Source organism: Salvia miltiorrhiza, chromosome 4, assembly GCF_028751815.1.
Source record: "Salvia miltiorrhiza cultivar Shanhuang (shh) chromosome 4, IMPLAD_Smil_shh, whole genome shotgun sequence".
Lineage (NCBI taxonomy): Eukaryota > Viridiplantae > Streptophyta > Magnoliopsida > Lamiales > Lamiaceae > Salvia > Salvia miltiorrhiza.
In genome coordinates, this window is record NC_080390.1 from 46,075,581 (window position 1) to 46,147,226 (window position 71,646).

Sequence of the window (71,646 nt, forward strand, 5' to 3'; positions counted from 1 at the left end):
TGGCTGAACTATATTCTTATTCCCCCCTTTTTATCTGCACAACCACTTTAATCACTTGTTATTGAAAGGCCAAGGAAAAGAGAAAAAAAAAGACACCGTGTTTGGCTCAGCTTATTTTAAAGAGCTTATAAGCTCTTGGAGCTTATAAGATGTTTCAAGAGCTTATAAGATGTAGTTTATTAATAGATTATAAGTTGTCAAAGTGTTTTGGTAATTTAGCTTATAAGCTAAAGAGAGAATTTTTAGTTAGTGAGAGAAAAATTGTTTTAGAGAGAGAAAATCGAAGAAAAATGAAATTAAAATGATATATAATGAAAATAAAAAATTATAGTTGAATTATTTTTATAAATTGAGTGTTGCTTATAAGATAATGAGAAAATAAGTTGGGGGTAGAGAAACTTATTTTTTGGGAGCTTATAAGCTGTTTTAAAGAGCTTATAAGCTCAACCAAACACCCTCTTAATTTAATTTGGCAATGCACTGTGTGGAGGATTTGGAAGGCACGAAACGATTTCATCTTTAATGAAATTGGTCTATGTATTATAAAAAGTGTGGAAGGTGTGAAGATTAGTTTTTGAAAGTGGCTTCATGCTCAATTCCCTTGTTCTTTTAGTTGTTCAATATTTGATTGGTGTAGTCGGCCAAATGATTATTTTTCGTGTAAATTTTAATTTAGATATCCTTATGGTACCCCTTGTATTTATCTATATTATATGTTTTTTGTTTTTTCAAAAAGAAAAATATCAGTCCATCGTTAAACCATCTCTCATCTTTCAAAACCAAACGTTGAAGACTTGTGATAGAACAGACTTGACACTTACCCTAAAAATCATAAAAGAATAATTTAAATATGAACACAATACAAAAGCAAAACCCTAGTTCAAAACCTTGACCCGCTCAATTTCAATTGAAATCCCAATTCTCAAAATCACCATTTAAGTATATTTTACACCCACAAATGACCCATAACTGTTTCTCCAAATTCCTCCACACTCTCAAGAAAGCCCGCAACCTTATTGGCGTCGCCGCCCTATCCACCACCACCACCGCCGCCGCCACAGCTGCAGCTTCCCCCAAGTTCTCAGCCATGGAAGGCGACCTTCAGACCCTCAAAACCCGCGTTTGCATCGTCGGCAGCGGCCCCGCCGCCCACACCGCCGCGATCTACGCCGCCCGCGCCGAGCTCAAGCCCATTCTCTTCGAGGGCTGGATGGCCAACGACATAGCCCCCGGCGGCCAGCTCACCACTACCTCAGAGGTGGAGAATTTCCCCGGTTTCCCTGAAGGGATTGGGGGGATTGACCTGATGGAAAAGTGCCGCGCGCAGTCTGTTAAATTTGGGACGCAGATTTTCACCGAGACTGTCTCCAAGGTCGATTTTTCCGGCTTTCCGTTTAAAATTTTTAGTGATTCTAGGACTGTTCTCGCTGATTCTGTGATTCTAGCAACTGGCGCTGTTGCGAAACGCCTCAACTTCCCCGGCTCCGATACCTTTTGGAATCGAGGGATTTCTGCCTGCGCCGTGTGTGATGGCGCGGCGCCTATTTTCCGCAATAAACCACTTGCGGTTATTGGTGGTGGTGATTCTGCTATGGAGGAAGCTAACTTCTTAACCAAGTATGGCTCCAAGGTCTACATTATTCATCGTAGGAACGAGTTTCGGGCTTCGAAGATAATGCAGAACAGAGCACAAACGAATCCAAAGATTGAAGTGCTGTGGAATTCGGTGGTGACTGAGGCGTATGGGGAAAGAACTTTGGGAGGATTGAAGGTTAAGAATGTGCAAAGTGGGGAGGTTTTGGATTTGGCTGTTTCTGGTTTGTTTTTCGCAATTGGGCATGAGCCTGCCACCAAGTTTCTGGATGGGCAGCTGGAATTGGATTCGGATGGATATGTAATCACGAAGCCTGGCACCACATATACCAGCGTTAAGGGTGTTTTTGCTTGTGGTGATGTTCAGGATAAGAAATACCGGCAAGCTATTACTGCTGCTGGCAGCGGTAAGTATGCTATAAGGAACCTGCTCTTTGTTGAATTTACCCTTTACTATCTTTTCTTTTGATTATGATACTTGAAACTCATGTCCTGCAGTTCGTTTCAGTGTAAGTTGATGTGATTTAGTATTCTTTTTCATTGTTTGCTGAGTTTCACATTGTGTAAATCGTCAACTGCCTTAATAACTACTGCAGAATAAAAAAGATATCTACGATAGAATAAAGTTGATGACTAGTGGTTGATGGATTAATGTTTTGGTGAAACTTATTAAGGAAGAAAAGAATTCGGCTCAAGATGTTGCTCACATGATGTTTCACCATCATGTGCTCTAGCTATTTTGGTATGTGAAAGTTAAGAAATGTATAGTATTAGGAGTGATTGTGAAATAAAGATTAAGTTTCGTAATTGCTGATATGAAAGGATCAAAGTGAAGTTAAACAATGTGATTCCCCTACTTTACATAGTATCTTGTTACAAGCCTCCTACTGTTGGATTCTAAACATGATTAGTTTGGATTCTTAAGGAAACAATAGATGATCTTAAATCTTTGGGATGGGATATAGACATATAGTTCTATTTGTTGATTCCACACCTAAAAATATGCCTTGCCAATGATGTGGAATAGCAATGAAAAGAAAAGAATAGTTCTGAGTCCATTAGAATCATTTAGGTATCATTCTTGAATGCATCAGGTTTTCTCCAGAAAGGTTGATTAAAAGATTTTGAGAGAATAAGGTTACCCAATCTCTATTGTTTAATGAAGTGCACAAGTCACTTGGATTCCTCTAGCATGGGTTACTATTTTGCATGACTCATCTCTCTTTATATGACTGAAAAAAGGTTATACTAACTAAAAAGTAGGTTAAACTTGCTCTAGAAGTAATACTTCATTATAGAAATGTAGAGATATTAATGTGGTATATACCTCTAGTATCATCATGTAGCTATATTCTTAATTCTTAAATAGGTCGATTGGAACACTTTGTTACTCTTTGATTATAAACTTATTTAACTTTTTGTAACTATAATTTATTACTCCAATTTCGGAATTCTATAATGTCGAATAGCAAATACTGAACATAGCGACTTTCCTGTAAAAAAGAATAATCTGCATCAATCCAGGAAAAAAATTGATTTTCCTCAAAAGATTGTCTTAAATGCATAGTGATCCTTACTGAGCAGTAAGCTCAAGATGTCCTGACATCATTACTTTATGAATCAGTCAGAAGTTCAGAACAAGACACAGTGGCAAGAAAAGCATGCAATTAAAGAGTGTGCTTGTGTTGGCTTAGTGGTAGAGTGGTTAATGTCTGAGGCCAAAGGTTTTGGGTTCGAGTTCACCGTGCCACGGCATTTGAAAATTTTATGTTTATTCAATCTTAAATAAAAGCTTCTCATTTAAGAATAGTCTGTCGTTGGACACGAGGAAATAGAATATGTTTCTTGGTCTTTGTAGGTTGCTTGTAAGGTAACTTTAGTGAAACATTATATGACTTTGCTAGCCTCTTTCAGAAAGGAGTCTTTAGACGCCTAGGGAATGCTAATAAGGGGAATGTTATCCCCAGGAACAAACTTTTGCCATATATTCATTTGTAACTTTTCTGCACAAGTGATTAAGATTTTGCTAACTGTTATGCTATGCATCTGTCCTATATGATAACTTAATTCAGGAATTGTATTCATTGCCTTGTTTGTTGCGAAGACTGTTACTGTCTTTTTTGATTCATTATCATTTCTAGTGGCTCTATTCTGATGAACATGCTAGAGCTAATATTTTATCAAAGAATCTAAACTGAAGTCGTTATCAACATTATGCAGGCTGTATGGCAGCATTAGATGCAGAACATTACCTTCAAGAGATTGGTTCTCAAGAGGGTAAGAGTGATTGAGCATTAAAGCTTGTTGGAATTAGACTGAATGAATATTAAAGACATTTCAAATTTAGGAAAGAAAAACTAGCCATGATGCTAGCCTTATTTTATTATCCGATATTGGTGCTGACTATTTATGATTGAAGAACAAATATTCATTTATGAAGTATAATTTATTATTTTCATCGTTGATTATTACTGCTGTTCCATTACTTCTGTCAGTCTCTTCCTTATTTGACTTCTATCACCTTTTGGAGGTAACTGAAACTGAACTCCTTTGCTTTCCTTCACTGATTCTAGCCCGAAATCAGTTGGCTCCTTGATTTGAACATTAGATGAAGTCTGGGTAATGTTACAAACTCAGACCTGTTACCTTATCTGCCATAAGCATAAATATGTGGGCTAGTCTCTACTCTGTCTACAGCCATGGAGTTTATAAGGTGCCAATGCTGCCTGCATTACTAACTGTTTCTTCACCACATCCACACACTCCCTCCCATCTTTGATCCGATGACTAAACTGCATGTCGTTGCAATCTTATACATCTGCTATCCTTGCTGTTTGCTTTTGATGTTTCTGGTGTGATGAAAATCCCGGAATCTTGGTTTGACAGATCGTGGCAGGTGCTTTTCCAGAATCTGAGGAACTTAAGAGGGTAGTTGTGTCTCACCCAGGTTTTGTTAAACCCCCCCAATTTTGTTAATACATTCTACAATATTTATAGGGCTGCTTTACTTTGAAACATCACAATTTGGTGGATAGAAGGTAGAGTATGATAAACCTAATAATAAACTTAAATGAATCCATTTTTTGTAGTATTACTTTGATGCGTTAGTAAGATAACTCATATTCCACCTGTTTTGGTTGGATACATTTACTTTGTTTAATCACTGAAGGAAAACATATTCAAGGATCTTGAGGGACCTCCCTCTAGTGCAATGAATTGAGTTGGAGTATTATTTATCCCTTCTTTCCAAAAAAAAAGAAAAAAAGAAAAAAGTAAACATATTACTTGTGGAATGACTTCCACTCATACTATGACATATTCTCCAACCTATATTCTAATTTTTGTTGGGTGGCATCATATTGATTGAATGTTTCTTTTATAAGATGCCCATGTTTGACTGGGCTTTTTTTTCTGAGCTTAAAAAGGATCTCAATTAATTAAAGGTTAATTCTATACATAGTCCCAAGTTTACTCCCTACGTCAAAAAATTAATAAAATAATTAAAAAATTACTCCATCCGTTCCACAAATTTTGACACGTATTCCTTTTTGGGTCGTTCCACGAATCTTGACACATTTCTAAATAAGGTAATAATTATTACTTTCTCACTCCTACCCTATCACTTTTATTACCTTCTCTCTCTTACTTTATCACTTTTATACTTTATTAACTACACACTTAAAAGTTAAAACATTAACCTACAACTTCTTAATTCCCGTGCCAAAACCAAACGTGTCAAGATTCGTGGGACGGAGGGAGTACTATTTTACCCTCATATTCTAAATTAAAAAATCTAATAATTATTTGTTCTCCGCTTTATACTTGGTATACCCAAAATCATTCAGTATTCTTCATCACATAACTGAAATTATAGCCGCACATATTTTATTAACAAAGACGAAATCGGCAACAAGAGTTTTTTCATAATTATCAATGAAAGAAGAAGAAAGAGTCGAGATCGGCGCCGAAAGAAAACTAACAGTTTTGGTTGTGAAACTATGAGAATTGAATTGAATTTGCATGAGAAAATGATATATATATATATATATATATATATATAGGGAGAGGTTCAAATAAGAACCACTAAATAAAATTAGAACAGAGAACCATTTTAAACCATTCGATCATCAAGATCTACGGTGGATGCATCATCTTGGTGGATGAATGCAGATCCTGGGTTCGAATCCTGAAGGGAGCAAAAAATTTATTATTTTCGGATGCATTAAATTTAATAGCGAATGCATTAATTTATATAGTAGATGCATTGATTTTAATGGTTCTTATGTTCTTACGATAAGTGTGGTTCTCACTATAACTGCACCCTATATATATATATATATATATATATATATGTTTGGATAGGGTTTTGGTTGAATGAGTTATATGTTGGTTTATTTATAAATTTGTAGAAAACTTAATATAATTTGATTATGTGATAATAACACGCGATCGAGAATTCCTTGAAAATTTGTGTTCTTGATGACTGCATTATTTAAGCAATCATTGCGGTTATCCCCTTCTTTTTCGAGCAAAAATTAGATATTATTAGCTTGATCGACATGTTTTCAAGTATGGGACTATACCGAGAAGGATATAATTTTTTTATTTTTTTATTTTTTGAAACGAAAGGATAGAATTATTCTTTATTTGGGGCTATGAGCAATAAAGTATTTAATTTAGAGAATATGAGCTATAAGACAAAATAGTAAATTCATAATTATTTATTATTATTATTATTATTTTAAATGGGGGACTATAGAGAGTAAAACATGGGCTATGAATAGAATTACCCTTAATTAAATTCATTACTTATTGGTTGATTTGGTTAATGAGTTAACCATTATCGTTACTTTTTTCAAAAAAGGAAATCACTTTATCTCAAAAAAAATTGTGGGCTCCACCATTTTCTATCACTTTCCTCCTTTAATCACTTTTCTTCTTAATAACCGTACTAAAAGTAAGAAGTCATGCTTAGTGGGACGGAGGAAGTATTAATAACAAACAAAAATGTGAAATAAGGCAAACACAATTAAACAAACTTAACCCTACCCATTTTTCTTCTCAAATCAGAGCCCTCAACCTCGACACCCGCCTGACCTCGACACAGTACCCTTCTATTGGCGCATCTAGTCGTTGTACATCCATAATAATTATTATGAATGTGAGTATTTTTCATATATAAGCTATGAAAGTGGGTATTTTAAATTCACACTCAAGCACATATGTTACACACATAAATCTCAATTTAGTATTTACAATATCAGGACATGTTGTCACTCGAATTTGAAAGAGATTTCTTTTATAGCCTACCAATATATATATATAACCCATGGTTTTGATCTCATGAAAGAAGTTATATACTACCTGTTTTTTTTTTTTTTTTTTTTTTTTTTTTGTAGAATCTATTAAAATCTCCTCTCATACACTATTTTATTGTAACTGTCTCCATTTATATTTTTTTTTTTGTCCCCATTTGATTTAACATGTATTTTTTTAGATTATCTCATTTAACTCTCTTTGATAATTAATTTACACTATAATATTATGGATCCACATACTTTAATACTACAATCTTATTCTCCTAAGTGAATTGATTATGCTTCAAACAAAATTATTAATCAGATACTATGAATTGTCATTTTAATTTAACTATAAACAACGTATCAAACGAATCAAGGTTCGCAAGAGTATATTTATTTTCAATCTATAAATACTTTAAAACTAAATATTTGTGTTAGTGTTTGATTTTACACGTGATGTTCCTGTGTGGAGAAGACATGTGATGAGAGGAGATATGAATGAAAGAAGGCCACATGGAACTCCAAAATATCGTTAAAACAGAATTAAAAGTAAAACAAAAAGAAAAGACAGCCCATTCCAACTGCCGGAAACGGTTTTGCCGTGAGGGCCAACTGCCACCCCGTTACAGTTGTACACGTGTTTTTTCCTCCAACATTTACACGTGCTACCATTTATCACTGCATTTATCCTCTCCTTTTAGCTGTAAAATCTTTTATTTATTTCATTTCCCACAAATTTATAAAATATTATTCCTTCCCTCCACAATAAATATAACATTTTGTTAAGAACACAAATTTTAAATTATTGATATACTTATTTTTAGTAAAGAAAGAGTCCTATCGTATAAAATTATAGGGGTTATGGCTAAAAAATACACGAGCTTTGAAGTATAATTTTCACCTTAATTTTCAATTAAGCCAAAAAATACATGAATTTATAATTTTCTTACAATTTTCACATAAATTTGACTTTCGGCGAAATTAGAGCTTAGTTGGTAGTTGAAAGTTCACATGATGTTAGTTTAACTTCTGATGATGGGGAGTATTTAGAAACTCAGAAGTCTAAGAAGGTAAAAATTAATATATTTGACTTAATTTCGATGGTCAACTAAACTTTAATTTTGTTAAAAGTCAAATTCAGGTGAAAATTGCAACAAAAATACAAAATCGTATATTTTTTTGGGCTTAATTGAAAGTTCATGTGAGAATTACAATTTTTTTCAAAGTTCGTGTATTTTTGGCCATAACCCTAAAATTATAAGGTTTTGTATGAGTTAAATGATGATTTTTAGTAAATAAAGAGTGATCGTAAGGTTAAATTATAAAGAGTGAGTGTGAGATAATGTCTCAAAAAATTTTATGAACGTCAAATAAAATAATTGTGCTGCACTTATGTGAACGAAGAAAGTATCCATGAATATGTTGCTTTTCCACAATCATTTTACTGCTTCTCTAGGTCAAGGTAACTATATTAAATGCAATTTCTTTATTTTTGGGTATAGGTTTTATATCATTTTACTGCTTCTCTAGGTCAAGGTAATTATATTAAATGCAATTTCTTTATTTTTGGGTATAGGTTTTATGTATTGAACAATATAAGTAAGAAAAACACGTGAATTATAAGAGTTTAAATAAATTATTGTGGTAATACATACACCACTAGTCAAAGTTGACAACAAAAATGATTTTATAGAGTATAATAAAAAGTGTTTTTTCTAGTCATTGTTTGTATCAAAAGTCAGTAATACTCTTAAAATTAATTAATTAATTAGTTATGTCATTAAAGATTTGGAGGCAGCAAATAAAGTAACAAAAATAGGCAAATCAATCCAAAAAAAATATGCAGCGTAATCGATCGAAGATAGACAAAATTTAAAGATACTTTTAATTAAATCGGAGTAAAATAAAATAAATTAAAGAATTTTTGTTGTCACTTAGGTTGTAATTGACGGAAAATTTGAATTAAATTTTTGAATGAAACAAAATGTAATTTTATTTTTGAATTAAAATAAAAAAATAGTAATTGTTTGATTCAAATAACATAAAGTAATACTAGTTTTTTTAAAACATAATCACCATTTATTATATTGGGGCTCATAAGTTTTTTTCTTTCATTCAAATAAAGAATCGGCTCATTTCTCCTTGCTTACACTTGGGGCATTTATGGGTAAAATGAAAGATGATTATAAAAATATTTTCTTATAAAAGTAAAAAACATTATCTTATTTTAAAATGGATACTTTAAGATTTGCCCCTAAATTATTCTATTAATTCCCACAAAATTTTATTGGTGCGAGAAACGCCAAATATTCACTTGCAACAATGCCCAAATTTTCACTTGAAACAATGCCACGTGAGATGTTGGTTGATAGATTTTATTTCCACCTGCCTAATTTTGTTTGTAGAAAGGGACCTTCATTTACAACTTTATCCATAGTAAAATCAAATTACCACGTTTATTTTAATTCTTTGTCATATGTTGCATATATATGTATATTTATCATGATCTATATGTCCTAGATATTTATACAGAGTTTCAAAAAAAAAAAAAAATCCATTTATCGTTTAATATAATGTGTATAAGGTAGATCGATTTATCCAGTTAACAAAATTTTTACTTTGTTTAATAGTTTACGATTTTCTCTTTTCAATTTTTACGATCCACGCATAATTCAGTCAATCAAATTAGTCGCACACCTCTAAATTAATGTCTACATTATCCGGTTAACAAAGTAGGCCACTAATTTGTAAAAATAAAATAAAATAAATAAAAAATCTCTAAATATGCAAATAGGTACGAGGGTTCAGTGATATGCTACAATTTATGAGCACCTATAACGAACACTGTTGCAATGTAGTTCATGCTATCATTTTATTTATGATTATTGATGCAGTCTAGGGGTGTAAATTGTACTTTATTCTCAAATTGCGGGTATTAGATCCGTAAAATCACACAAAAACTGTATCTTCACCCATCCCGTGTTGTATATGCGGGTACCTGAATATCCGCAACGAGTACCCACAACTTTTTAAAGTCTTTTAAATTTGTGGGTAATTTGTCCTGCAAATTGCGAGTACTCGCAAATTGAGGGTATTTTGTCCATCTTTTTTAAAAAATGATATCCTTTCTATTTAATCAACTATCAATGAAATATGTGACGAAATGTTTTGTTTGTTAAATGTTTTCTTCATTCTTGAGTCTCTTTTGACCAATAAATAATTAAAATAAATAAATAAATAATTAAATCAATCTAAAATTGATAATGCGGGTATCCGCATTACCCGACGCATACCCGATACCCTCCCAATTCATAAAGAGGGCCGGGTGAGGATATGTAACTCCAGAAATCCGATATCCGATACCAGATACCCGAATTTACACTCCTATAGTAAATGATGCCTAAATACATGAATTTTGAATTCATTTTAATTTTTTCTATGAATTATGAAAGTTGTCAAAAAGTACACAAATTTAAACATTATTATAATTTTCTCACGATTCGAATTTCAGTCAAAATTAAATCTGATATAACACCGACGTGAGACACGTGACATCACTATAATCAAAACGACATTGGTTTAATTTGGAAATATATTTAAAAAATGAGTTATTGCCTATTGGAACCTAATAAAATATACAAACTTTGACTCATTTTATTTTGGGATAATTGCATATAAAAACTCTAACTTCGGCCAAAATTTATTTTTGACGCGTACTTAAAAAAGTTCAATAAAATATATGAACTTTATTAGTTGTTCAATTTTGACTCCGATTTCATATTCCCAAGTTAAAAAATAACATGGTGTCTACATGATAAACCGAAAATGACATGGCGTCTATGTAGCTCATCAGAGTCAAAATTGGACAACTAATAAAGTTAATGTATTTCATTGAATTTTGCTAAATACGCGTCAAAAATGAATTTTGATCAAAGTTGTTGTATTTACATGCAATTAACTCTTATTTTTTTCCACGAATTTTGAAAGTTGTCAAAATATACACAAACTTAAACATTATTATTATTATATTTTTTCTAAAATTTGAACTTCAATCAAAATTGAATTTGACATGACGTTGATGTGACGCCATTATAATCAAAACGATGTTGTTTTGCTCAATGAATGTACGTCACAAGCTAAGCTCTTCATTTGATAAGGAGAAGTGGTTGACATGATTTTTTTTTTAATTTAAATATATTTCATAATAAAAACAACGTTGTTTTGATTAGATTAATATCTTATAGGGTGAAAATGCAATTCACAAATTTCTACGACTTCTAATCATAATTCGAGGTTTTTTTTTTTTTTTTTTCCTTAAATAAGAAATATTATGGGAAGACATGGAGGTTTGAAGGCGTAGGCGTGGATGCTCCACATTACAAGATTGAGACTGGAAAGTGGAAAGTGGAAACAAACAGCTGCAGTTGAGATTTGAAGTCAAAACAATCTCAAGATGTTGCAGTTACCAAATGCAGTAAATGAATAACCGAAACAAAGTTGTAGCTGCTGCACAAACACAAAGGCCCCATTTCCATCAAAACTGCTGATTCAAATTTTCATTACTGCACTCTATAAATTAACCCTCCTTGCATTTCCTACATTTTTGTGGTGCTCAATCTCCGTCACTGTAAGTATACATTTTCAAGCGTTGCCTTTCTTCCACGTCGTTTAAGGATTTGCAGATGCTATATATTGTGTGTATATACTTGCACGTAGTATATATGTTGCATTGATTTTGTATGTTGTCTGATGAATTCCAGTGAAGTGAAGTGATGATGATGGAGGCCTCGGCCTCGGCCTCAGGCATGAGTGTCGAAAAAGCTGTGCAAGAGGTGATGAGAATGCACAAGTCGTTGCCAGCCCGGCCCGGGATCGAGGAAGTGGAAGCGGCCCGAAGTTTGATCCAGAATGTGGAGATGGAAGACGCCTTAAAACTGGAGAGAATCGCTCAGCGAAACACAGCAAAAAGAATCCCAGAAGAATTGCTGAGAATTGTGCAAGAAATGCAGAGGACTCTGATTGATTTGCAGAGCAAAGAGCAGAAGAAAGAGGCTCAGAAAGTGTTGGATGTGGAGAGCGCCCACTTATTGTTCGATGAAATGATTCAGAGAGCTTCTGTATGCCTCAAATCCTCCAAGTCCAAGACCGCCACCACGTCGTCCTTGGCAACGCTTGACAAAACACTTCCACCACCATCACCGCATTCATATGAGGAGCCCATGAAGGCCAAGGACGACTCTTACGTGAACAAGCCGTTCAAGGCGTCTGCTCTTCGTTTGGACCGCGTTGGTGCCAAGCCTCCATCAAGGGGTGATGTTCCCACAGCTCCACCACTCGTAGATTCCGCGGTTGATCATGGTGAGTATGAATCAATACAACAACACTGCACATTGTTTGTTTTGTTTGTGATGTTGGTGATTGGTTGCAGGTGAGAAAATGAATCTAATCAAACTAGCTAGTTGCATCGAGGTGTCTGTGAAGAAAGGAGCTCGAGAGCTGATTCTACAAGGCAAGCTCTCAGATCAAGTCGAATGGCTTCCTGATTCAATAGGGAAGCTCTCAACTCTGATCAAACTGGACTTATCCGAGAACGCCATCACGATGCTGCCCGCTGCCATAGGCGGCCTCTCCTCTCTAAAAACTCTTGATTTACACGGAAACAGACTCGAAGAATTGCCAGAAGCAATAGGGGATTTACTCCACTTGCTCCATCTTGATCTCAGAGGCAATCAGTTGACAGCGCTGCCTGCATCCATCGACAGGCTAGCTCGTCTGCAGGAGCTCGACTTGAGCTCCAACGGGATCACAGCGCTCCCGGAAACCATAGGCTCCCTGGGCAGCCTCCAGAAGCTCAACATCGAGACCAACGACTTGGAAGAAATCCCTCATGCTATAGGCAGATGCACTTGTCTGAAGGAGCTTCGGGCGGACTACAACCACCTCAAGGCTCTCCCGGAAGCAGTGGGGCGGATTGAGTCCTTGGAGATTCTAACGCTGCGCTACAACAACATCAGGCAGCTGCCCACGACTATGGCGTCGCTGTCGAGGTTGAGGCAGCTGGATGTGAGTTTCAACGAGCTGGAGGCCATACCGGAGAGCTTGTGCTTTGCAACGACGCTGGTGAAGATGGACGTAAGCAACAACTTTGCTGATCTGCAGGCGCTGCCGAGGTCCATAGGCAACCTTGAGATGCTGGAGGAGTTGAAGAGCAATAACAATCAGATCAGAACGCTTCCCGACTCTTTCGGGATGCTCACCAGGCTGCGCGTCTTCAACGTCGACGGGAATCCCCTCGTCGTGCCACCCGCAGATGTGGTTCACAAAGGACCTCAGGTGCACTGCACCCCTCATTTCATCTTCTATCTTCACTTTTCTTTTGCTTATCATTATCATTTTTATGTTAGGCTGTTGTTGCTTACATGGCTGATCTTGCTGGGAAGAGGGAGCTCAAGCCACAGCCCACCAAACACAAGAAATCTTGGCCCAACATTTGCTTCTTTTCAATATCTAACAAACGCAAGCGCAATCTTGTGGACTATACAAAAGCCTAATTTGCCTATTCTACCCATGTTATAAATGTCTCTTTACATTTTATTTCCATACAAACACATCTACCTAAGCAAAAAGTGCTCATATAGAACGCCATGTACAATTCTTGTAGTAATTGTATCATTTTCTATTAATATGGATATATTGTAATCCTCATTTGTGAGACGGATTTTAATTTTTTTTTGAACTGTGACATGGAAAGATATTTAAAAGGCTTATCACGATGTGCATGTGTTGGCCTAACTGCAAAATAGTTAATATCTGAAGCTAAAAGTCTCGAGATTGAGTTCAAAACAAAAATAAAAATTAAAGCACAACTTAGAATCAAAATCTTAACTCAAACCCTAATACCTACCCTAGTCACCCATCCTCTCCTGTCTTTCCATTGCATCCTTCCATCGCAGCAGAACATGTTAAACGAGCTTTAAGCTTCAATATCAACTTTAAGACAGCAAGAATAAATCATAGAAACAGAAAAATGTTGTCAAGATTTAGAAACATTATAACCGGATTTATTCAGCCCCAAATGGCAAAGTAAGGTTCGTTCTCAATAATGGGAATGGGTGGAATCGGTAAGACCACTCACCTCTTAACAAATAAATTTATCAAGTGGAGTGGTCTAACCGAGAACACCCATACCAACGATTGAGAAAACATGAGAGCTCAAACTTGATGAATAAAATTTAGCAGGCGCCGCACGCATACATATATATAGGGTGTTGATGGTGATGAGGTCTAGGGTTCACTATGTTAGTGGGCTTAAATTAGTCATCTCAGCCCATCAGGCCCAATCCATTTCTCATTTATATACATGTTTCATTTCCCCCCTAAATTAGAAGACGAAGTCTCATTTCGAAATTGTAAGCAAATATAAGTGAATAAATTCATACTAGTGTGTCCCAGAGAGAACATTCAAACCGTGCAGATTTCAGTAAATAAATAGCTAGGTCAACGGTTGAAATCTCATCGTTTTTCATTAAGTCAAAATAAAAATATTCCATTTGTCCCCCATAAATATGCATAGGTGCTTTCGATACGAATTTTAATGAAAAATTATTTAGAGATTAATAATGAATAAAGAGTCTCACGTGAAGGATATTGTTTAGTATATTATCAGTAAATAGTGTAAGTTACAAAGATAAAATTATGTGTAAGGTAGTGTCCAAAAATAGGATGTGCATAAATTTGGGGGACGTACCAAAAAAGAAAGGTATGCATAAATATGAAGGACGGATGGAGTATCATACTAGTGTTTGCGCTTTTTATTGGGCTCAATCAAAGATTTAATTTACACTTAGGGCTTAGTTAGTTAGTTAGTTAGGATGATATTTGTAAATTATATCTATAATATTTTACTCTCTTCGTCCCATTATAAATGTCTCAATTTTCATAATGGTATGTCTCATTAAAAATGTCTCATTCATTTTTTGACAAATGATTAAGGAACTTAAATTCATTAACTAATGGGCCCACCGACCCTACTCTCTTATACCTACTTTTAAAATAATGCTTAAATAACTATACCAACTCACTTTATCTACTAATTACATATTTCTTGATCTTCATGCCCAAAAGTAATGGGACAGAGAGAATATTATTTTTTGATGACCACATAAAAAAACTCCAAAGTTAAGCGTGCTTAATTTGGAACAATTCCCATTATAAGAGTCGCCTGAGAAGTTTCTCAGGAAGCGTGTGAGTAAGGACAAAACACGTTAGAAAAGACTCGTGTTAGTCTATGAGGACAATCGTCAAGTCCGGAGTTGGGTCGTTACACAAAATACTACTACCTCTGTCCCACTAGAAATGACTCAAAACTTTTCGACACGAGAATTAAGGAAGGTGTAAATTGGTTAAAGTGGTATGGCATACACTTTTTTGAGAGTTAAATTTTTCTATTTGTGGAAACATGCCACTTATAGTGGGAAGTCCCAAAATGAAATACAGACCACTTATAGTGGGACGGAGAGAGTACAAAATAATTCAATTCTGACAAAAGATAACTTTGAAATAAGCTCTTCCAAAAATATGACTGCATGATGAAATCTGCATTAATCATTCTCTTGCTTAATGTAGATCTTCTTCATTTATGTCATATGGGCAGATTGAAAACTCATCCGCTAAACACCTTTTGATATAATCTTATATCACCATTTCCTCTTCATTGTCTAGAGTTATTATTGATGATAAGAAAGGGAAATTATTTATATATTGTCGATTTCAGATCAAGAAATTGCGCAGCAAACAAGAGCTATTCAAGCTCATGAAGAACACTCAAACCACAACACTCAAACGCACACATTTGTGGAGAAGAATTAAAACTTAAAACAAAGTAAAGAACACCAGATTTTTACGTGGTTCGATCTTTCGATCTACATCCACGGACGATCAACAACACTTTCACTAAAACGAGATCAAGAAGTTACAAGATTACAACGAACAAGAAGAATAGATTGCAGCTCTCAAGCCTATCTTCAAGACTACTGCATTCAGATCTCTATCACTATTTTCCATATCTAATCACCAAAACTTCTAACCCCTTCTACAAGGTTTACAAAGAGTATTTATACACACGAAATGATAAAGAGATCTGCTCACAATCTTGAGTAGAAAACCACCCGCTACAGTCGAACTTTTCTGTTAGTTTGTTAAACAAACTAACTCTTAGATACTGCAATTAAGTCCTCCATCTTCTCAATAATTGCAACATGACCCCTCCACCTTAAACACTTTTCATTCACATCCTTAACATATATTCTACCTGTTATTGTGGTATGATGACCAAATGTAATGTATGAAAGTGTTAGAATAAAGTAATAAACTTGATTTGTAAAGAATATTCTAGAATTAGAAGAAAAGAAAAAAAAAAAGAAATTAGAAGAAATTTGTAGAAATATCTAGAATAGTTGAGAATGAAGAAAAATGTAGAATGGTTGAGAATGTATTAGAGAAAGAGGAATAATCTAGAATAGTTGAGAAAAAGTTAGGATGAAAAGAAATAGCTAAACTAGAGAATTCTAGAGAAGTATTAGAAAAATAATAGTTGAGAATATTCTAGAGAACGTAGGAATCATCTGCTCACCACTATAAATATGTAACCAAGCAAGTAAGTAATAACAAGTGAATTGAAGGAAGATTGTGTTAGGAAACTACAATCCTCCCACTCAAATTCCTAAGCACACACACGTCCACAACCAATTTCTCCAAATTTCCTCCTACCAATTAAATAAATTCTCCATTATATATACTTATATTCCAACAGAAAGGACAAGACATTGAAATCATAGGTTCTTGATGCCTCTTGTCATCTTCCCAAATGTTTTAATATACTTGTTTTGGTTAATTCGTGTAGCTTGATCAAGGAGTTTGGTGTAATCTCTTATCAAATTTAATTATTATCAAAATAAATCACCAATAGGAAGATATAAAATTATGTATATTTATAAAAATATAAATAATGGAATATATGGATTAGTGAGGCATGTGATCATGAATCCCATTTCTAAATTCTGTCTAGCTAGGTTTTAAGGCTTCGTCTACTTAAAGCTAAGATCTATATATCTTTTTTTGTTTGACAAACTAATTTTAAGATTCATTCAGACACTCTTAAAAGATCAATATTTGTTTTAAGATCAATGGTTATAGACTCACTCTAAACATTGGATGGAAACAATCTTTAACTTTTTCCCTTGTTGCCGGAGTTCCCTCCCAACATGCGCCAGATGATACAAATGACTATTGCAGCAAATATAATCTTGTCGAAGGGCCTGCGGGTGTCATCCTCTCCTCCTCCGGCGGTGGCGGATGATGGGTTGGTGGTGGAGGGGATGGATGATGGGGGGAGGGTAGGGTAGGGGGTGAAGGGGAGGGAGTAGGGGTGGAAGGAGGGCGCCCAAAGATTCGCTCGTACGCTTGATCATAAGCGACGTGTTTCAGGGCTTCGACGATTAATTTACAGAGAAACGCCATCTTCAGAAGTTTAGATGACAGTGATTGATATGATGATGACTGATATGGGTTTCCCGGTGATATAGTGGTAATAGCCGTAATATATAGTACTTTTATTGGTTGATGTTGTTTGCAACTGGAGCTAGCACTCCAATCCAATATCAAGAATGCTTCGATTTTTGTGTTAATTTTTTATCATGCTTTGATTTTGGTGTTTGTTAATTTAATTGAAAAGGATTAAAATGATAAAGGTTAAACTGAACTTACATTCGGTCCTAATTTTGCACACAAACTGCCGCATGATAATTACTAAACTTTTAATATTATCTGATTTTGCTACAATAAACCGAATTCCGCCCAAATATCAAGCTAATATGGAATATGGCGTGCCAATTTTGACATAGCATTTTCATTCTTACGTGACAATTACTTGGTAAAATAATATTTTTTATTTAATTTCTTATCAATAAATAAAGAACACAAAGCTAATAACTCAAATTGTCAATAATTTAAAATATCAAATCAAATAATAATAGTACTCCCTCCGTCCCGCCAAGCTTGAGGCGTTTCTTTTGGGTACCAAAATTAAGGAGTTATTGTTTAAAATTAAGGAGTTATTGTTTAGTTATGTAATTATATTTATAAATTTATGATTAAGTAGTTTATAATTAATTATTTTTTAATATAAAATTTAAATTAATTAAATCTGATTTTTTATGTTATTATTATTCAAAGCCCTCCCACCCACCCCCTCCCCCCAGAACCGTCCATCGCCACCCACCCCACCCCACCCCACCCCACCCAATCCCTACCGCCGCCACAGAAGTATCCACTGCCCCTTCCCTCCAGGAACCCTCCACCACCACCCACCGTCGCACCACCCCACCCAATCCCTACCGCCGCCACAGAAGCATCCACCAGACATTACGTTCGGCTCATCCCTCTCGTTTGGGTGTGTTCTGGTTCATCCCTACGTTCCTCCGCTTGGAAGTCTTAATCGGAGCCGCTCCTTGTCCGTGCCTCTTTTGCACTAGCGATCATTCTGCACTTCGTCCCCGGCGTCACAAATACCAAACAAGATCTTTGACTTTTATGGTATATATTAATCGAATTTTATTAATAGCTTTTTAGTATTGTGTGGTTATCTGATGTTTGAGTATTTTAATTTTGTCATGTATATGGGTATTACAAAATAGGGGATTTGAATATTAAAAAAAAAAAAAAAATTGTCGTAGAATAGACAACAGACATTACGTGTTGTGTATAATAATATAGACAATAGATATTAACTGTTGTCTAGTCTATAAGCGCTTGGGATGTTGTCTATATACAAATTACGGTTATCGTATAATCGATTAACCGAAATTTCAATTCAGTTACGATTATAATCGAAAATCGAATCTGTTTTACCACTTCTATTTAAATCTATTAAATAAAGCAATGAAATTCATTGGTAATTAGTGTAACTCTCTGCAGAGTCCGTCCCTAATTTCCTCTTTATCAAGAATGTGTTGTTCACATGCAGAAGAATGTAAATATGGGTGGATTAATTGCAATGTTCATTTAGGTATAAAATTGGGTTTTCGTAAATATGTCAAATTAACATTTGGCTTTATGTATGTTCTAGATTTCCTTCTATCTTCGAAAAATATGCATAATTTATTGTTTGAGAATGCAATTTATCCAAACATATTCACTCTTTATTTTTGGTTATCACTTAATAAAATGGCACTTCGGATCCTCTATCCCCAATTCCTGTCCCACCCCATGTCGGCATGTCCCATTCGTAAAACTACATGGTTTTGTATTACACTCATAATCCAAAATTAATTGCTTAAATTCGCTGAATCGGCTCGGCTTGTTCCAGCCGTCAAACCTTTTCTTCTACTTTCCTTCACAATTCGGATCATCTCCCTTCTCTTTCGGAAATTTTCTATCTTCACCGAAAAATGGGGATTTCGTTCGTATCACAGGATTTGGCTAGGGATATCCATCACCAATCTTACTCTTCCGTCAATCTTTTGTTCTTCTCCTTCTTCCCAAACTTGCAGACTCAATTTTTGGTGCTTTTATTCTGCCACAAGAACAAAAATTACTGACGGGAACATCACGACGTCCATCGTCGGCGCAATCGAACTTCTTGATTTTGCTTCTTTTACTTGGGGTTTGCCTTGATTAGTTTAGCTTTCCAGTTTTCAGTGTAAGTGTGTAACTGAAGGTCACGTTTCTTCAAATATAATGCTAATTGGAACTGTTAATATATAATCCATGAACTTGAGATGAGATGGTAATCGAGATTGCATAGTATAATGGTGAGTTTTGCTTTTTCTTATTGTCTTTTTTGAGGAACCTCAAATTCTGAAATTTAATATGTTTCAAGAATTGGAGAGACTACCTGGTTTAATTAAATTTGGTGAAACATGTTTAAAGAATTTTAGTTGATATAATGGTTTCATAATGTAAGCTGCTGATTGTTTGATTTTCATATAGAACTTCTTGTTTAGTTTTCAACTTGTACATAAACTAGCACTACGAAATAGCTGATGTTGGTGAAAGTGATTTTCGTGCTCCAATTCTTCAAGTTCCTCTTGCATTTAAATGATTAGAAATATCAGCCACCAAGAAAAGTTTTATTACAAATCAAATAAGTAGAACCTTAGAAACATTTTAACTGCAGAGATTGTGTCATGAAATCAAGTGATGAAAGTGGCCGTACACTTTATTCGAGCAGGGGCTGCTGCTGTTCTTCCAAGAGAGAAAAAGCATGAATGCAAGAACTTCTTACCCTGCTTTCACATGTCACACAGTTATAATAATATAAACCTCCATTAGGAAAAATATGTTCTCTCCAGTCACATTTTATAGAGTTCTTTATCTCTGCACTGGAATCGAATGCATGGGATAAGGGTGGAGTATCATTGCTTGCCATTGTGTGGTGTAAACAGTAAACTTAATGATATGTTGGATAGAATATATATAGCATCTGCTTGTAATAGCAATTTGTCTATATGCTTAGTAAATAGCAATCTGCTTGTAATTCTAACTCATGCTAGTTGACAGCAAATGCCAATCAATTACCAGAAAAAAATGACTCGTATGTTGCAGCTACTGATATTCTTACTGTTGGTTGTAGAAGACAACTTCCCAAATCCAAATGAAACAAAACAAATAGATTTTTCAGTGTTCAATATAACTAGAAAAAGACCAACTTAAGTAGAGGATAGATTTTCATACATTGGTGAAATATCAAAATTCTCAACTCAAATGCAGCCCATCTCTCTCTTATATTTCAAATGAAACAAAACAAAGAAAGGCCAACACCATTCACTATTTCAAATAGGAAAAAACATGTGTCTTATAAACTACGACAATAGCAATACAAATTGATGAAATACCAAAACTTTCAACTCAAATGCAGATTAAATATCTCAACTCAACTTTATATAAAAAATTCTCATCATTATGATAAACAAATTATAAATTTCAAAAATAATAGTAAAACAATAAACTAATGGTAAAAGAATACAAGTATTTGCAGAACAAGAAAAAATGCTTTTGCAGCCATGGTCAAATACTTGATGCAGCAGGAGTACATAAACTGTATATACTCTCGTTCATGCAACTGATTTTAGAGTTCTTAATCGACTTCTCTCATACTAACGATTTCAAGTAACTTCATGAGCTCATTTATTTACACCAATGCTTTGTTGCGAGTCATTTGTTTGCAAAGGGCCAAAGCTGAGTGATTGTTGTGCCTAAACAAAGACAATAAAATGAGTGACACCAAAAATAATTAACGAACCAATTTAGGTAGGTGATGAATACATCAACTAAAGTCGTAAAAAATAACATCTTTCAATAAAATGCAAGAAGACATCATAAATCGACACTAATGGTGTTATTAAAAAAAAAAAAAAACATTACCAATAATAAGCTAGTCATGCTCATTGATAATGGGAATCCACCAAACTTTTGATGACTTGAACTTGCAGAAAATTCCTGCTATAAATAAATAAGATATATTAGAGCTATAAGTTTATCAAAATTAAGATCAGACAATCTGTCATCCTAACTTTTTAGTGAGCATGGCCTATTAACAAAGAATAAAATAAGTATGCATGTCTAAATTTGATTGTTTATACATATGACCTGGTCTGTTCTATCTCACCGAAGTCCAGAATCATGAGGTCACAAACTCAATCTATTAGTAGAGCAGGATTAAATAGATTTTATTTTATGATACATGCGTCTTAAAGTCAAATCATAATTAAATACCTCTGATTGGGAGAATAAAAAGGAGAAAAAGAATAAAGGCCTATGATTCTATTCTAAATAAATATATATTACAAAAATTAACAAGAAGACTTTAACTTCAAAAAATAAAAATAACATGAACCTGAATTTCATTGACTCCTTGATAAGGCATAGAGGGCACATCACAAACAATGTCATGATTTCCTTGGGCACTTTATTCCATAACAACAAATAAAATTAAAACTAAAATATGTATAAATTGACAATATATCTAAATAAATTATCAATAGCTAACCTGCAAGTTATTAGAGGATAAAGGCTGGACTCTTTTTTGCCCCACTTTCTTTTTTCTTAAACCGTTTTTTAAGCGACCTCTAAGTCTTTTCCCTGAAGTTGTCTTGGTTTTAGACTTTATACCTTTGGCTCCGCAAGTGTTTCTTTCATTAGTTTGCATTTGAGCCTCATTTAGCAACAAACCTATTCGATCTCCATGTTGATCTAACTCTTGACCTTGCAATCTACCATCCACCATATCAAACATCTTCAAAATTCCATCTTTTACAATTCTGTAAGTATCTTCATCCTCAGAAGCTTTTGTAACCAACTGAACATACAACCCACATAATTCTTTATATCGTAGATTTTGAAGTATTTTTGGATCCGAGTTGAAGTTATTGAGATTTGAATCTCCAATAAATCCAACTTTCGCTTGTCGTGTCCATCTTTTCATGATGTATTCACTTGAGATCTTCATAACATTTTTCATGGTGAATACCTTCAAAATATGAGAACACATAATCCCAGCAAATTCAAACTTTCTGCAACTACATTTAGTTTTTTCACTTGAGGAATCAAATGTAACAATATGGTGATGAATCTTATTGTGAGGGGTAATTTTATATTTCACCAGTAACCCATTGTCATCAAAGCATTCCAAACTAGAATCATGGGATTTATACCACTCCTGCTCAAACTTTTTGTATACTTCAGGGGTATAAATGCCAGCTGCGTGCTTCAAAATCTCAACTGGATACACCATAGATGGAATGCTTGTATTTGCTTTGAAATCAACTTTCAATTCCTCATATCGACGATCTTCAAGAAGTCTTTGGAAGTGATTAAAAAATTCTAAGAACTTGTGCTTGTAGTTGACATACCTTTTCACAATACTATTCACACTCTCACTTCTTTGGGTGGTAGTCATATCAGCACAAAACATTTGTCGTCCGTAGACTAAAGCCCATTTTTCTTTTAGTTTAAACATTCGCCGCAACCAATCATTATTTTCAAGTCCATACTTATTCAACATATTGTTCCATGCTGCAATGAACTCATCCTCTTCTTCATAATCATATTCACATGCACCGAAGTCCTTAGAAAAATCTTTAAACTGCGAAAAGATACCACTCAAGTGAATTGCAGCATTTTGGAAAATATGCCAAAGACATAAACGATGATGAGTTTCAGGCCATATAGAAGATAATGCTTTAGCCATTGCTGCATCTTGATCTGTAAGAATAGTAATCGGCTTCTTCTCACCCATAGCTCTAGTAAATGTATCAAATAACCACTCAAATGTCACAGATGTTTCATCATATAACAATGCAGCACCGAAAATCACAGTCAGTTTTTGATGATTCACGCCTACAAACAAGGCAATAGGGCGACCTTCATTATTTTTCCTGTAAGTTGTATCAAAGCAAACCACGTCCACAAAATATGAGTAATCTGTTCTCATCCTTGCATCAGACCAAAAAATATTCGTTATCAAGTCATCTTCATCAACTTGAATGGCATAAAAAAAATTCGGATCATCAAATTGCATCTTCTGCATGTATTCTAATACTCCACCTGTATCCCCTATTCTCGAATCTCTTGTTCTTTTGGATCGCAAATAATTTTTATAATCGTCAGGAATGAATCCCAAATTCTCTCTCCCTCCTACTTGTCTCGCCATGAGATCATGAGATGCTTTAGGCGTGATACCCACATCATTTGCCATTTGAATTTGCAAGGCTGCAACTGGAGCTATTTTTCTATGACTTTTGTGTAAGTGTATTTTGTTTGGACTTGAAAGATAATGATTATGCTCCTCAACAAATTGAACCACACAAAGCTTTCCAGTTTCCCGGCTGCTAACCTTCAGTTTAGCTTGACAGTCAAATCTTGTTTCTGGACGAGCATTTTTCACATAAATATCACGTTTATCATGTGATCTTTTTCCTTGAGCACTACAACAAAATATTCTGTCAACTAATTCTCCAAATTTGTTCTTGTGACTTTTGCTTCTTCTTATACCAAAGCCCACACGTTTTGAATACTTTAGATAAAATTCATAGACATCATCTTCAGTATCAAAACTCATACCAATCTTTGGATATCTTCAACCAATTGATTCATCCTGTCCTCATCTACCATATCACTATGAAGTTGATTATGTTCTTTTTTTTTTTTTTTTTTTTTGATCGGGCAAAGTCATGTTAGATGTTAGTAGTTAGTTCCCCCCATCCACTCCAAGAACCACCTTATCTCTCCATTCACCAAATCACCAAATCCACCTTATATCTCCAATCTCCAATTCGCTCCCAAGAGGGATCGAACCCGGGTCACTTCACTTAAGTGAGGACCTGGTGGCCAGTGGGCTAAGCCCCCTGGTTGAAGTTGATTATGTTCTTCATTAGCATACTCAAAATTCAAACGACGAGAAGATGAACCACCAATATCCATGCTAACCTTTTATTTGGCCTTAAAACAAACTAAAGTAAAAGAAAAACATGAATTTCATGAAAAAAATGCACATAATAATAAATATTTAACTAAAATAATAACAAATATAAATAAATCAATAAAACAGAATAACGTTTGTATATCACATATTACATGTTACTAGCTAGCTGGAAGATTTAACAACTAATGACATGTTTGGTGGAAATTGCTTTAGTGTTTATGAAGCCATATTGTAAAGACGTATTATTCAACTAATGACCGTTGCGTAACTCAAGAACTTGTGAAGCCATATTCAACTAATGATTGTTGTTGCATAACTCAGGAACTTGTATTTCCACATGATTTTTCAAGAACTGAGCTATCATTTCCCTTACTTACAATTCAGAATTTTGAAGAAAAATGGCTTGTTAGCCTTAAACAAAGAACAAAAGAAAGAACAAAAAATCAATCTTTATACTGCTATTTACACTTCAAACTAATTTCACGAATATTATTATTTTAACCAATGATTAAATGGATGTGGTATATATCAATTTTCACTCAATCAAGAATCACATGATTAACACAAAAATACATAGAACAAGGAGCCAAAGAAATAGTTTCTGCACACACTTAAGAACTCACGGAAAACTATAAAAAAATAAAAGAAAACTCACCGTCGACTTCAAGTTAATGAAGCAAAATCAAGAAGTGCGCCGACGATGGACGCCGTGATGTTCCCGTTAGTAATTTTGTTCTTGCGGCAGAATAAAAGCACCAAAAATTGAGTCTGCAAGTTTGGAAAGAAGGAGAAGAACAAAACATTGACGGAAGAGTAAGATTGGGTGATGGATATCCTTAGCTAAATCCTGTGATACGAACGAAATCCCCATTTTTCGGTGAAGATAGAAAATTTTCGAAAGAGAAGGGAGATGATCCGAATTGCTGAAGGAAAGTAGAAGAAAAGGTTTGACGGCTGGAACAAGCCGAGCCGGTTCAGCGAATTTAAGCAATTAATTTTGGATTATGAGTGTAATACAAAACGATGTAGTTTTATGAATGTGACATGGGGTGGGACAGGAATTGGGGACAGAGGATCCGAAGTGATAAAATGGGACACCTTTTTCCATTCACATACATTCCCCTAATATTTTTTAAAATACGTACCACCAAAAGTATCACATATTTTTTAGATACAAAAGAAGTACTCCGTCAGATACAAAGGAGTATATGATTACCGGTTTGGGACTGACCTACATATTTGAGCTTCTGAAAAAATGGCCTTCACTATTCGCTAGATCAAAAGTTGGATCAAACTGATCCGTCAGATCATACTATATTTGGTAGTTCTTATATATAATATGTAATATATTGAGAATTGAAAATATGTATGAACACTCGCGAATAAGTTAATACGAATAAATCAATGTATGAATAGACATTCTCATCTAGGTTCGAATCTTGGAGGGGATGAGATTTTACCATATTAATTGAATATGACTATTTGTGAGTTATATCGATTTATTCGTTTTTCATTTCTCACGGAAAATATATTAGTAACTGAGAATTAATTTGCAAGAATATATGATAGTATTCATTGAAGCACTCATTTCTTTTATTCCATAGCCTTTATTATCCTATTTTGGCACCTATCTTTGAATTTTCTCTAGTTAATTTTTCCACTAATTAGTTAATTTGCGACGGACGTATAATTTCGTCAATATTCGACTTAGCGATCATTTTCTCGGTGACTCACGGTCTCCGTCGGTGATTGTTTTTAGCGACGGAAATTTGGGCATTAGCGACGGAAATTCCGTCGCTAATCGCCCAGTTTCTTGTAGTGTATCTGATATATACAAATTATTATAATATAATAAATTCAAATTAACATTTATTTCTAAAAATAGAAGCTCTCAGAAAAATATCAACTCTTATTATGGAATAAAAAAATCACATAAAAATTTGAAACTAAATGCCAAATAATATTTTATATAATTGGCAAACATAAAACTAAACTAAAACACAAGAAACATAAATTGAACACAAATTCTCCTGTGCACCCGAGTGTATAGTGTCATTACGATAACATGATAGTGTCATTTTAATATAGTGTTAGACTGTTAGTGTCATTTCGCGACAGTATTATTTATATAACATAATAGTGTCATTTGTAAAACAAAATAGTGTTAATGTCATTTCAAGATAGTGTTAGTGTTAGTGTTAGTGTCATTTAGCGTAAGTGTTAGTGTCATTTATGAACCGGGTGCACTATGCACCCAGGTCCACCGAAGAATGCCTCTAAATTGAATAATAAAATGAAAAAAAAAAAATATATGAAATGGAACACAAGTGGGACACCATATATATATAGAGTGAGATAGAGGATCTCAAATGCTAATTAGTGTCAAATGAACTTCGAACTACAATAATCGCATTAGAAGCATTTGTGCAAGATAAAAAATTAAGCACAAGAACAATTATATGATTAAAAACAATATTACGGCCTAGCTAATATATAATGACGAATCGTGCTTTTCTAAGCTTAGGTATCAATGAAAAGCATTATGTCCTTAAAGCTCGACTGCATAAATGCATTGTTAAGGATGTATCAATTACAAAAAAATTAACAAGAATGATATACAAAACAATATTCGATCCAGTAAAAGAAACCAAAGGGCCGGGGAAAAAAATTGGTTCCTGTATATGGAATTAATCCTGGATTGACCAATTAATTCAGGAATTAGGGTTTGGAATTGGGGATTTAGTACTACATCAAAAATTTAGGTAGTATACTTTTTGTGTATCACTAACTTTACCATTTCAGAAACAAGGATATGAAATTATAAGAACAAATTCTGAAATAGAAAATAAAAAATGAAATGCATGCAGGATGGGAGTGTGTGTTTATTCAATAAAGTATTAGAAATAGGTTTATTGATTATGAAATTAGTAATCAGAAGCAGCTTAGTTAGCTGTGATACAAAGATAGGTGCAGTCATCAACATGAAACATTGCATAATAAATTGAGAGTCAGCCCCAGAAGTTGTTCCTGAGCTGGGGCTGAAGGAAGGACGACGACGATGAAGACGGATGAGCAGCCTGATTGAACATGGCATGAGCAGGAGCAGCATTGAGAGGTGGCTGCTGCAGAAATGAAGGATTCTGAGCCAAGTTTGGATAGTTTTGATGAAGGGCTGGGATTAGGGCAGAAGGCGGGAAAGGGATGGGGTTGGGGAGCGAGGGGGAGGCGAAGGCGGCAGCAGCAGGACTAACAGTGTGGATGTCGTGAATGCTGGGGCGGCGGCGGTCGGCTGGAGTGGAGCTCGTCTGGCGGCGGAAATACTTCTGAGCGTGGCTAGCAACCTGAGTTGGGGTTTTGGTGATGACGTAATACCTCGAGATGCTGCGCCAGTCTCCCTTGCCGTACTTGTTCAGCCCCATCAGAAACAGCCTGCAATTGCATCCATTCAATGATTTTCAACTTTCAACTAAAGCAAAACCTAGAAAAAAAGAAGAAGAAGAAATTACTGGTGCTCTTCTTCAGTCCATGGAATGCCCCTGCGGCGGGGCGGGCCGGTTTTGTTTTTAGAATCGTCGTCTGGCTTGGGCTGAAGGTCGAGTGTTGGGTAGTCGGGGATGGGGAAGTTGCCGGATTCGATCATCTCGATGTCTTGAACGAGTGCTTGGTAGTGGAGCTTGATGTCTTCAATGGATCGCCATGGAACCTTGGATGCAATACTCTCGAAGAAGGTTGGGGAAGAATGATCCAACTCCGCCAAGGCGTTCTCGAACACCTTGTTTTCCTCACTGTTCCACTCCCTTGATGGTTTAGGCATTTCTGATAGAGATGGTGGGGGTGGTGGGGGTGGTGAGGGTGAAAGGAGGCTGTATAGAGATTCATCCAAGGGGGAGCAATGGAAATCAGCTGGCCATTCCATTGTGTGTGTATGCTTCTTTCCTCATATCTATGGGTATTTATACAAGCTGGAAACCCTTATTTCATGGCCCTCGAAAAAGTGGGGACGCAAGTCCAGAGGTCAGCTATACATCTTTTGTATTAGTAAATCTTGGATGATTCTTCTTGGTATTTAATTTGAGAGAGGGTTACATTACAGTGTAAAATGGTGAAATGCTAATTACTAATTAGTTATGCTTTTTTAGAAAAAATAAAAATTGAATTTTAGGGCAATTTCTTTTGTGAAAACTTGGGGTTTAGAGGGTTGGGAAAGAAGCAAGTTGAACTAAATTACAAAAATGTATGTATATATTAGTAGAGCAGAAAGTGATTTGTGGCCTGGTTGGGAGGCGACAATTAGTGTAGGTTTTATATATACATTGATGGGATTATGATAATTCTCTCTTTCTTGAAATAGAATTGAAAATCAGTGTGTAGAGTGATTAAAACAAGAATCTGGCTATACTGATAAACAGCCATGCAGAAACAAGCGACTCATCAATGGTGGGATGCATGAAATTTAATCCTTATTTCCGTGCTCGTCTCAAGGAAAATTTTTACCTACGTCAGCTTCTTCACAATGGGACTTATTTTTAAACTATATAGGAAAAAAAATATTGCTATGAGTATATGCATATGAGTTAGTGCCCTAATTAATTTCTCATTCTCACATCCTAATTAAATTCTCGTTGTCACACTTAGTGTCAGTGCAGGGTAGCACAAATATACACAAGCTAATAGTCCTAATTAAATTTTTTATTTGTCGCACTTGCAAACATGTCAGTGTACGTACAAGTTATACAAATATACGTGGATTATTGTCCTAATTAATATCTCGTTGTCGCACTTGTAGATGTCTCAATGTACGGCGGCACGGAGTTACACGGGCTAGTGTCCTAATTAATTTCTTGTTGTCGCACTTGTAAACGTGTCAGTTAACGTATAGTTACACAAATACACGCGGACAATTATCCTACAAAACGTGCATTTCAGTGTACACGAGTATAGACCGACTAGTGTACGTCGTAATTATTTTTTTTGTTGTGACACGAATATACGATAGATGGATGAAATTAGGTACGTAGTATAGTAATTAATTGCTCTTTGCCGCAATTGTGATGGGTGTAGGGTAAGAGGAAGGGAATAGTGGGGCAGGTGATCCGGGCTCTATATATGAGCATATCTGCAAAGGGGAATAGTTTTGTCAACACAAAGAGAGATAGATAGGTCATAGTTTGGTGGAATAGGCCAAATTAGGGCATCTCTTTTAACTGGATTTCATGCAAAGCCTCCAACACTTGTCTTACGGAATGGGAGGGCTTTAGAGAAAAGCCTTTTATGACACACATACGCATGTAATAGTCATACGTAATTATTATTCTAAACCGTAGAAAAGTTTAGTGCAATAAATGTTTCGCATTGCGATTTCATTGCCAAATCCCGACTCAAATTATCGTACATGGGTTTTAACGACGCTCCCCATTTTCGAATCCATGGTTTATTTATAATGTAAAAATAAGATGAAACGCGACATTAGGTACCTACAATATACACGTGTATATAGGAATTAGGGGGGACATTTTAAGAATTTTGATTCATTAAACGGCTTAATATAAATTTTTGTGATTTGGGTGTCTTTCTTGATGATTTCTTTTGTGTGTGTATATATATATATAGGGGGCGGTTATTCAATAAACCACCCTTATTTTAAGAATTACGAACCAATAAAAATGCATGAATTTTATGTATAACACGCATGAATAAACTGTATAAAAGTATGAATTGCGAAAAATAATTTTTTGCTACCTTTGGGATTCGAACTCAGGACCATGAATTTATCTAACAAGGTGATGAATCAACCGTAGATCTTGATGATCTAAGGGCTGAAAATGGTTCCTAATTTATAAAATCGCATTTTAATAATTTTAGCATTCCTCTATATATATATATATATATATATATATAGGGTTGGGCTAGGGTGAAAACACATCTTTTTGTAAAAACTAAAAACGGCTAAAATGTATGAATTCTATGTAGAACACGTATGAATTAGCTGTGTAACTATATGAATTGCGAAATTCATACGTGTTCTACATAGAATTCAATCGAACTCAGGACCTTTCGCAATTCATACAGTTACACAGCTAATTCATGCGTGTTCTACATAGAATTCAGCCGTTTTTAGTTTTTACAAAAAGATGTGTTTTTATTATAGCCCCACTATATATATATATAGGGGCGCGCTCCAGTGAGACCCCCTATTTTTCGTGTAATATGAGTACAATGAATAACACATATAATACTAATGAACAAAACGTATATCTAATGAACAAGATGTATATACTGATGAAAAATAAAATTTAAAAAATTCGTAATGAATAAGACATATATACTGATGAACAAGGCCGTATATACTGATGAACAATGCAGTATTTACTGATGAATAACAAAATTTAAAATATTCTGCTCCCTCCAGGATTCGAACCCTGCGAAAAAAAATCACCCTCCAGGTACAATATCAGCCATAGGATTGATAAAATAAACGCACCAGATCGTGCCCTAGATCTCACTAAAATTAGGGGGTCTCATTGGAGCGGCCCCCTATATATATATATATATATATATATATATATATATATATATATATATATATATATAGGGGAGGGACTAGAATAAAAACACTCTTAAGTGTATAAAATATAAATGATTTTCAGCCCTTAGATCATCAAGATCTACGGTTGATTCGTAACCCTTTTGGATGAATTCGTGGTCCTGGGTTCGAATCCCAAAGGTAGCAAAAATTTATTTTTCACAATTCGTAACCATGTTGGATGAATTCGTAACCCTGTTGGATAAAATTCGTACATTAAAAAACGTTTGTATTTATATTTTAAGAAGTATTTTTACTGTAGCCATCCCCACATATATATATATATATATATATATATATATATATATATAATGGAGGGTTAGAATAAAAATATATTTTTTTTTGTATAAAATAGGAACAATTTTCAGCTCTTAGATCATCAAAATCTACGGTTGATTCATCAACTTATTGGATGAATTCAGGTCTTATGTTCGAATCCCAAAGGTAGCGAAAAATTTATTTTTCTCACATTCAATTCATACGTGTTCTACATAGAATTCATATATTTTAATTCGTTTATAGTTTATACAAAAAAATGTGTTTTTATTCTAGCCCATCCCTATTTAAAGTTAAGAAAATTTAAAGGTCATGCGACGAATAACTTAAATTCAGGTCTTGGGCATTAAGATGATTTCTTGTATATAGTATGTAATGATTAAGTATATATATAAGATAAGAGTATGGTTTTAGAAAATAAATTGTTTTAATTGGTTTGGTTGAAAACTTCAATTTCATTTTTAACTAATTAATGGAAGAATAATCTGGCCTCAAAGCAAAATTTGAGAATTAATTAATAATTTATGGGGAAAAGGGTAAAGACCCTTAATGTTTTTTGTAAGGATAACTGCTGTGATTACTAAATATTACTCTCTCTATCTTTACATAAGTGTCATATTATAGATTTTTTAATGTCATTTTTTAAGTATCGTATTGTGAAATTGCTTAAAAAATGTATCGTATTGTGAAATTTTAAATAAAGTTAAGCTAAACTTACAATTCTATCCATATCTTAACATTAGAATTAACTGCATTCTTTTTATTTTCATCTCCACTTAATAGAGAGAGGAGAGAGTCAAAACTTGAAATTGAATCTTAAAACTGAGAAATAAAAATATACGTGTAAAATTATATTTCTCTTAGATATGTGTAATTTTATGTCATATGACACTTATTTAAAGATGGAGGGAGCAATTGAGAACTAATTACCCAATTGAATTTATTTATTTTTCTATTTGAGAGAAAGGTAGCTCTGAAATTTGAATCTAAACCTTGTTACTTAATTACAAAACAAATTCTGCACTGTTTGAATGACCCTTAAAAATAATTAAATTTAAATAGAATTAATGTATTGTCCATTTAGACGCACAATTTTGCATATTTAAACGCACGCTCTTCAATAAGTATAATTCCATTTGTCGCAAATTAACAATTAGCATATATAGAGCGTGAAAAAAAAATCCTTTGAATATATAAGACGATTAAGAAGATTGGTAGAATTCGAAGAGTGCATAATTAATGTGGTTAAATCAATGAAGCCTTAAAGGATGCAGTGCAGTAATTAGTCTACATAGGATTTAAGAGTAGATAAATAAAATTGCATGTGTTGTACTTCATTCATATGTGTATTATCTCAAGGGCTAACATGAAGTCAAATAATTATCAAATAATTATTTTAATATATAGTTCTTACTTTAATAGTTCAAAAATAAAGTTATTTCTCATCTCATATATCCATTACTTGTCTCTTCATATATCCAAATTGTGGTGGTCCTTTTTACTAACCCTAAAATTTAGGGTTCAAATCTCACAATTATGTATACATATAGAGTTAGGTTACACTAAAATTGTTAAAAATTTTTTGCAATAAATGAGACTAATGAATAAGCTATAACATGAAGTCAGATAATTATCAAATAATTATTTTAATATATAGTTCTTACTTTAATAGTTCAAAAATAAAGTTATTTCTCATCTCATATATCCATTACTTGTCTCTTCATATATCCAAATTGTGGTGGTCCTTTTTACTAACCCTAAATTTAGGGTTCAAATCTCACAATTATGTATACATATAGAGTTAGGTTACACTAAAATTGCTAATTTTTTTTTTTTTTGTAATAAATGAGACTAATGAATAAGCTAAGTGATAAATCAGACAATATATAATGTTGAATAACGATATTTAAAAAATTAGTAAAATTTTGGCGCTCTCTAAGATTCGAACCCATGTAAAATTTTCCCTCTTCAAATAAATCGTCATAGAATACATTAAATCAACCCTTACAAATCAATCTAAGATCTTACCATATATGATGGATCTCATTGAAACCATTCCATATATATATAGATGTGAGTATATATATATATATATATATATATATATATATATATATATATATATATATATATATATATATAGGGGAGGGCTACAGTAAAAATATTTCTTAAAATATAAATATAAACGTTTTTTAATGTACGAATTTTATCCAACAGGGTTACGAATTCATCCAACATGGTTACGAATTGTGAAAAATAAATTTTTGCTACCTTTGGAATTCGAACCCAAGACCACGAATTCATCCAAAAGCGTAACGAATCAACCGTAGATCTTGATGATTTAAGGGCTGAAAATCATTTATATTTTATACACTTAAGAGTGTTTTTATTCTAGCCCTTCCCTATATGTGTATATATATATATATATATATTCAAAGAGGTTTTAACGAGGCTCGACCCTTAGTCTGCTTTTCAAGGGTTTCATAGGGTTTTTTCTTTTTTCTTTCTTAATAGAGCTTCATTTTATAAATATATATGTTAAGAAGTATTTATATCGTAGCTCCCCCCCTATATATATACATATTCCATTGTCTCATCAATATAGTCTATATTTATTTTTACATATATTAAAAAAATATTATATTTAATGGTTTTTAAAAAATATAATTTATATGTGATCATTCAATTTTGTCCTTATTTATTGTTTTATGTATTATCTCCACAAATATTAAATAAGACATTTTAGTATAAAAAAACAAAGAAAATGGACTATAATATGAATTAGATTTCATCCATGCAAATAATTGATATCACTAAAAGTAAATTAGAGATTTAATCATAAATTGCCGAAGAAATAATACTATGATTTTGATCAGGAAAAATTAGTGAAGCAACATAATTTTTGTAGTAGTATTAGTTAACTTAAGTAGAGGAGTTTTGTTACTAGGTTTGATGTTTTTTTTTTTCTTCTTAAACTTCATTTCTGCAGATTGACATTGACAAGAATCAAGTCAAGAAAAAAGCAGAATCAAGAATTAAGTATGCAGTAGAAAATATATTTTATTAAGATAAAAGCAGAGGTGGTACTTATCTACCGACCGACATTTTGAATTTGATTGAATGAAAACAAAATTTGCAATAGAATCTTTGCTCTCAGCTGTGCTAAAACGCATGGCCTTTTTCGTTTATGTTGATGTGGTGAACAGGAGAAACGCATCCTTCTTTTGTTTCTTTACAAAATTCTACGCCTACCCTATTCATGTTTCTATACATTACAAATATGAGTGCTAAGTTTCAATTTTACGTATTTAATTTAACACTCCATATATTTGATGTTTATTAAGAATAATTATATTAATAACTATATATTAGTTCAAAATTTTAAAACAACGTACGCATATATGGTATATTAATTAGCACTACAGATTTAATGGGGATAGAACTGTCGTGTCAAATTATATTTTGGATTTTGGACTAGGAATGAACAAGGTAGCATGGTAGCGAAAAAGCGTTTGGAGAAGGAGGGTTGCGTGATTCTTTTCCCTTCCTTTCCCCTCTTAAATGCCTAAATAAATGGAAAATACGTGACATCGAGTGTGATGAGCTCAGAAATAATCTCAATAATAAAAATATGGTCAGGTTGACCCGCATGATGCCGAGTGTATCGTGTTTAAAGATCGTGCGGTTCAGAACTGCTTCCGAACGATGAATCGGTTTTCTGCACACCATTCCTTCGTTACAAGTCAGAATGCCATCATTCTTTCGCCTTTGGAACCCATATGTCATGGGAAACGTATAGTGACATTCCAACCACGCTCCGACCGCGTCTCGGTTCGGGCGAGATCGCTCGGTGCGTGGATTACCGGTCAACCTGCCCCACAATCTTTTAACGGACTTGAAATGTGATTTTGACTTATCAACATTTTTGTGGGCCTCTGATTTATCTTTCCAAAGACGCAAGACTCGTCCCAATCTGTCTAGTAACGAAGGAGATACGGCCAAAATAGTGGGGATCTGCGTTTTCCATCAAGGGCTATATCCCGTTTCTTGCCCAATTTTTTGTGCGGAAGTCGAACATCAATTTCGACCGCATTGGGCTGTAGGGATCAGAATAAGGTTTCCATAGACGCGTGAATCGCCGCAATCCGATAAGTAACGAGGGAGATAAGGCCGAAACATTATTTCGCAAGAAACGGGGCCAAGACAACAGAATCCAAGCGGCCTCCATTGGGCTCCGTTTCCCGGTAGACGTCCATTGTTTGGCCATAACTCATTCGTTATGGGTCGGATTCATGTCAAACCAACGCTGATTTCAAGCTAACTCAGAGGGCTACGACTATGGTCAGGCTGACCCGCACGATCCCGAGAGTATCATGTTTGAAGATCGTGTGGTTCAGAATTGCTTTCGAACGATGAATCGGGTTTTATGCGCACCTTTCCTTCGTTACAAGTCGGAATGCCTTGATTCTTTCGCCTTTTAAACCCATATGTCATGGGAAACGTACAGTGACGTTCCAACCACGCTCCGACCACGTCTCGGTTAGGGCCGGGAGGACGAGATCGCTCAGTGCGTGGATTATCGGTCAACCTGCCCAACAATTTTTCGACGGACTGGAAATGTGATTTGGTCTGGTCGACATTGTTGTGGGCCTCTGATTTATCTTTCCAACAGCGTGAGAATCGTCACAATCCGTCGAGTAACGAAGGAGATACGGCCAAAACAGTGGGGATCTACGTTTTCCATCAAGGGCTATATCTCGTTTCTTGCATAGTTTTTTGTGCGAAAGTCGAACCTCAATTTCGACTGCATCGGGCTGTAGGGATCGGAATAAGGTTTCCATAGACGCGTGAATCGCCGCAATCCGATAAGTAACGCGGGAGATAAGGCCGAAACATTATTTCGCAAGAAACGGGGCCAAGACAACAGAATTCAAGTGGCCTCCATTGGGCTCCGTCTCCCAGTAGATGTCCATTGTTTTGGCCATAACTCATTCGTTATGGGTTGGATTCATGTCAAACCACCGCTGATTTCAAGCTAACTCAGAGGGCTACGACTATGGTCAGGCTGACCCGCACGATCCTGAAAGTATCATGTTTGAAGATCGTGCGGTTCAGAATTGCTTCCGAACGATGAATCGGGTTTCATGCGCACCTTTCCTTCGTTACATGTCGGAATGCCTTGATTCTTTCACCTTTGGAACCCATATGTCATGGGAAACGTAAAGTGACATTCCAACCACGCTCCGACCGCGTCTCAGTTCGGGTCGGAAGGGCGAGATCTCTCGGTGCGTGGATTACTGGTCAACCTGCCCCACAAATTTTCAACGGACTGGAAATGTGATTTGGAGTGGTCGACATTGTTGTGGGCCTATGATTTATCTTTCCAATAGCGTGAGAATCGTCCCAACCCGTCGAGTAACGAAGGAGATACGGCCAAAACAGTGGGGATCTGCGTTTTCCGTCAAGGGCTATATCCCGTTTCTTGCCTAGTTTTTTGTGCGGAAGTCGAACGTTAATTTTGACGACATCGGGCTATAGGGATCAGAATAAGGTTTCCATAGACGCGTGAATCGCCGCAATCTGATAAGTAACGAGGGAGATAAGGCCGAAACATTATTTCACAAGAAACGGGGCCAAGACAACAGAATCCAAGTGGCCTCCATTGGGCTCAGTTACCCGGTAGACGTCCACTGTTTTGGCCATAACTCATTCGTTATGGGTCGGATTCATGTCAAACCAACTCTGATTTCAAGCTAACTCAGAGGGCTACGACTATGATCAGGCTGACCCGCACGATCCCGAGTGTATCGTGTTTGAAGATCGTGCGGTTCAGAATTGCTTCCGAACGATGAATCGGGTTTTATGCGCAGCTTTCCTTCGTTACAAGTCGGAATGCCTTGATTCTTTCGCCTTTGGAACAAATATGTCATGGGAAACGTACAGGGCCGTTCCAGCCACACTCCGACCACGTCTCGGTTTGGGCCGGGAGGGCGAGATCGCTCGGTGCGTAGATTACTGGTCAACCTGCCCCATAATTTTTCAACGGACTGGAAATGTGATTTGGACTGATCTACATTGTTGTGGGCCTCTGATTTATCTTTTTAACGGCATGAGAATCGTCCCAATCCGTCGAGTAACGAAGGAGATACGGCCAAAATAGTGGGGATCTACGTTTTTCATCAAGGGCCATATCCCGTTTCTTGCCCAGTCCTTTGTGCAGAACTCGAACTTTAATTTTGACCGCATCAGGCTGTAGGGATCGGAATAAGGTTTCCATAGACGCGTGAATTGCCGCAATCCGATAAGTAACGAGGGAGATAAGGCCGAAACATTATTTCGCAAGAAACGGGGCCAAGACAACAGAATCCGAGTGGCCTCAATTGGGGTCTGTTTCCCGGTAGACGTCCATTGTTTTGGCCATAACTCATTCGTTATGGGTCGGATTCATGTCAAACCAACGCTGATTTCAAGCTAACTCAGAGGGTTACGACTATGGTCAGGCTTATCCGCACGATCTCGAGAGTATCATGTTTGAAGATCGTGCGGTTCAGAATTGCTTTCGAACGATGAATTGGGTTTTATGCGCACCTTTCCTTCGTTACAAGTCGGAATGCCTTGATTCTTTCGCCTTTTGAACCCATATGTCATGGGAAACGTACAGTGACGTTCCAACCATGCTCCGACCACGTCTCGGTTAGGGCCGGGACGGCAAGATCGCTCGGTGCGTGGATTACCGGTCAACCTGCCCAACAATTTTTCGACGGACTGGAAATGTGATTTGGTCTGGTCGACATTGTTGTGGGCCTCTGATTTATCTTTCCAACTGCGTGAGAATCGTCACAATCCGTCGAGTAACGAAGGAGATACGGCCAAAACAGTGGGGATCTACGTTTTCCATCAAGGGCTATATCCTGTTTCTTGCATAGTTTTTTGTGCGAAAGTCGAACCTTAATTTCGACGACATCGGGCTGTAGGGATCGGAATAAGGTTTCCATAGACGCATGAATCGCCGCAATCCGATAAGTAACGAGGGAGATAAGGCTGAAACATTATTTCGCAAGAAACGGGGTCAAGACTACATAATCCAAGTGGCCTCCATTGGGCTCCGTTTCCCGGTAGACTTCCATTGTTTTGGCCATAACTCATTCGTTATGGGTTGGATTCATGTCAAACCAACGCTGATTTCAAGCTAACTCAGAGGGCTACGACTATGGTCAGGTTGACCCGCACGATCCCGAAAGTATCATGTTTGAAGATCGTGCGGTTCAGAATTGCTTCTGAACGATGAATCGGGTTTTATGCGCACCTTTCCTTCGTGACATGTCAGAATGCCTTGATTCTTTCGCCTTTGGAACCCATATGTCATGGGAAATGTACAGTGACATTCCAACCACGCTCCGACCGCATCTCGGTTCGGGCCGGGAGGGCGAGATCACTCGGTGCGTGGATTACCGGTCAACCTGCCCCACAAATTTTCAACGGACTGGAAATGTGATTTGGAGTGGTCAACATTGTTGTGGGCCTCTGATTTATCTTTCCAATAGCGTGAGAATCGTCCTAACCCGTCGAGTAACAAAGGAGATACGGCCAAAACAGTGGGGATCTGCATTTTCCGTCAAGGGCTATAACCCGTTTCTTGCCTAGTTTTTTGTGCGGAAGTCGAACGTCAATTTCGACGACATCGGGCTATAGGGATCAGAATAAGGTTTCCATAGACGCGTGAATCGCCGCAATCTGATAAGTAACGAGGGAGATAAGGCCGAAACATTATTTCACAAGAAACGGGGCCAAGACAACAGAATCCAAGTGGCCTCCATTAGGCTCAGTTACCCGGTAGACGTCCACTGTTTTGGCCATAACTCATTCGTTATGGGTCGGATTCATGTCAAACCAACTCTGATTTCAAGCTAACTCAGAGGGCTACGACTATGATCAGGCTGACCCGCACGATCCCGAGTGTATCGTGTTTGAAGATCGTGCGGTTCAGAATTGCTTCCGAACGATGAATCGGGTTTTATGCGCAGCTTTCCTTCGTTACAAGTCGGAATGCCTTGATTCTTTCGCCTTTGGAACAAATATGTCATGGGAAACGTACAGGGGCGTTCCAGCCACACTCCGACCACGTCTCGGTTTGGGCCGGGAGGGCGAGATCGCTCGGTGCGTAGATTACTGGTCAACCTGCCCCATAATTTTTCAACGGACTGGAAATGTGATTTGGACTGATCTACATTGTTGTGGGCCTCTGATTTATCTTTTTAACGGCATGAGAATCGTCACAATCCATCGAGTAACGAAGGAGATACGGCCAAAACAGTGGGGATCTACGTTTTCCATCAAGGGCTATATCCCGTTTCTTGCATAGTTTTTTATGCGGAAGTCGAACCTCAATTTCGACGACATCGGGCTGTAGGGATCGGAATAAGGTTTCCACAGACACATGAATCGCCGCAATCCGATAAGTAACGAGGGAGATAAGGCCGAAACATTATTTCGCAAGAAACGGGGTCAAGACTACATAATCCAAGTGGCCTCCATTGGGCTCCGTTTCCCGGTAGACGTCCATTGTTTTGGCCATAACTCATTCGTTATGGGTTGGATTCATGTCAAACCAACGCTGATTTCAAGCTAACTCAGAGGGCTACGACTATGGTCAGGCTGACCCGCACGATCCTGAAAGTATCATGTTTGAAGATTGTGCGGTTCAGAATTGCTTCCGAACGATGAATCGGGTTTCATGCGCGCCTTTCCTTCGTTACATGTCGGAATGCCTTGATTCTTTCACCTTTGGAACCCATATGTCATGGGAAACGTAAAGTGACATTCCAACCACGCTCCGACCGCGTCTCGGTTCGGGCCGGGAGGGCGAGATCACTCGGTGCGTAGATTACTGGTCAACCTGCCCCACAATTTTTCAACGGACTGAAAATGTGATTTGGACTGGTCGACATTGTTGTGGGCCTCTGATTTATCTTTCCAATAGCGCAAGAATCGTCCCAACCCATTGAGTAACGAAGGAGATACGGCCAAAACAGTGGGGATCTACGTTTTCCGTCAAGGGCTATATCCCGTTTCTTGCCTAGTTTTTTGTACGGAAGTCGAACCTCAATTTCGACAGCATCGGGCTATAGGGATCAGAATAAGGTTTCCATAGACGTGTGAATCGCCGCAATCTGATAAGTAACGAGGGAGATAAGGCCGAAACATTATTTCACAAGAAACGGGGCCAAGACAGCAGAATCCAAGTAGCCTCCATTGGGCTCAGTTACCCGGTAGACGTCCACTGTTTTGGCCATAACTCATTCGTTATGGGTCGGATTCATGTCAAACCAACGCTGATTTAAAGCTAACTCAGAGGGCTACGACTATGGTCAGGCTGACCCGCACGATCCCGAGTGTATCGTGTTTGAAGATCGTGTGGTTCAGAATTGCTTCCGAACGATGAATCGGGTTTTCTACGCAGCTTTCCTTCGTTACAAGTCGGAATGCCTTGATTCTTTCGCCTCTGGAACAAATATGTCATGGGAAACGTACAGGGGCATTCCAACCACGCTTCGACCACGTCTCGGTTTGGGCCGGGAGGGCGAGATCGCTCGGTGCGTAGATTACTGGTCAACCTGCCCCACAATTTTTCAACAGACTGGAAATGTGATTTGGACTGATCTACATTGTTGTGGACCTCTGATTTATTTTTTTAAAGGCATGAGAATCGTCCCAATCCATTGAGTAACGAAGGAGATACGGCCAAAACAGTGGGGATCTACGTTTTTCGTCAAGGGCTATATCCCGTTTCTTGCCCAGTCTTTTGTGCAGAAGTCGAACTTCAATTTCGTCATTGCCTTGATTCTTTTGCCTTTTGAACCCATATGTCATGGGAAATGTACAGTGACGTTCCAACCACGCTCCGACCATGTCTCGGTTAGGGCCGGGAGGGCGAGATCGCTCAGTGCGTGGATTACCAGTCAACCTGCCAGACAATTTTTCGACGGACTGGAAATGTGATTTGGTCTGGTCGACATTGTTGTGGGCCTCTGATTTATCTTTCCAACAGAGTGAGAATCGTCCCAATCCGTCGAGTAACGAAGGAGATACGGCCAAAATAGTGGGGATCTATGTTTTCCATCAAGGGCTATATCCCGTTTCTTGCATAGTTTTTTGTGCGGAAGTCGAACCTCAATTTCGACCACATCAGGCTGTAGGGATCGGAATAAGGTTTCCATAGACGCATGAATCACCGCAATCCGATAAGTAACGAGGGAGATAAGGCCGAAACATTATTTCGCAAGAAACGGGGTCAAGACAACAGAATCCAAGTGGCCTCCATTGGGCTCCGTTTCCCGTTAGACGTCCATTGTTTTGGCCATAACTCATTCGTTATGGGTTGGATTCATGTCAAACTAACGCTGATTTCCAGCTAACTCAGAGGGCTACGACTATGGTCAGGCTTACCCGCATGATCCCGAAAGTATCATGTTTGAAGATCGTGCGGTTCATAATTGCTTCCGAACGATGAATCGGGTTTTATGCGCACCTTTCCTTCGTTACATGTCGGAATGCCTTGATTCTTTCGCCTTTGGAACCCATATGTCATGGGAAACGTACAGTGACATTCCAACCACGCTGCGACCGCATCTCGATTTCGGCTGGGAGGGCGAGATCGCTCGGTGCGTGGATTACCGGTCAACATGCCCGATAATTTTTCAACGGACTGAAAATGTGATTTGGACCAACAGTATTATTTTGGGCCTCTGATTTAGCTTTCCAACCGTGAGAGAATCGTCCCAATCCGTCAAGTAACGAAGAAGATACGGCTAAAACAGTGTCAAACCAATGCTGATTTCAAGTTATGGGTCGGATACATGTCAAACCAACTCATTCGTTATGGGTCGGATACATGTCAAACCAATGCTGATTTCAAGTTAACTGAGAGGGCTACGACTATGTTCGGGCCGATCCGCACGATTTCGAGTGCATCATGTTTGAAAATCGTGCGGTTAAGAACTGCTTCCGAACGATGAATCGGGTATTATGCGCACCTTTCCTTCGTTACAAGTCGGAATGCCTTAATTCTTTCGCCTTTGGAACCCATATGTCATGGGAAACGTACAGTGACGTTCCAACCACTCTCCGACCGCATCTCGGTTTGGGCCGGGAGGGCGAGATCGCTCGGTGCGTGCTTTACCGGTCAATCTCCCCTATAATTTTTCAACGGACTGGAAATGTGATTTGGACCGATCGGCATTATTTTGGGCCTTTGATTTAGATTTCCAACGGCATGAGAATCGTCCCAATCCGTCGAGTAACGAAGGAGATACGACCAAAACAGTGGGGATCTTCATTTTCCGTCAAGGGCTATAACCCGTTTCTTGCCCTATTTTTTGTGCGGAAGTCGAACATCAATTTCGACGGCATCGGGATGTAGAGATCGAAATAAGGTTTCCATAGACGCGTGAATCGCCGCAATCCGATAAGTAACGAGGGAGATAAGGCCGAAACATTATTTCGCAAGAAACGGGGCCAAGACAACAGAATCCAGGTGGCCTCCACTGGGCTCCGTTTCCCGGTAGACGTCCACTGTTTTGGACATAACTCAATCGTTATGGGTTGGATATGTGTCAAACCAACGCTGATTTCAAGCTAACTCAGAGGGCTACGACTATGGTTGGACCGATCCGCACGATTTCGAGGGCATCGTGTTTGAAAATCGTGCGGTTCAGAACTGCTTTCGAACGATGAATCGGGTATTATGCGCACCTTTCCTTCGTTACAAGTCGAAATGCCTTGATTCTTTCGCCTTTCGAACCCATATGTCATGGGAAATGTACATTGACATTCCAACTACGCTCCGACCGTATCTCGATTTCGGCTGGGATGGCGAGATCTCTCGGTGCGTGGATTACCGGTCAACCTGCCCGATCATTTTTCAACGGATTGGAAATGTGATTTGGACCGAATAGCATTATTTTGGGCCTCTGATTTAGCTTTCCAACGGCGCGAGAATCGTCCCAATCCGTCAAGTAACGAAGGAGATACGGCCAAAACAGTGGGGATCTGCGTTTTCCGTCAAGGGCTATATCCCGTTTCTTGCCCAGTTTTTTGTGCGGAATTCGAACGTCAATTTCAACCTCATCGGGCCGTAGGGATCGAAATAAAGTTTCCATAGACGCGTGAATCGCCGCAATCCGATAAGTAACGAGGGAGATAAGGCCGAAACATTATTTCGCAAGAAACGGGGCCAAGACAACAGAATCCAGGTGGCCTCCATTGGACTCCGTTTCCCGGTAGACGTCCACTGTTTTGGCCATAACTCATTCGTTATGGGTCGGATACATGTCAAACCAATGCTGCTAACTCAGAGGGCTACGACTATGGTCGGGCCGATTCGCACGATTTCGAGTGCATCGTGTTTGAAAATCGTGCGGTTCAGAACTGCTTCCGAACGATGAATCTGGTATTATGCGCACCTTTCCTTCGTTACAAGTCGGAATGCCTTGATTCTTTCATCTTTCGAACCCATATGTCATGGGAAACGTACATTGACATTCCAACCATGCTCCGACCACATCTCGATTTTTGCTGGGCGGGCGAGATCGCTCGGTGCGTGGATTACCGGTCAACCTGCCTGATAATTTTTCAACGGACTGGAAATGTGATTTGGACCGATCGAAATTGTTTTGGGCCTCAGATTTAGCTTTCTAACGGTCTGAGAATCGTCCCAATCCGTCGAGTAACGAAGGAGATACGGCCAAAAAAATGGGGATCTGCGTTTTCTGTCAAGGGCTATATCCCGTTTCTTACCCAGTTTTTTGTGCGGAAGTCGAACGTCAATTTCAACCGCATCGGGTCGTAGGGATCGGAATAAAGTTTCCATAGACGCGTGAATCACCGCAATCCGATAAGTAACGAGGGAGATAAGGCCGAAACATTATTTCGCAAGAAACGGGGCCAAGACAACAGAATCCAGGTGGCCTCCATTGGGCTCTGTTTCCCGGTAGACGTCCACTGTTTTGGCCATAACTCATTCGTTATGGGTCAAATACATGTCAAACCAATGCTGATTTCAAGCTAACTCAGAGGGCTACGACTATGAGCGGGCGGATCCGCACGATTTCGAGTGCATCGTGTTTGAAAATTATGCGGTTCAGAACTGCTTCCGAACGATGAATCGGGTATTATGCGCACCTTTCCTTCGTTACAAGTCGAAATGCCTTGATTCTTTCACCTTTGGAACCCATATGTCATGGGAAATATACAGTGACACTGCAACCACTCTCCGACCGCATCTCGGCTTGGGCCGGGAGGGCGAGATCGCTCACTGCGTGCATTACCGATCAACCTGCCCGATAATTTTTCAACGGACTGGAAATGTGATTTGGACCGATCGGCATTGTTTTGGGCCTCTGATTTAGCTTTCCAACGGCGTAAGAATCGTCCCAATCCGTCGAGTAACGAAGGAGATACGGCCAAAACAGTGGGGATCTGCATTTTCCGTCAAGGGCTATATCCCGTTTCTTACCCTGTTTTTTGTGCGGAAGTTGAACGTCAATTTCGATGGCATCGAGCTGTAGGGATCGGAATAATGTTTCCATTGATGTTTGAATCACCGCAATCCGATAAGTAACGAGGGAGATAAGGCCGAAACATTATTTCGCAAGAAACGGGGCCAAGACAACAGAATCCAGGTGGCCTCCATTGGGCTCCGTTTCCTGGTAGACGTCCACTGTTTTGGCCATAACTCATTCGTTATGGGTCGGATACATGTCAAACCAACGCTGATTTCAAGCTAACTCAGAGGGCTACGACTATGGTTGGACCGATCCACACGATTTCGAGTGCATCGTGTTTGAAAATCGTGCGGTTCAGAACTGCTTCCGAACGATGAATCGGGTATTATGCGCACCTTTCCTTCGTTACAAGTCGGAATGCCTTGATTCTTTCGCCTTTGGAACCCATATGTCATGGGAAACGTACAATGACATTCCAACCACTCTCCGACCGCATCTCGGTTTGGGCCGGGAGGGCGAGATCGCTCGGTGCGTGCATTATCGGTCAACATGCCCGATAATTTTTCAACGGACTGGAAATGTGATTTGGACCGATCGGCATTGTTTTGGGCCTCTGTGTTGGAATTGTGTTAAAAATGAAAGTGGGGATTTGTTAGTCAAAGAAGGGCAGCTCAACATTCCAACTTTGCTACCAACAATTTCAACAATCTGCAACTTAACTATTCATTGGAGGCTTGATCTTGCTATAAATTGAGCATGCATAGCAGCCGAAAGAGTATCCCCAACACAACCAAAGCATCAATCACTACCTTTAGTCTTGTGATTACTCTAGTTTGAAATTCCTTACTCTTTGTTTTAGAGGGGTGAGAGGTTTTCAAAGGCTTGTAAGAGTGTAGCGGTTGTGAGTCGAGAGGGTGAGAAATACTGTGTGATTGTAGAAATTTATCATATAGTAATTTTTCAGTGTGTCGTGGTTTTTTCTCCGGATTTGGAGTTTCCACGTTAAATTCTTGTGTTGTTAAATTGTGTCTAGTTGTATTCTTATTTCTTGCTTCTACCAAGTTTGGATGGGGAACTAATTTCCCAACACTCTGATTTAGCTTTCCAACGGCGTGAGAATCGTCTCAATCCATCGAGTAACGAAGTAGATACGGCCAAAAAAATGGGGATCTGTATTTTCTGTCAAGGGCTATATCCCGTTTCTTGCCCTGTTTTTTGTGCGGAAGTCAAACGTCAATTGCGACGGCATCGGGCTATAGGGATCAGAATAAGGTTTCCATAGACGCGTGAATCGCCGCAATCCGATAAGTAACGAGAGAGATAAGGCCGAAACATTATTACGCAAGAAACGGGGCCAAGACAACAGAATCCAAGTGGCCTCAACTGGGCTTCGTTTCCCAATAGACGTCCACTGTTTTGGCCATAACTTATTCGTTATGGGTTGGATACGTGTCAAACCAACGCTGATTTCAAGCTAACTCAGAGGGCTACGACTATGGTCGGACCGATCCGCACGATTTCGAGTGCATCGTGTTTGAAAATCGTGCGGTTCAGAACTGCTTCCGAACGATGAATCGGGTATTATGCGCACCTTTCCTTCGTTACAAGTCGGAATGCCTTGATTCTTTCGTCTTTCGAACCCATATGTCATGGGAAACGTACATTGACATTCCAACCACGCTCCGACTACATCTCGATTTTTGCTGGGCGGGCGAGATCGCTCGGTGCGTGGATTACCGGTCAACCTGCCCGATCATTTTTCAACGGATTGGAAATGTGATTTGGACCGAACAGCATTATTTTGGACCTCTGATTTAGCTTTCTAACGGCGCAAGAATCGTCCCAATCCGTCGTGTAACGAAGGAGATACGGCCAAAACAGTGGGGATCTGTGTTTTCCGTCAAGGGCTATATCCCGTTTCTTGCCCAGTTTTTTATGCAGAAGTCGAACATCAATTTCAACCGTATCGGGCCGTAGGGATCAGAATAAAGTTTCCATACACGCGTGAATCGCCGCAATTCGATAAGTAACGAGGGAGATAAGGCCGAAACATTATTTCGCAAGAAACGGGGCCAAGACAACAGAATCCAGGTGGCCTCCATTGGGCTCCGTTTCCTGGTAGACGTCCACTGTTTTGGCCATAACTCATTCGTTATGGGTCGGATACATGTCAAACCAATGCTGATTTCAAGTTAACTGAGAGGGCTACGACTATGGTCGGGCCGATCCGCACGATTTCGAGTGCCTCATGTTTGAAAATCGTGCGGTTAAGAACTGCTTCCGAACGATGAATCGGGTATTATGCGCACCTTTCCTTCGTTACAAGTCAGAATGCCTTGATTCTTTCGCCTTTGGAACCCATATGTCATGGGAAACGTACAGTGACGTTCCAACCACTCTCCGACCGCATCTCGGTTTGGGCCGGGAGGGCGAGATCACTCGGTACGTGCTTTACCGGTCAACCTCCCCTATAATTTTTCAACGGACTGGAAATGTGATTTGGACCGATCAGCATTATTTTAGGCCTTTGATTTAGATTTCCAACGGCACGAGAATCGTCCCAATCCGTCGAGTAACGAAGGAGATACGACCAAAACAGTGGGGATCTGCGTTTTTCATCAAGGGCTATATCCCGTTTCTTGCCCTGTTTTTTGTGCGGAAGTCGAACGTCAATTTCAACCGCATCGAGCCGTAGGGATCGGAATAAGGTTTCCATAGATGCGTGAATCGCCGTATTCCGATAAGTAACGAGGGAGATAAGGCCGAAACATTATTTCGCAAGAAACGGGGCCAAGACAACAGAATCCAGGTGGCCTCCATTGGGCTCCGTTTCCCGGTAAACGTCCACTGTTTTGGCCATAACTCATTCGTTACGGGTCGGATACATGTCAAACCAACGCTGATTTCAAGCTAACTCAAAGGGCTACGACTATGGTCGGGCCGATCCTCATGATTTTGAGTGCATCGTGTTTGAAAATCGTGCGGTTCAGAACTGCTTCCGAACGATGAATCGGGTATTATGCGCACCTTTCCTTCGTTACAAGTCGGAATGCCTTGATTCTTTCACCTTTCGAACCCATATGTCATGGGAAATGTACAGTGACGTTCCAACCACTCCCCGACCGCATCTCGGTTTGGGCTGGGAGGGCGAGATCGCTCGGTGCGTGCATTACTGGTCAACTTGCCCGATAATTTTTCAACGGACTGGAAATGTGATTTGGACCGATCGGTATTGTATTGGGCCTCTGATTTAGCTTTCCAACGGCGTGAGAATCGTCTCAATCCGTTGAGTAACGAAGGAGATACGACCAAAACAGTGGGGATCTTCATTTTTCGTCAAGGGCTATATCTCGTTTCTTGCCCTATTTTTTGTGCGGAAGTCGAACGTCAATTTCGACGGCATCGGGCTGTAGGGATCGGAATAAAGTTTCCATAGACGCGTGAATCACCACAATCCGATAAGTAACGAGGGAGATAAGGCCGAAACATTATTTCGCAAGAAACGGGGCCAAGACAACAGAATCCAGGTGGCCTCCACTGGGCTCCGTTTCCCGGTAGACGTTTATTGTTTTGGCCATAAGTCATTCGTTATGGGTCGGATACATGTCAAACCAATGCTGATTTTAAGCTAACTCAGAGGGCTACGACTATGGTCGGGCCGATCCGTACGATTTCGAGTGCATCGTGTTTGAAAATCGTGCGGTTCAGAATTGCTTCCGAACGATGAATCGGGTATTATGCGCACCTTTCCTTTGTTACAAGTCGGAATGCCTTGATTCTTTCGCCTTTGGAACCCATATGTCATGGGAAACGTACAGTGATGTTCCAACCACTCTCCGACCGCATCTCGGTTTGGGCCGGGAGGGCGAGATCCCTCGGTGCGTGCATTACTGGTCAACCTGCCCGATAATTTTTCAACGGACTGGAAATGTGATTTGGACCGATCGGCATTGTATTGAGCCTCTGATTTAGCTTTCCAACGGCGCGAGAATCGTCCCAATCCGTTGAGTAACGAAGGAGATACGGCCAAAACAGTGGGGATCTGCGTTTTCCGTCAAGGGCTATATCCCGTTTCTTGCCCTATTTTTTGTGCGGAAGTCGAACGTCAATTTCGACGGCATCGGGCTATAGAGATCGGAATAAAGTTTCCACAGACGCATGAATCGCCGCAATCCGATAAGTAACGAGGGAGATAAGGCCGAAGTATTATTTCGCAAGAAACGGGGCCAAGACAGCAGAATCCAGGTGGCCTCCACTGGGCTCCGTTTCCCAATAGACGTCCACTGTTTTGGCCATAACTTTTTCGTTATGGGTTGGATACGTGTCAAACCAACGCTGATTTCAAGCTAACTCAGAGGGCTACGACTATGGTCGGACCGATCCGCACGATTTCGAGTGCATCGTGTTTGAAAATCGTGCGGTTTAGAACTGCTTCCGAACGATGAATCGGGTATTATGCGCACCTTTCCTTCGTTACAAGTCGGAATGCCTTGATTCTTTCGCCTTTCGAACCCATATGTCATGGGAAACGGACATTGACATTCCAACCATGCTCCGACCATATCTCGATTTTGGCTGGGCGGGCGAGATCGCTCGGTGCGTGGATTACCGGTCAACCTGCCCGATCATTTTTCAACGGATTGGAAATGTGATTTGGACCGAACAACATTATTTTGGGCCTCTGATTTAGCTTTCCAATGGCGTGAGAATCGTCCCAATCCGTCAAGTAACGAAGGAGATACGGCCAAAACAGTGGGAATCTGCGTTTTCCGTCAAGGGCTATATCCCGTTTCTGGCCCAGTTTTTTGTGCGGAAGTCGAACATGAATTTCAACCGCATCGGGCCGTAGGCGGTTGGCGGCGAGAGGGCGAGACAGTGGATGGGAACAACGACGATTCGTTGGCCAGCGTCGACTTGGGCAAGAGTGCGAGCAGGAGGCCCGAACGGTGTCGACGTGGGTGAGTAGAGGCGCAAACAGTAGTTTCACGGCGTCAGACGGCGACCAAGGGTTGCAGATCGACGGCGTGAATTGTTAGCGGCCAGCAGGAGGCTTGAACGCAGATTAGGGTTTTAAAATCTGTCGGATGTGAGAGAATGGGAAAGCGGTGGTCGCGACGAGCAGGGCGGCGCGACGGCGGCTGAAGGCGGTGCGTCTGGGTCTTGTCGCGCCTCAGAGGACCGGACTGCAGCGAATCGAAGCGGGAGATGAGAGTCTGTGAAATTAGGATTTGAGAATTTTGGGGGAGAAAGAACCGGTGTGGACATGGGAGGGGGCAGATCGCGGCGGTGGAAGGGAGCGGGGTGGTCCGGCGAAGCAGATCGCAGCGGTGGGAGGGGCGGGGCGCGGTGGGGCAGATTGCGGCGGCGGGGGAGGGGAGAACCGAATGTGAGAGATGGGAGAAGGGGAATTGGTTTTAGGGCATGGGAAGTGGGGTAGAGAAATATTAGATTTTATATTTTTTAAAATAAAATAAGTGATGTGGATGCATATTGCCACGTCAGCGATAGAGAATTGAGCTAGAGGCTCTAGAATTGCAGGGATTTTGAATGGTGAATTATTAGAGATGCCACGTAGGACCTCGGATTAAGGAGAGCGCAGGATTCCCAAACCGTATTATATAATGAATGATGATGATTAATTAAAGCAAGGGTGAAAAGTTAAAACTACTTCTCTGAACAACAGTTTTTGGTAATCTAATGACCCTGTCAACTATTAATAAGTTGTCGAAGCGCGCCATTACAAATTAATAAATAAAACGCGCAGATATTAATACAAATATTTGTATTTTATTAGATATTAATATTTGTATGACCAACACGAATAGCAATTTAAACCCACACAAAATTAAGATTTTAAAATAGAACAGGGGAAGTAGATCAATTAAATTAGTTCCAAGAGACTTTTATAGTTCCAAAATAATTTTTAGTGCAAAAAATTAACATGTACTAGTAGTGATGCAGCTTGACGTGTTTTCGACCCATAAGAACAAATTGGATCAACATCAAAACTGACTGGGTAAAATAGAAAATGAAGTGGCAATCAAAATGACGACGTTGTTTCAATGAAAACTACAATATTATTTTGATTGCCACATAAAATTACAAAAAATAAGTTCAAAATATTTCTCTTTTTCTCTCCTTAAAAGAACTCATGCATCATCTTCGTCACGACATTCTCTCTGCACAAAATGTCACACATACAAGACGGTCAATCAAGATGGTGCAAGAGTTCACTAAAATTTAGTGTCGTCTACTCCAGCAGCAATTTAGAAAGATTATGTAAGAGAGAGAGAGAGAGAGGTACGTAGAGAGAAAGGAAAGAGAAGAGAGTGATTTGAACTTTAATTTTATTTTTTATTTTAAATTTGATATGATAATTAAAACAATATCGTTTTGATTGTCACTTCATTTTTATTTTATCAATTCAACTTCATTTTTGATCCATTTGATATTTTAATTCCATGAGAAATTATAAGAGCTGAAACCGGTAGTTAACAAAAAAAATATTACAAATAACACTATCTACACAATCTCCACCCGAATTATAAAATCCTACCATAACACTATCTCGATCTTAACCGACAAACCATGAAACCAGAGGGAACTATATAGAAGTATGTTTCTTAGATATTCTCCCTATAGTTCGAGTCCAGCGAAGTGCTCTTCACCCGAACCGTTGTATTTTAGAGCAATTGTTGTCGAACCGTGAGCACATGTAGCGGGCAATCTTGTCTTATGGTGAACCGTTGTACTCCCTCCGTTCCGGTCCAATAATCCTCTCTTTTTTTACACGAAGATTAAGAAACTTGCTTTTTAAGTGTAAAAGTGTGTAAAGGCGTGTGAGACCATATTGTTAATTTGTAGTGTAAAATCATTATCAAAAATAGAAACATGACTATTGGAGTGGGACGTCCCGAAAAGGAAAACAAGACTATTAGAGTGAGACGGAGGGAGTATATTATAGGCAATTGTCATTTAACCGCGAGCACATGTAACGGGACAATCTTGTCTTACGCGGAAAAAGTCTAACTCTTGTCTCGATTCATTCTCTATGTCTACTTTGTATTTTTTATTTTTTTTTACAATTCCATTTTTCAACGTATTGTATAATACTACATACTTTAATAACATGCATCAAGTGGTGCAAATTTATTTGTTTTATATATCATCGCCTAGTTTTAAATTTCTTTAGAAAAAAATAGCTTATTATATATGACCAAGTTAGCAAATTAAATAGCTTAGTGTGTTGGGATGGTGACTTTTAGCTTATCTTCCACGATTGATTGAGTTAGGAATGAGATCAACATATAACGTTTTAGCAACAAACTTTATGCTGATTTGGCTGCGACAAATGAGCACGACGTTAAGACTATTTAATTAGTATTATTTAATAATCAAGAAAATTGCAGAGATTTGTCATTGCTTGATACTATATAACTAGCATTTTCACTCGTCCAACGCACAAAAAATATTTTTATATTTTATTATATATAAAATTGAGTATCATTTGATTATTGTATAAAAATTCTAAATATAATTAAAATTAATTTATGATAAATATATTTTATTTTAATATAAAAATAATAAAGAAGAAGTCATATTAATAAAAAATGATATTGTGCAAAAAGAAAACAATATATATAAGTTAAAAGATAATTGAAAAAAATAGATTTATTCAAAAAAAAAAAGAGGAGAGAGGAGAGAGAATTTTCTTAAGTTTTAATCTTTAAATAAATATAATTTTTATATTTTAAATCCAATATTTACATAACATATATCAAATTAAAGCTCTTGTCATAATCTTTAATTTGATATGCATATCAAATATTTTATAATTAGTCGAATTCCACAATTTTTAAAAAGAAATAAAATAGAAAAATAAGAAGTTAAAGAAAAAGAAAAAAAAAAAGATGTATAGCTTATAAATAAACCTTCAATTTTTATTCTAACTACAAAATTGCCACTCAATTTTGAAATTGATTTGAAATCAATTTGAAATTGATTTGAAATCAATTTGAAATTGAAAACTCTCTTTTTAATATAGTATAGATATACAGAAACAGTAAAACAAATACTATAATCTATGAGCTAATGCATATATAGATAATAATATTATTTACAATTTTATACTGATGAATTGAAGTTGATCCCATAAATTAAGCCAATGGCGCTCAATTAAAAAAAGTATAGCAATTAGTAGTACTATATAGTAGGGGTATGTTTCAGCAGGAAAACCCCCTTATAGAGAGAAGAAAGAAGAAATCTGAATCATTCGTTGAAACTGAATGAACGATTGAGATCAAGTTACTTTCTTATTTTAATTAATATTAGTAATTACTGAAAAATCTGATTTTGATTTATATCTGGAAAATTTGTTCGGGAAGTTCATATCTCGCAAATTTTTCACTTTCCATCCTATGAGCTGCTTGTGGTTTCAATATGTTCATGAAATATGTGTCAGTTGTTCATCGTATGTATATCAATGTTCAAATGAATTTATAAAAAACATGAAGACTTCAACAAAAGTGTTTTGTATGCTCATCTATGCATATCAATGTTCACTGTAAATTTACATTGCATGTATATCAATGTTCAGATGAATTTATAAAATACATGAAGAGTTCAACAAAAATATTTTGTATGTTCATCTAACTATATCAATGTTCACTGTAAATTTTCATCGCATGTATATCAATGTTCAGATGAATTTATAAAATACATGAGTTCAACAAAAAAAATTTGTATGTTCATCTAACTATTCACAAGTATTGCAGCCTTCATTCTGCAGATCGAATATCAAATCAGATTTGATTAGATTTAATTAAGGTAATTAATGGATATGGTAGGAAATTCAATTAATATAATATGCTTCATTCCTAAACTTACGAAAATAGTGATTATATCAACGCGAATCTTGTGCGTTCGATTAAGGAAATTCAAGGGCTGAGATTATTTCTCTCTTCTTTTAAAATATATATTTTCCCATTGAACGGATAACAAAATGACTTGTTCTAAATTGCGATAACATAACTCAAGAAAGAAAAAAAAATAAAAAAACCATACACTTCATAATGTGTCAACTTTTATAATTGAAAAAGGGGCAAAGGTGCACATTGGCCCCTGAACTTGACACTCCTAGAGCTTTGACCCCCCTCCTCCCAGACTCGACCTAGTTGCATGGACCTCCTGAACTCTCGAAAGAAAGGGGCATTTAAACCCCTCCGCTAAACGGTGCTCAAACGCAGTCTGTTTTTAATTTTTTTTATTTTTGGCGGGCCCCACCATAACGACATGCGCGGAATTTCTTATCAAATAGAGAAGATGAAGAGTTTTCTTCTCATTCCATTCAAAACTCAGAATCTGGGAGAGCAAATTGAAGGAAACTTGAAAGAAACTCTCGAAAATAGGTAAGTCAATGCTAAAAATTAATGTTTTAGTGCCTTTTTTACAGAGCATGCAAAGCAATAGAACAGTTGGATTGTCAGTTTTTTTTTTCCTTTTTTTTTGTTTTTGAGTTTAAGCACTGAACCCTAAGTTTGTGTGCTCTTGTTCTTTTTGTTATTGTGCAGCATGTCGAACTCTGAGGTTATATTTATTTTCAATTGGTGGGGTAGTTGGAAAAAAAATGGATGAAAATGGTGAATGGGTGTATGATGGTTTTAATCATATTGAAATAAAAGACACAATAAAGAACGTGACTTTAGATCGAATTATGGCTGAATTTGAGGGTTGCTATGATTCTAAACCTAGGGCAATCTTTGCGTTTAATGAGGACTATAGTATAGATAAAGGCCTAGTTCCCCTTAGGGATCCAATCCAGTGTCCTAAGGTGTTAGATTATCTAGAACTTCTTGGCCAACTAGAGATTGAACTTTATGCAGATCACGAACGTGATCCTTTGCCCGATGGGATAGTTCCTCTAGAGATGTTTGTTGAAGAGAATGGTGATGAGGAGTTAGAGGGGAATGATGGTGGGGTAGAATCTCAGGTTGTTAATGATGAAAGGGCATGGATTGAATCAAGGGTTGTTGATGATGAGAGTGCAGGGACTAAGGGTGAGGGTGAGGGTATTAATGATGAGAGGGCCGGGATTGAATCTCAGGTTGATAATAGTGAGAGGGCATGGACTGAAACTCAGGGTGAGGGTAAGGGTGTTAATGATGAAAGGGCAGGGATTGAGGGTAAGGATGTTAATAAAGAGAGGGCAGGGACTGAAACTCAGGGGAAAGATGAGGGTGTTAATGATGAAAGGGCACAGATTGAGGGTGAGGATGTTAATGGAGAGAGGGCAGGGAATGAGGGTGAAGTAGTAGCAAATGAGGGAGAGAGTAGTGATCATGATGATAACTCTAGTGTTTACAGTGAAGAGTTAGGGGAGAGTGATGATGAGGGCCTGAGTATAGAGCAACTTCTGGGTAGTGTAGAAGGGGGAGAATAGAGAAGCTTTGAGTTAGGGCTGACCTTTGTAGGGGCAAAAGAGGCTAGGGAAGCTATTAATGCTTATGCTGTGAAATTTGGTTACAAATTGAAATTTGTAAAAAATGAGCCAAGTAGGATAAGAGTCATATGCATGAATGAGCCAGAATGTCCATTTGTGATGCATGTTTCTAAAGATGGTGATGTTGAGGGTCTAGTTGTGAAGACCTTAGTTCCAGACTACACTTGTTCAAGCAAAGGGAAGTCCCTAGTGCTAGCCAATCTTATCTGGCCAAGTACTTTAAGGAGGCAGTTTATAGGAATCCAAAGTTCACTTCTAAAGACATGCAAGATCATGTAAAAGACCATTTGAAGTTACATGTAAGTTTGCATAAGTGTAAGAGGGCTAAGAAGGAGATAATTTGTAAGCTAGAGGTCAGTTACATAGAGGAATTTAATAGGTTGATTGCCTATTGTGAGATAGTGAAACAATGCATGCCTGGAAGTAAGATGGAACTCCAACTTTCCAATGAGCATCTCCAGAATGGAAGAAGAGTGTTTAAGGGAATTTTTGTGATGTTAGAACCCTGTAGGTTGAATTGGCTGGGGGGATGCATGAAGCTTATATCTCTTGATGGCTGCCACTTGAAGGGAGTCACATTTGGATGTCTATTGACTGTTGTGGGCAAGGATGGGATAGTTCCTATTGCTTGGGCAGTAGTTAACAAAGAAAACAAGAACAATTGGAGGTGGTTTATGATGTGGTTGGGGCAGGAGTTGAACTTAGGTCAAGGTGATGAGGTTACAATAATGTTAGATATGCAAAAGGTACGAATCTCCTCTTCTTTCTTACTATCTATTAAATACAGCTAGCTTGTGTCTAATTACACCATGTTTTTGCATAGGGACTAATGAAGGCTGTGAAGGAGGTTACACCAGTAGCAGAGCACAGGTGGTGTGCAAGGCATATATATGCCAATTTGAGCAAAAAATGGAAGGGGGGTGAGCTAAAGAAGAGGTTCTGGAATGCGGCTTGGAGCTCTTTCCACCAAGAATTCAAACAGAACTTAGCCAAAATCTCATCAATCAACAAGAAGGCAGCTGAAGACCTCATGCATTATCCTCCTGAAAATTGGTGCAGAGCTTTTCAAAGCTCAAGGTGCTCCACCCACATGGTTGACAACAATATCTGGAGTTCGAGGGTTTTTCAGGACAGTAACTTATGTTGATTTGCATAATATAATGAAAGTGTGCATTATTATGCATAATATGATTGTTGAGGATAAACGTGACCTGTCTGCACCAATTGAAATTGCAAGAGAAGTGACAATTCCAGATGTTGAAACAATGCCAAATTAAACAAGTCATTTCCAAGAATTTCTTGGACGCTATAAAAAATCAAAGATAGAGTGGCTCATTTTGCGCTTCGTGATGCATTAGTCGATCATATATGGAAGGAGTTTTCTAATTTAGAAAATTAGTTGGTTTTATCATGTAATTTATGCTTTGTTAAGTATTATGTAATGTTTAATTCTAAGAGTATTATGTAATTTCAGTTTTTATGTTGTTGAAATAAATTAATCGTTCCACAATATTTAAATATAGCACTTTATTAATTAATTTTTCTCTCATGAATAAAAAAAATATTTTTTTTCAAAAACATTTAAATTAATTTATACTTGAATTTGAATTTTAATTTCATTTAATTGAATATAAATATAATTATTTATAAATATATATGATATATAATAATTAAATTGACAAAATAATTTAAGAATAAAGAGCATAAAAATAGAATATTCCATTGTAGAGGGAAATGTAGAGTTGATTGTTGGAGATGGAAATCCAAAAACTCTACATTTCAAATCTACAATAGAGTGAAGGACCCTCTACAATAGAGGAACCCTTGGAGATGCTCTAATTAAATTAGTTAGTTGAGAAAAGGGCCCACAAGTTAGTGAGTGGAGAAAGAGACCCACAAATTATTAATAAAAATAGATTATGACATTATTTTTGTGGACGAGTCAAAATGACAAATTATAGTATCTTTTTGTGGATAGGCCAAAATGGCAAATTAAGACATCTTTTTGTGGACGAAGGGAGTATAATTTTAATATTTTTATTGATTGATATAAATACAAATAATAAGTCTCTTTATACAATTATATATATATATATATATATATATATTAAGTTGTAAAAATACCCCAAATATTTACAACAAAAAATAAATAGGCCCCTAATATTCATAAGACTACTCTCATTTGGTGATACTCACATGATCCAATCTTCATCTTATTTATACTTTTGTTAATATTAAAATTATATATAATTAAGTGACACATAATAAGAGGATGCCACGGGACCGTGACTTTCAGGCGGCGAACCGCTAGGTATCACACAAATGAATGGCTTTCTCATTTTTATTTTTATTTTTGATCAGTAAAAAGGAAACTTTTATTGAAAAAGCAGAAACATGGCACCAGAGATGCCAATCAAAACAACAAGGAGAGTTTGAATTCCTTAGAACACCTAGAGGTGAAAGGTACTCCCAACTCCAAAATTTTGTAAACCTCATTCCAACTCCAAAGCCTACCCTTAATCTGCAAGACAAGTCTATCAATATCCCAAACCTTGCCCTGAAACCGACTTTCATTTCTGCTTTCCCATAACAACCAAATTGTTCCCACGCACAACGCTCTGAGCAATCTTCTGCATTTCTTCCCTTTTCCATCGGAAATGAAGGAGATGAAGTATTGTAAAATACCTCTAGGTTTTGCCGTTTTGATGTCAAGCCATTGATGTATCTGATCCCATACCGCTGCTTTCGGGCAATGAAGGAACAGGTGTTCAGTCGTCTCCTCATATGACACACAAGCGTTGCACCATCTCTCCTCAATACCGATCTGAATATTTTTTCTTCTCAAATTATCGCATGTTGCTAATCTATTTCTCAGACATCTCCAAGCAGTCACCTTGGCTTTATGCGGCGTCGGAGCCTCCCAAACCTGAGCCATCTCCAATGGTTGTACTTGTTGCTCCTCTTTGGTCGCTGCCAAAAGTTCGTATGCCGACTTGGTTGTGAAAATACCATCTGCTGTCGCCGTCCATCTCCATCCATCGGTTGAACCTGTACAAGGAGCAAAAGCAGAAACAACCAACAAAAGTTCCTCCACCAGCCCTTTCTCCCACTCGCTTAACTCCCTCCTCCACTCCACCGCCCACACCCACAAATCTCCCTCCCAAAATCCGCTCTCTCCGACCAGCCCTTTCTTATTCAAACTCAGGTTATATAATCTCGGGAATACAAACTTAAGGGGTATGTTAGAGGCCCACACGTCATCCCAAAAATATGTATCCCTACCATCCCCAAGTCTTCGTCGCAAATTATTAATGAACCACATTTCACCCCTCCCTCCCCCCTCTCCACAATTTTCGGCCACCACCCTTTCTGCCCACCTCTTCCCCTCATCCCTACATTCCTCCTCTTCCCCCCACACAAGCTCCCCATAAAGATATTTAACCACCCTCGCCCACAGAGCATCCCCTTCCCCCAAAAACCTCCAAAGCCATTTTGTTAACAGCACTTGATTGAACCATTCCACATTCTGAAACCCCAATCCACTTGTTTTCTTGTTGGAGCACAAAGAGCTCCATTTAAACCAGGTAACACCCCCCGACTGTGTCCCTCCCCCCCACAAAAATCTGGAGAACAACGAGTTAAGGTTATTGACCATAGCTTTAGGTATGAATGCAAAAGATAGTTGGTACATCGGGATGGATTGCAGCACCGATTTAACAAGTGTAATCCGCCCTGCCAACGAGAGTGGTCTTTTCTTCCAACTTGCAACTTTGTTGGAGACTTTTTCAACCAAAAACTTTCAATCTCCTATTCCAATCCTCCGACCACCCACCTTAGTGCCCAGGTAATTGCACGGAAATGATCTAATCTTGCATTGGAGAAACGACGCCCATCTCCTCTCTTCTGTCACGTCCACCCCCACCGTCAAAAGGCTGCTCTTCTTGAAGTTCACAGCTAAACCCGAGACAAACTGAAAGAGAATTAAGATATTCTTCAAAGACTCCACATTTCTGTCATCTGCCTCAAGAATAAAGATAGTGTCGTCCGCGTACCGTAGGTGTGAAATCGACACTTTATCCTTGCCAATCTTTGCCGGGAACAATAACTGCATTTCTGCTGCTCTCTCAATGAGAACGTTAAGTCCTTCAGCAACAATTAGAAACAAAAAAGGTGACATCGGGTCACCATGTCTCAATCCTCTCTCCAATTTGAAGTTCCCCGTTGATGACCCGTTCACCAAAACACTTGTTGTAGCTGACTCGAGACTCCCCTTAATCCACTTCCTCCAGGTTCCGTCGAAGTTAAGGCGATCGAGCAAAGAAACTAAAAAGTCCCATTTCACAGAATCGTAGGCTTTGGCAAAGTCAATCTTGAAGAAAATACGGCCCATTCTCTTCTTCTTTGCCTCAAAAATTGCTTCATTCAAAATAACCACCCCGTCGAGTATGAAACGATTCTTGACAAACGCACTTTGATTATCGGAGATGATTGAACCCATAACCTTCTTCAATCTCCCAGCCAAGATTTTAGCAATGATTTTGTACAAGCTATTGATTAGAGAGATTGGGCGAAATTCATCCAACGCACCAGCCCCTTCTTTCTTCGGAATTAGGATAAAAAAAGAAGCATTACCACCTTTATGTATTTTGCCGCTCACATGGAATTCCTTCAACACCTGTAATATATCCTCTTTAACAATATGCCACGCCGATCTCCAGAATGTGAAGTTAAATCCATCAGGGCCTGGACTCTTGTCTCCACAACAACTCCACACAGCCTCTTTTATCTCGTCAATGTCGAAGTCCCTAATCATCCATTGCCGCTCCTCATTGGAAAGTTTCCTCCTCATGAAGTCTAGTGGTAGATCAGGCAACTTTCGTTCTTTCCGTTTAAAGAAGGTTTCAAAATGATTCCTCACTCTAGCTTTAACCTCCTCCGGTTTGGATATCCACATATTTTCAAAAAGCAAACCGCCAATTTCATTTTTCATCCATCTCCCTCTGATGGCCCTATGAAAGAAACCTGAATTAATATCTCCCTCTTTGAGCCATTTAAGTTTAGCTTTCTGTTGCAACACCCTCTGCTTATTCTTGAGTTGAAGAGAGAGGTTAGCTTGAACCTCGTTTCTCCTGATAATATCCATCTCTCCTAAACAACTCTCCTCATCAACCTTATCCTTCTCTTGAAGTTCCATCTTTAGTTCTTGGATTTTGTTATCAATCACTCCAAAAGATTTACAATTCCAAACCTTCAAGGCCTCTTTGAGTTTCTTCAGTTTCTCCTTAACCACAAAATATCTCCATCCCTCAATATTAGTCCCCGTCCAAACTTGCTTGACCACGTCCTCAAACTCCGAATGATTCGCCTAGACATTTGGGAACCGAAAAGGTCTTGGGCCCCAATCCTCTGATCTGGTTGTGAGGACAATCGGGCAATGATCCGATATCGAGCGCTGAAGTCCGCGTGCATAAGTCCCTTCCCACGTTGACAACCATTTTCCATTAACGAGAAAACGATCAATCTTACTCTTGCATTTTCCATTGGGTTTGTGCCATGTGAACTTCCGGCCTTGAGTTTTGATTTCCTCCAAATCGTTCTCCCGTATAAACTCCTCAAAATACCTCGCATCCGCCGCCCCAAAAACCTCCCCGTTGCCAACTCGCTCATCCCTTCTCTTAACTGAATTAAAATCACCCATGATACACACATCCCAGAGTATCCGCTTATCCCCTGAGCCTACCGGCGTGTAAACATTGATTATACAACAAGAAATATCTCCCTCCTTGTGCTTGCCATTAACCACCACTGCCCCCGGTAAATCCCACCTACTGGATGCTTCAAAAATATCCTTATTCCACAAACACACAATGCCGCCCGCCCTCCCCTCCGAATTCTTTATCGCCATATCAGTGTTATTATACCCCCACCAAGAATTACAGAAAAAATCACAAAAAACCTCCATATTTGTCTCCTGTAAACAACAAAAATCAATTTTCTGCCCTTTCACCAAATCAGTAACATCTCTCTGTTTCGCGATGCTCCCCAAGCCCCTAATGTTGTATGACAACAAATTCATGGATTATTTCTTAGAGGAACTCCCAGCAACCTCACGGTTCAGAAAAGTACCTTGAGCCTCGATTTGGCGAGCAATATCTTTGTCTTGAATCTGACTTGAAAGCCCTAGCTTCTTTCCAAAATCCCAAATTTGCTGACCTGTGATCCTCCCACCATCTAGCGTTACTGCTTCTTCTTTATTCACCCTATCTCCTTCCTCCCCAACCTCCTCATCACCACTACCATTAAGTGGCTCTATTTCTGAAATAAAACATTCCCAGTTCTTTTTTTCCCTCGCTCTATTCTTTTTCTTCTCTCTCCATTTTTTCCTTTTGTGTTGCGGTTGCAAGTCCTTTTGCTCTGGTTGAAAGGACTCTCATCCCCAATACTGATGTTCAGAGATTCCTTCATCTCGGCCTCTTGCCCTCTCTCTGTCCTCTCATTTTTCTCCTCTTCTTTTGTCTCACCTAGATTTTGTCTGTTGTCTTCCGAGTCAACCTCTTCCCCCTTCTAAAAGGACGGGCCTTTTCTCTCTTTCTTCATGGCTCGTGGGTGAGACACGGCTTTCCACAATTTTACTTCCTTCTAGCCCATTTGTAGAAAACCCATTAAAGCATACTGTTGGGCCTTTTTCCTGTACCGACTGTGTTGCGGCCCATTTTTGGGCACCCTTGGTAGTGATTGGACTTTGAGAAACGTGGCTAGTACCAATCTACCCATCCCCATTTAGTGTTTGGCTCAATCCTTCGACACCTACCCGATTCAAAAACATTCTCGATCCACCCAATGCCGCTTCCTCATAATTGGGGGCCTCGACAAAAGTGTCGACAACGGTTTGTTGCGTGGAGAACAAAGAGTTTCTTTCTTGGAGAACCGAAACGTCGCTATCCCTCTCACTGTTGTCGTTCATCCCTCCGATGGTAGCAATTGCCGGATCCAAGGACTCCTCCCCACACGACCATCCTGATTCCGACCCCGTTTCGTCACATTCCGGCTTCCCGTTCAGGAAGGAAAAAGGATTCTCCTGAATTTCCTCAATACAAAATGTGAAACTTGCGTCGTTAATACAACACTCCCTGACTTAATTAATGGATTTGAGCCCCGTGGAGATTTGTACCAATGCTTCATCTAATTTCTCTTTTTCTTTCGTCATTTCATGAACCTTCAACACCCGACCAAAATTTGCAGTCACCAAATCAAATAAACGAGAATTCCATGCATGAAGTGGGATCCCGACCCATTTCGTCCAGATTACTCGTTGTTGGTAAACATCTACTACGTTCCATTTCCTCTTCCATTGAAACCAAAACTCACTCCATTCATCCAACTCCGTTAACGCTCTTTCTGTTGGCGTATCGCAGACACTTCGAATCAGCACCAAATTTCCTCCCATCGTCGTCACTTTCAGTTTCCCGGCACATTCACTGTTAATTTCTTCTTTAATATCTTCCCATAAGAATTCACCTTTGATAAACCCCGTATATGCTCCTTCAAGCCATTGTGTTTCCTCTTCCGAAGTTTTGAATTGTAACACTTCGAGTGGACTTGGCTCTCCTTCTTTGATTCCAGTAAGAACCTCCTTAAAGGAAACCCCCGCCTTTTTTTGCAGAATGCATGAACTGTACAGTTTTCGGCTGCCTACCTGCGTCCCTTTTATCTCCTTGCCCCCTTATTTCTTCAGCCTTCCCTTCTCTCTCGAATCTAGGTTTAAAAACCCTAATTTTGTAGCTTCCAATCCACAGCTTATTTAGCTGATCTAACAAGCCTTCAATATCCTCAACACCTTCGAAGCGGACAAATCCAAAAGGCTTCCATTTTCGATCTCTCTTTTTTGGACAAAAGATGTCTGTCGGTTCTCTAACTGTGCCGAACTTTCTCCTCAAGAAATCAAAACTACATTCTTCGGGGATATTGTTGAAGAAGAATGTTACTCTCTGTGTACCTTTCTCGTACCTCTCCTCCTTCTCCACCCTCGAAAATGGTCTAACATCTCCATTGCAACGAAAATCTCTCTTTCTCCAAGGATTCGTGAACCTTTGAAATTGCTTAGTCTACTGTTTCTCCAGGTTGCATTCGGATCCGGGCCGCTCAACCCCCCTTCTCCTTACCACTCTCCACTCCTCCTCTCCCCTCATTTATGCATGGCTGTTTCTTCTAACTTATGGCTTTCTCATTTATTTTGTAGTAATTCTTCATTTTTGTCTTTTGTGCTTGATTTTCGTGACAAAATCACTTATGACAATAGTCTAAATTGGGACAAATAAGTTCATCCATTTAACTAAAAGTTAACAACACTCTTAGACGAAGAGATTTATTTTGCCTCAATTTGTGAACATTAGAAACTTAATTGCATAAAATACAAGGTAAGAATTTCTTTTAATTTTTTTTAACTATATAATTAAATAAATTACCCGCACGCAGACGAGACCTCAACACCACACGGACCTCAACACCATACAAAATTGAAAAATAATTGCACACAGGTGGGACCTAAGGTGGAAAAACTACACGACACAAACGGATGTGTTGATTGCTTTATCCTTGATTTTTTTTAAAAAATGGAAATAAAAATATAGAAGAAAAAAGACTGCAATTTGACCGCATTGAATCTGGAGATACTGTGTTGCGAGTTTAAAAGCTGTTTGATTGTAGTATTATTATAAATAGGAAGAATCTTTCCAATAGAGAGAGAGAGATTGCAATAAAATAGAGGGCAATGCCAAGACGCACAGATCAGCGCGGCACGTTCTTGGATCGCCACCCATCTCCCTATTTGAACTCGTTTTCCGATCCCAACTCTCTCCTCTCACGTTTTGCCAGGTCTACACTTCTGTCTTCATCAACATTGCCTCTCTTACTCGCCAATTAACTCTGTCAAATAAATAAAAGTTTTCTCCTGTCCTTTTCCCTCTCTCAGCTTCCCACAAAGAGGACCCTCTTCCCCTCTCTCTTTCTCTCTATATATAAAGGTTGCGCCTTTAGTGGCATTGCATGTGACTGCTGTTTACATGCTGCGGGAGCCCCTTCTTCTTCCACTATCACATACTCTTGATGGCTTTCTTTACGCCCTTTTGATTGCAAGGTAGTTTGCGTCTCATTTCTGAGCCATCGTCTCTAAACTTCGAATTCTGTTTCAATCGATTATTGATGTGCATTGCTTCCTACTATCAAGATATTTTTTTCATGTGAACGAACGTGATGATCTGTCTCTCTCTCTCTGTGTTTGTTTTTTCTCTGATTTGATAAACATCGCCATTTGATTCTGTCCTAATCTGCAGTTGAAACACCGATATTACAAAATCTGGGGCTTTATCAATTTGTTGGCATTGGCCTTCATTATAGTAGAGGAATCGAATTTTCTTGTGAGGGAGTGTGAATTGAGCAATGACGAGGGGAGCTGTGTTTGTTGCAATTGCGGCCGCCATTGGCAACTTCTTGCAAGGATGGGATAATGCTACCATTGCAGGTATATTTGCTTTCATCACTTTTAGTAATTCTGTTTCTCACTGTGCCACTCTTTTTTCAAGAAATTAATTTGATTCTGAAGAAGATCAATATAGATATTAGTCTTTCATCGAGTTTGTAGAACGACTGATGAATGATTTCTATGGACTACAAGTCGAAATTCTTGATCTTCAATCTTGTATTGCTGTGACATGAGATCGTTTAAATTGGAAGAAGTTGAATTGGTGTGTGCTGTTGAATCCATTGAAGATCTTAAAAGAGCACATTCAAATTATTTTTCAGGATCTGTGCTTTACATCAAGAGGGAATTTCATTTGGAGACACAGCCTACAATAGAAGGGCTTATTGTTGCAACCTCCCTGATTGGGGCAACAGTTATCACTACATTTTCCGGACCAGTAGCTGATTGGCTCGGACGTCGTCCAATGCTAATAATCTCATCTGTTCTGTATTTTCTTAGTGGACTGGTAATGCTGTGGGCTCCCAATGTGTACATGCTCCTTTTGGCAAGGCTCTTGGATGGTTTTGGGATTGGTCTTGCAGTCACTCTTGTTCCTGTATACATATCCGAGACAGCTCCGCCAGAAATAAGGGGATTGCTGAACACTCTCCCTCAATTTACTGGCTCCGCTGGAATGTTTTTGTCATACTGCATGGTCTTTGGGATGTCGTTGAAGGCTTCACCCAGTTGGAGGATGATGCTCGGGGTTCTTTCTATTCCTTCATTGCTCTATTTCGCGTTGGCATTGTTTTACTTGCCTGAATCCCCGAGATGGCTAGTGAGTAAAGGAAGGATGAAAGAGGCCAAGAAAGTTCTGCAACAACTACGTGGACGAGAAGATGTCTCAGGTAAATTTCTATTTCAATCAAACTGCTTAAGAATGTAGAAATTGTTATGCTAAAAGACTATATGTGTGCACATTTTGGCCATTTTCTAAACTGGTTTTAGTTTTTGTGATAAGTAGTTTATAGTTAAGTACGTTTTTTCTCAAATTTCCTCTTTAGTGAAGCTATGTTATGTAATGAGTTCTGATTATACTGGAGCTAAAGTTAAATGATCAAATCCTGTCCGATCTACGAACAGGATCGAATTCAATTCAGCTATCTAGGTTTGAACTAATCTGCAATACAAATTGTTAGGTATCAGTGTATAACTCCCTGATGTTTAAGTTAGATGTATATTGAGAGGAATATGGTCCAATGTGGAACGTACAGATAAAATTAGATGCTAGAAGTCGAGTGTTACTACTTTTGCAGTTAAATGGGTGCTTATAGCTCTTTGGTCAGCAAGACCTTTTGGTTGCTCGATGTAGCATTTTTTGGACATTGTAGTACTTGCTTGGTGGACAGTAGATATAACCCTATTCACCTCAGGGGGTCGAACTGGGTGCTCAGATGTAATCCTGTTTAGTCAGTTTGGTATTTTACTAGCGTCTTTTTCGTTTCCATGTAGATTACCTATCAAGTAGTTCTTCTGTTTCTGGCCAGTCTAAGAAGAATGACCACTGACTTTGATACTGTATAACTTGTTCCTCGTATCTTATTTTTCCTAAATGTACTGTGAGAGATATTATGGATGCTCTGGTTATCAAACTTTGTTTTTGCTCATGACACAATTTTTACAATGTTTTATTATTAAAGTATGTAATTCTTCTCTTGCTCTCTTTGCCAATAGGTGAAATGGCTTTATTACTCGAGGGTCTAGACGTCGGAGGTGAGACAGCCATAGAGGAATATGTCATCAGTCCCGATAATGATCTTTCTGGCAACCAAGATCATGAAGTGGAGAAAGATCGTATCAAATTATATGGGGCTGAAGAGGGCCAATCGTGGATCGCCAAACCCGTTGCTGGTCAGAGCACTCTGGGTATGGTCTCCCGTCAGGGAAGTATGGCTAACCGGAGTATGCTTATGGATCCGATGGTCACTCTCTTTGGCAGTGTTCACGAGAAGCTCCCGGAAATGGGAATGGGAAGCATGAGAAGCATGCTCTTCTCGAATTTCGGCAGTATGTTTAACGTAAATCCCGACAATCAAGCTAAAAACGATCAGTGGGATGAAGAAAATCTGCAAAGGGAAGAGGATAATGCTGGATCTGATCATTCTGGGAATGAATCTGACGACAACTTGAGGAGTCCGTTGCTTCGCCAGGATACAAATGCTGAGAAGGAGAATCATGGAGAGCAACTCGGCAGTGTTGGAATCGGTGGTGGTTGGCAACTAGCATACAGGAAAGACGAGCAAAACTCAGGAGGTCTTAAGAGGATCTACTTACACCAAGAGGGGGGTGCTGCTGCATCAAGGCGTGGTTCGCTCCTTTCCATACCAGGAACTGATGGACCGTCTGACGGCGAATTGGTTCATGCTGCTGCCCTAGTGAGCCATTCTGTTCTCCGTGCAGATGACGTCACCAGTCATCAATCTATTGGCCTGGCAACGGACAAGAAACCAGAAGCTGCTGCTAAAGGTCCTAGCTGGAGGGATCTTTTCGAACCAGGCGTCAAACATGCACTTGTTGTTGGTGTAGGACTTCAAATTCTTCAGCAGGTAAATAAGCCTTTCAAATACTTACTTTAGGCTAATCTTTTTAATATGATATCATATTTCCTGGGACTTATATTTTCAGTAAATGGATGAACTTGATCTCTTTCATCCTAAAAACCTGCCATAAATCATTAAATCCTATTATCATTTCTCCTCAGGCGAACTTATAGGAAGGTTTTGCTTGTTGAAAGTAGTGCTTCTAAGATATTAGCTTACATGAGGCACCATGGATTGAAATTTGATTTATGACTGATAGAGCTTTTTATCTAAGGCTTTCCATTTGTTTCTAGCACTACCATAAAGTCTTGGATCTTATTTCAAGAAGCCCATGGCTCTATTCCCTCCAAAGTCCAAACATGGCACTATCTTTTTGGATTATATATTCTCATATTATCCTTGAATTTTCAAACTTGTTAATGTTGATCCTGCTGCTTTCTCATCTATGATACACAGTTTTCTGGCATTAATGGAGTTCTCTACTACACACCACAAATTCTGGAACAAGCCGGCGTGGGAGTTCTTCTTGCAAATTTGGGCCTCACCTCAGAATCTGCGTCTCTTCTCATCAGTGGTCTCACTACATTGTTGATGCTTCCTAGCATTGGTGTTGCAATGAGACTCATGGATATTGCTGGCAGAAGGTAATTTCAAATTCTTCAACTTCTCTACTGCATTCGCATTTGCCTAGTCATGATGTCAACACGTATTGTTAGTGAATCCATCTCATGATTCAATCATCAAAAAGACACAAAATATGGTTTATTTATCTAGTTAATTAGTTTGAGGATGTAGGATTAATGTGCCTAAATTAGCCAAAAACCTTCATGAATTTATAGGCATCAATTGATTAGGATGTAGACATATACCTAACTTGGGATGGAAATCTCTACTTATTAGAAAGGCATTCAATTTCAGACAGTGACACTGTCCAAACAACGGCGTGCTCATGTGCTCATTCGTTTCTCCCTCCAGGTGGCTCCTCCTCTCGACTCTGCCCGTGCTGCTGGTGACGCTGGTCATGCTGGTTCTTGGCAACGTGCTCGATCTGGGATCAGTGCCTCACGCTGTGATCTCAACCGTCAGTGTGATCGTCTACTTCTGCTGCTTCGTGATGGGATTCGGACCAATCCCGAACATCCTATGCTCGGAGATCTTCCCCACCCGCGTCCGTGGGCTCTGCATTGCCATATGCGCCCTCACGTTCTGGATATGCGACATCATCGTCACCTACAGCCTCCCCGTGATGCTCAACTCCATCGGCCTTGCTGGCGTCTTCTCCATCTACGCGGTCGTCTGCAGCATTGCGTGGGTGTTCGTGTTCCTCAAAGTGCCGGAAACCAAAGGGATGCCGCTTGAAGTCATCACGGAGTTCTTTGCAGTGGGTGCCAAGCAAAACGCAGAAAGTGGAAGCAACTGAAATTGGTTGGTATGTTTTTGGGTTTTATTTTTCATTGTTATCTGAGAAGCTGATGATCACCTCAAAGAAGATGATTGTTTATCAAGATTGATCACAGCAGAGAGAAAGTCAGGAAAAGAAAAAAAGAAATCGCTGCCACATCTCTTGTGTTTTTCATTATATATATGTTCAGTTTCTGCAGCTGTTACAGTGTTTAGATACATCTACAAAGATTTTGGTATAAAGTTACGTTCGATGCTTCATTTCAATTACTACTTCATTTGGTAGTACCATTAGATTATTTTTAATTTTCAAGAAATGTGATGATAATGTATACTGGTAATTTTTCGCATGTCAAATGAAGTTTGAATTACTCGACAAACGTTTTTCAAAGCATTAAGTAAATCAAACATTTTAGACGGTACATACTCCAGTGCTCAAACTGGAAATATGTGGAGTGGAGTTATAATCTTTAAGAAATATTGAAAAAGTAACTCTAAAAAAGATGTTGAAAAAGAGATGATGTGACCATTTTCTAAATATCCTGTATTTAGTTTAAGAGTCAATAGAATAGAAATAGTCAAATTATTATGAAAAGGTTCCCCGTTCATCATCCTGCATGCTGTGGATGGAGCTCCGGCCTAGAGCGACCCCATCCACCACGACCCATCATCAATTTTAAAAAAAAATTAATAATAATTAAAAACTAGCCATACTTTATCATTTTACCCTTCACATAAAAAATTTAAAAAGTATCCACAAATTCAAATTCAAGTCAAATTCACAACTAAGATTAATTTTAGTTGTGATTCAAGTTTTAAACTCGAATTCATAATTAAGTAGCTAGTATTCGTTGTGAATTCGAGTTTTAAAGTTTGAATTCACAACTACAAATAATGTTAGTCGTTAAAATTCAAATTCACGACTACCACTATTTTTAGCTCTCAATTCAAACTTTAAAATTTGGATTCACAATTAGTAATAGAGTTGATTGTGAATTCGAGAATTCGAGCTTTAAAACTCGAATTCACAACTAATATTAGCGATTCAATTGCGAATTCATCAAACTAGTTGTGAATTCTAGTTTTAAAACGCGAATTCACAATCAACAATAACGATTCAATTCTTAATTCTAGTTTTAATTGTGAATTAATCATAGATATGATTGTGAATTCAAGAATATTAAGTTGTGAATTAATCATAGAATTGATTGTGAATTCAAGAACATTAAATTATGAATTCAAAATTTGATTGTGAATTCAAAAATATTAATTAATTATCCAAAATCGCTTTCTCTTTCAATCGATCAAATCTCTCCAATAAAACGACTGGAAACAGATTTGATACGAAAGATGGATGGCAAGGCTGATGAAACTCAAATTCAGCAAGTCATGCATGAGTCAGAAGAGTTCTCCTTTGAGCAACCTGAAACTGAGAGGAAAAGGTTTCCTCAGAAGGCAAGTTCCATTCAAAATTCGAAGAACTAAGTTCCGCTTCTACGCTGCGGAAATTGGATTACACAATGCTTCCATATCCAATGTCGTGCCCATTCAAGTTGCTGCCTCAGAATCTGGTACTCAGCTTTCCATTACTTCTATCCTTAATTCACCGGATGTGGCGGATGAGAGAGAGAGGATGAAGTCGATGGTGTTGTGAGGAAGAGAAGAGAGTGATCAATTTTTTATTTTTTATGTTAAGAATAATTTTGTATTTTTGTATAAAAATTGATCAATTTTTTAATTTTTTATTTCATAGGTTAATTTTTAAAAGGGTTAAGGTGCAGATTAGCCCCTGAACTAGACCCCCTAGAGCGTTTACCCCCCAAACTCGGTCAAGGCGCGTTGACCTCCCTGAACTCCCGAAACAAGGGTGCAAATAAACCCCTCCGTTAAACGGTGCCCAAACGCCGTTTACTTCATTTATTATTATTATTTATTATTTCTAGTGGGCCCCACTCCTCTCTCATCCCAACCGCCCACACCTTCACCGTCGACCTCTCCACAGATCAGACCGCGCCGTTCACGGCCGGCTGATTGGCGCCGGAAAAGAAATCTAGATTAGCAAACAAATCTAGCTGCCTGGTTTCAGCAAACAAAAAACTCAAATGCATAACATCAAATTTTTGTTATGCAAGCAGCTCAAACGATTTTCCCATTAACCTAGATTAGCTGAAACTAGAATAAGAATGCAGGAATTCAAACTGAAGCTAAATTTTGCAATAAATTGATTACTTCTTACCGATATTCAAACAATTAGAGAATGAAAACTCAAATTTACCTTAAAGAGTGAGGCCATCAGAGATTCCCACCAGCAACTTTTGATTTTCAGTGAGAAAAATGGGAGGAAACGAAGCCCTAATGCGTGACTGGGAAATTTTCCAAAATAAAGGGTGCAAATAAAATCAAGGTGATAGGTGTTGTGTGTGGGCGGAACCAAAATTTCTGTGGTGCAGAGACGAAGGTCGCGCTGCACTCGGTTGGCTGGAGAAGAAGGTCGCGCCTTGCGCGGCCAGCTGATGCACGCAGAGGCTCGATCTGTGGAGAGGTCGGATCTGGATCCAGCGTGAGCACTGGTCGCGGCTGTTGAGTCGCGCAGGGGTAGACGGCGGACTGGAGGTAGGCGACGTGAGGTGGTTGAGAGCGGTGGCGGCGGAGGCGCAGCGGCAGGAGGTGGCGCGGCCGCTCTGTGCGGTGCAGATGCAGGGAACCGACGGCTTTTGGTGGTGAGGAGGAATGACGGCGAGTGGCAGCCGGCGGCTGGAGAACGGCTGTGAGGGTGTGGGTGGCTGGGACGAGAGAGGAGTGGGGCCCACTAGAAATAAAAAATAATAATAATAAATGAAGTAAACGGCGTTTGGGCACCGTTTAACGGAGGGGTTTATTTGCACCCTTGTTTCGGGAGTTCAGGGAGGTCAACGCGCCTTGACCGAGTCTGGGGGGGTAAACGCTCTAGGGGG

General features: G+C 38.4%; 5 protein-coding genes across 10 annotated transcripts; 3 read left to right on the forward strand and 2 right to left on the reverse strand.

Annotated features, from left to right (window-relative positions):
• Positions 1-710: 710 nt before the first annotated feature.
• LOC131023774 (thioredoxin reductase NTRB-like) lies at positions 711-4,051 on the forward strand. The gene is made up of 2 exons (XM_057953357.1): positions 711-2,000; positions 3,814-4,051. Exons 1-2 carry the CDS (start codon positions 959-961, stop codon positions 3,882-3,884), a joined length of 1,113 nt encoding a protein of 370 aa, XP_057809340.1. The 5' UTR covers positions 711-958; the 3' UTR covers positions 3,885-4,051.
• A 7,047-nt stretch (positions 4,052-11,098) lies between these two features.
• Positions 11,099-13,605, forward strand: LOC131023781 (plant intracellular Ras-group-related LRR protein 4-like). 3 transcript variants are annotated; one of them, XM_057953369.1, is made up of 4 exons: positions 11,099-11,520; positions 11,654-12,251; positions 12,322-13,226; positions 13,298-13,605. In XM_057953369.1, exons 2-4 carry the CDS (start codon positions 11,666-11,668, stop codon positions 13,442-13,444), a joined length of 1,638 nt encoding a protein of 545 aa, XP_057809352.1. In that variant the 5' UTR covers positions 11,099-11,520; positions 11,654-11,665; the 3' UTR covers positions 13,445-13,605. The 3 variants fall into 3 exon arrangements, with proteins under 3 accessions (XP_057809352.1, XP_057809350.1, XP_057809351.1); XM_057953367.1 differs by having other exon boundaries at positions 11,126-11,520; positions 12,322-13,605; XM_057953368.1 differs by having other exon boundaries at positions 11,161-12,251.
• Positions 13,606-20,809: 7,204 nt separating this feature from the next.
• Positions 20,810-24,082, reverse strand: LOC131023778 (protein FAR1-RELATED SEQUENCE 5-like). Of its 3 annotated transcripts, none has more exons than XR_009101522.1 (4): positions 21,940-24,082; positions 21,787-21,856; positions 21,315-21,389; positions 21,084-21,145 (listed from the first exon to the last, which is right to left on the reverse strand). XR_009101522.1 is itself a non-coding variant. In XM_057953363.1 (3 exons), the coding sequence occupies exons 1-3, from the start codon at positions 24,007-24,009 to the stop codon at positions 21,074-21,076; spliced, it is 2,217 nt and encodes a 738-aa protein (XP_057809346.1). In that variant the 5' UTR covers positions 24,010-24,082; the 3' UTR covers positions 20,810-21,073. The 3 variants fall into 3 exon arrangements, 1 of the variants encoding a protein (XP_057809346.1); XR_009101523.1 differs by having other exon boundaries at positions 21,089-21,145; positions 21,315-21,392; XM_057953363.1 differs by lacking the exon at positions 21,787-21,856 and having other exon boundaries at positions 20,810-21,145.
• A 3,298-nt stretch (positions 24,083-27,380) lies between these two features.
• On the reverse strand, positions 27,381-28,288 carry LOC131023514 (transcription factor DIVARICATA-like). Its single transcript, XM_057953057.1, has 2 exons — positions 27,879-28,288; positions 27,381-27,801 (listed from the first exon to the last, which is right to left on the reverse strand). Exons 1-2 carry the CDS (start codon positions 28,286-28,288, stop codon positions 27,381-27,383), a joined length of 831 nt encoding a protein of 276 aa, XP_057809040.1.
• A 35,667-nt stretch (positions 28,289-63,955) lies between these two features.
• Positions 63,956-68,959, forward strand: LOC131023779 (monosaccharide-sensing protein 2-like). 2 transcript variants are annotated; one of them, XM_057953365.1, is made up of 7 exons: positions 63,988-64,105; positions 64,203-64,367; positions 64,564-64,751; positions 65,033-65,599; positions 66,426-67,297; positions 67,748-67,935; positions 68,267-68,959. In XM_057953365.1, the coding sequence occupies exons 3-7, from the start codon at positions 64,670-64,672 to the stop codon at positions 68,709-68,711; spliced, it is 2,154 nt and encodes a 717-aa protein (XP_057809348.1). In that variant the 5' UTR covers positions 63,988-64,105; positions 64,203-64,367; positions 64,564-64,669; the 3' UTR covers positions 68,712-68,959. The 2 variants fall into 2 exon arrangements, with proteins under 2 accessions (XP_057809347.1, XP_057809348.1); XM_057953364.1 differs by having other exon boundaries at positions 63,956-64,367.
• The last annotated feature ends 2,687 nt before the right edge of the window (positions 68,960-71,646 follow it).

What these genes read in the sequence shown, in the direction of transcription:
- LOC131023514 (XM_057953057.1), bottom strand. Translation starts at nt 28,288, where the DNA reads ATGGAATGGCCAGCTGATTTCCATTGCTCCCCCTTGGATGAATCTCTA. An exon ending in TGGACTGAAGAAGAGCACCA is followed by an intron (nt 27,802 to 27,878) that starts GTAATTTCTTCT and finishes ATGCAATTGCAG; the next exon opens with GCTGTTTCTGATGGGGCTGA.
- LOC131023778 (XM_057953363.1), bottom strand. Translation starts at nt 24,009, where the DNA reads ATGAGTTTTGATACTGAAGATGATGTCTATGAATTTTATCTAAAGTAT. An exon ending in TATCCTCTAATAACTTGCAG is followed by an intron (nt 21,390 to 21,939) that starts GTTAGCTATTGA and finishes TATTTATAGCAG; the next exon opens with GAATTTTCTGCAAGTTCAAG. An exon ending in GCATGACTAGCTTATTATTG is followed by an intron (nt 21,146 to 21,314) that starts GTAATGTTTTTT and finishes GTCTTTGTTTAG; the next exon opens with GCACAACAATCACTCAGCTT.
- LOC131023774 (XM_057953357.1), top strand. Translation starts at nt 959, where the DNA reads ATGACCCATAACTGTTTCTCCAAATTCCTCCACACTCTCAAGAAAGCC. An exon ending in TATTACTGCTGCTGGCAGCG is followed by an intron (nt 2,001 to 3,813) that starts GTAAGTATGCTA and finishes AACATTATGCAG; the next exon opens with GCTGTATGGCAGCATTAGAT.
- LOC131023779 (XM_057953364.1), top strand. Translation starts at nt 64,670, where the DNA reads ATGACGAGGGGAGCTGTGTTTGTTGCAATTGCGGCCGCCATTGGCAAC. An exon ending in GGATAATGCTACCATTGCAG is followed by an intron (nt 64,752 to 65,032) that starts GTATATTTGCTT and finishes ATTATTTTTCAG; the next exon opens with GATCTGTGCTTTACATCAAG. An exon ending in GACTTCAAATTCTTCAGCAG is followed by an intron (nt 67,298 to 67,747) that starts GTAAATAAGCCT and finishes TATGATACACAG; the next exon opens with TTTTCTGGCATTAATGGAGT.
- LOC131023781 (XM_057953367.1), top strand. Translation starts at nt 11,666, where the DNA reads ATGATGATGGAGGCCTCGGCCTCGGCCTCAGGCATGAGTGTCGAAAAA. An exon ending in AGATTCCGCGGTTGATCATG is followed by an intron (nt 12,252 to 12,321) that starts GTGAGTATGAAT and finishes GATTGGTTGCAG; the next exon opens with GTGAGAAAATGAATCTAATC.